At 39.7% G+C, this 71,346-nt stretch overlaps 3 protein-coding genes across 5 annotated transcripts in view; 2 read left to right on the forward strand and 1 right to left on the reverse strand.

Annotated features, from left to right (window-relative positions):
- Positions 1-1,581: 1,581 nt before the first annotated feature.
- LOC134626743 (nuclear GTPase SLIP-GC-like) lies at positions 1,582-13,336 on the reverse strand. Its single transcript, XM_063472680.1, has 22 exons — positions 13,261-13,336; positions 13,045-13,126; positions 12,762-12,874; positions 12,558-12,599; positions 12,407-12,445; positions 10,450-10,474; positions 10,229-10,289; positions 9,806-9,913; positions 8,159-8,375; positions 7,823-8,038; positions 6,225-6,431; positions 5,957-6,132; positions 3,892-3,985; positions 3,722-3,809; positions 3,484-3,605; positions 3,093-3,269; positions 2,853-3,001; positions 2,637-2,754; positions 2,419-2,527; positions 2,204-2,334; positions 1,698-1,742; positions 1,582-1,599 (listed from the first exon to the last, which is right to left on the reverse strand). The coding sequence occupies exons 2-22, from the start codon at positions 13,109-13,111 to the stop codon at positions 1,582-1,584; spliced, it is 2,322 nt and encodes a 773-aa protein (XP_063328750.1). The 5' UTR covers positions 13,112-13,126; positions 13,261-13,336.
- Positions 13,337-15,422: 2,086 nt separating this feature from the next.
- Positions 15,423-40,267, forward strand: LOC134626225 (nuclear GTPase SLIP-GC-like). 3 transcript variants are annotated; one of them, XM_063471831.1, is made up of 21 exons: positions 15,423-15,735; positions 22,315-22,356; positions 22,471-22,509; positions 22,941-22,965; positions 23,122-23,208; positions 23,526-23,613; positions 24,474-24,690; positions 24,811-25,026; positions 34,207-34,413; positions 34,506-34,681; positions 35,921-36,014; positions 36,097-36,184; positions 36,299-36,417; positions 36,681-36,854; positions 36,936-37,087; positions 37,239-37,356; positions 37,491-37,599; positions 37,701-37,831; positions 38,039-38,120; positions 38,309-38,390; positions 38,700-40,219. In XM_063471831.1, exons 1-21 carry the CDS (start codon positions 15,460-15,462, stop codon positions 38,767-38,769), a joined length of 2,592 nt encoding a protein of 863 aa, XP_063327901.1. In that variant the 5' UTR covers positions 15,423-15,459; the 3' UTR covers positions 38,770-40,219. The 3 variants fall into 3 exon arrangements, with proteins under 3 accessions (XP_063327901.1, XP_063327900.1, XP_063327899.1); XM_063471830.1 differs by having other exon boundaries at positions 36,681-37,087; positions 38,309-38,414; positions 38,700-40,267; XM_063471829.1 differs by having other exon boundaries at positions 36,681-37,087; positions 38,700-40,265.
- Positions 40,268-63,059: 22,792 nt separating this feature from the next.
- The window catches only part of LOC134626744 (nuclear GTPase SLIP-GC-like), a 10,922-nt gene continuing 2,635 nt past the window's right edge, over positions 63,060-71,346 (forward strand). The window contains exons 1-13 of the mRNA XM_063472681.1: positions 63,060-63,126; positions 65,687-65,774; positions 66,402-66,615; positions 66,712-66,972; positions 67,711-67,911; positions 67,989-68,161; positions 68,619-68,673; positions 68,764-68,851; positions 68,941-69,062; positions 69,774-69,950; positions 70,042-70,196; positions 70,340-70,457; positions 70,589-70,697. Of these exons, the coding sequence (XP_063328751.1) occupies positions 63,060-63,126; positions 65,687-65,774; positions 66,402-66,615; positions 66,712-66,972; positions 67,711-67,911; positions 67,989-68,161; positions 68,619-68,673; positions 68,764-68,851; positions 68,941-69,062; positions 69,774-69,950; positions 70,042-70,196; positions 70,340-70,457; positions 70,589-70,697 (1,828 nt within the window). The remainder of the gene's footprint in view (positions 63,127-65,686; positions 65,775-66,401; positions 66,616-66,711; positions 66,973-67,710; positions 67,912-67,988; positions 68,162-68,618; positions 68,674-68,763; positions 68,852-68,940; positions 69,063-69,773; positions 69,951-70,041; positions 70,197-70,339; positions 70,458-70,588; positions 70,698-71,346) is intronic.

Genomic DNA, 71,346 nt, shown 5'->3' on the forward strand with positions numbered 1-71,346 from the left:
TAAGACTAGATATGAATATTTTAGTTAAACAAAATTAAACCAACAAACAAAAGAAACGATTAAATGACCTCATTTGAAATACAAATCAGTGTATAGAGGAAATAGCCTTAGTTTCAGTATTTGTTAGTTTGGTTTTAATGTTATTACAATGTGCCTGACATGGTATTGATGGACGTGTTTGAGACACTGGACATGTACAAGACAAATGGGTCAACTGTTTTCAAAAAGTGAAATGTTCCTATTGTTTCTACTGGTTTTCGTAAATTTTGCCTCTGACATTTGCACTAAATACACAACAATTAAAAAAAAATTATAACAGTAATAAAACTGAACTAAAACTAAACATTTTCAAACAATAAAAAAATAAATTGAAATAAGAACAGTCTTGAAACTTACTGAAACTAAACATGAAATAAAAACAAAAAGTCAAAATGAAATAAAATAGAAATTAATGACAAAATACAAAACTATAATAACTGTGTCACACAGCTAACTATTCTTGCTCACATGCACATCTATATCCAAGATCACCCATTAACCTAACCCCCATGCATGTTTTTGGCCTGTGGGAAGAAGTTGGAGTACACAGAGAGCACCCACACAGACACAGGAAGAAAATGCAAAGTCCACACAGAAAGGCCTCAAACTGGATTCAAACCCAGGACCTTCTCTCAGTGAAGACTGAAAAATCTAATTTCATCAAATTCATTAAAAGTCAAACACAACATTCAAAGACAGCAGTAAACACAACTTGACAAAAATGTCTGTGGTGATATCCAGAGACCTCATGCTTTTGGTCAGTGTTCCCTCAGAGATGTTAAGTGGGTCATCAGGTTTCTGCTGTTACTGTGTGGAGCAAATCTGAAAAGTCCAGTAATAATAAGCACAAAGATTTTTAACACTCAGCTACTCAAGCAAACAGTACAAGTGTCAGTACTTAAAATGTGCTTTAAAATGTCTTGAAGCCTCCTCATCCTAGAATAGAAAATGTTAATATCTGTTGTTTCTGGTACTGTTTGTGTAGAAAATCATTTTTCGAAACACTTTATTTTAACATGTTTGAGGTGACTCGGATACAAAAAGGGTAAAATAACACAAATTATAAGTGGTGATATTATTCAAATACTTCATCTGTGCTCAGCAATAACAAATTCAGCCTGTTTACTTCAGCTGTCAGTCTGATGTGAGTCAATAAGTCACTTCTGTCAAAAGACTGTGGACAATATTCAGAGAAGTTTTTGAGCAAAACCTGAACTTTTATGTTGGTAGTGCTTCTGGTGTTACCACTGTTAGCAGTCGTTTAGCAGCTTCTTGTAAACTTCTTTTGAAGAAGATGTAACGTTGTGGTGTCATACTTTAACACTGCATAACATTACCGGGCACAATGCTAGGTAAGAACCAGTTGGGTTTTTTAGCTGAGATGATGAAATGGCCATATGTAATTTAAAATGACTATTTCTGATCTTTAAATTATGACAAACTTATCATTGACACTAAACACAATTAAACATATTTTATATATTATATTTTATATATTAAACAATTAAAAGTTACTGTATATTTAGGTGCTTAGGATTGTCATCAAATTTCACCCTCTTTCTTTGAGAATTCACAGGAACTGTTAAAGTAACATGAAATAACATTTATATATTTACCTGGTTACTGTGATGTCATTTCTCTCTCTTGACTACACTTACCTTCATTGTAATGTTGCTGGACAGTTTCAAGATGCTCTGAAACATCTGAAAAGCAAACAAATAAATAAAAACATGTGTTTGGCATTGTTCAGCATTTTACTAATGATTTACTTTCATAGCCTATATTTTCTTTACCTGGAAGACTCTCACTCAAAGCTGATGCCTTGAGTGAGAGTATAATGGAGTGGTCCAAGGTTTCCTTTAGTTCTTTGCAGATGATCATCTAAATAAACATCAGAGCTTTTATTACTTTTCACGGAGTCAAATATTGAGGTTCAAAAAAACTGAAACATCTGAATTAATGGGTAGATGTTTGTTCTTGTGTCCAGTTTATGCTTTAAGCTCTTCAGTTCAACTCATCATTGCAGACTAAATCTTTGTAATACTGAAAAATACAAATATTAACAGCCACTCGCTAATCTTTAGAGAATGTTCAGACTAAGCAAAAGCACTCAAATATAGAAAAAACACAACATGGTCTCAAATTAATTTGTAATGTGACAAACCATCAGTTCATCCATCTTCTCCAACATGATCTTTTTTGCGTCCTCATACATGTTCCTATTTAAGGATACATGTGTCTCAATAGTCTTCCTCATTTTTTTCAGTGCATCATTCCCTGAAATTTTTCGTGCATCTACAAGAAGAAAATAAACTTTGTCAAAACATTTTTTATGTACAATTGTGATTTATTATAGTGGCAAGTTGACCAACCTATTACCTTCATAGCACTTTTTCATGTTTTTCTCAATTGCCTCTGTTAGACTGTTGTAGATTATTTTCTTCTCTTTTAGGATTATTTTGTTGAGTTTTGCCTTAATTTTATCCTCCTTAAAAGCATGAAACATGGATCAGTTAATAAACAAACTTACTATTTGAAGAGTGAATAGGTCAGTTCTGCTATAATGGACTGACAAACTGGATTGTTTCATGTCGTACCTCTGTCTGAAGAAATATCAGCTGCAGTTTGACATCTTGGTATTTTTGAATCAGTGAATTTGTGTCAAGTGAAAATCTACTGATGACTCCATTGAAAGATCCGCCTTTAACATCATTTCTGAAAAAAATGTTTCATGATGGCAGTATTGACAAGTTTGTTTTAATCATTTTAAGTATAGTCTAATATGATACAGTTTAATATTTGTTTATTCTTACGGGAAGGTCTTTCTGAATTTTTCATCAATGCTGTCAGTCAAGCATGAAGCTAATACTGTGTTGAGATTTATGTGTTCTCCTTTTTTTGTTTTGTGGATGCCGTCTTTCCTAACCACCGCCTCTAGTGTCTTGAAAAAACTAGGCTGTTTCTGAAACAAATCAGGAAAACAATTCTAAACACATGCTCGTATAAAGTGCAAAATCTGTTGCTATGATGTTAATTATAATTCAGATATGTACATCACGGTCCAAAAAGGATTTCAGTTTTTCTTCAGAGGTTTTGGAATTTTTAACCCCTTCTGTAAGACATTGTTCAAAATCCTTGATCGCTTTTTCAACTGCTTTTTTCACTTGATCAAATTGTTCTGTCATGTTTTTCTCAAGAACTTTGCATACATCATCTGCTTTTCCAGCACCCTGAAATGAAAACAGTATATTTATTTTCTATTAAAGCAGTAATAGCATAAATACAACTCTCTATTTTCATTCATCATTTTGATATTTTTTTTCAGTCAGTTCCTGTAAAGAAATCTTGATAACTAAAATTTTGTTAAGTGTCAGAGTTATGGAAACATTTGAAGTTTTAAATTTGTCAGTAAAATATTGTTCCTCATAGATACCTTGACCTCACCTCTTTTCTGCACCTGGCACCTTCAATCAAAGACAGAATCCCATAAGCTCCATTCACATAGTTTACTGTCTCTGAGTGACAGTCATTCAGATCTTGCAAAAATCCTTTAAGTTTGGGTATTTCTGTTGAGAAGAAGTTTGAGTGCCACAGTTTGACATTACATACTTTGATTCAAATTAAATAATTCTTCTTTCAGTCAGAGCAAATAAAACAACATGTTCACTGAGACTTAACCTACCAGTCTCTTCTGGACTTAGATGCTTCCCTTTTAGGAACTCTTTGGAGCTCACTGTGAACACTTCGAAACTGTCATCAGTGAAGTGTGTCTGAAGAAAAATGATTTCATTTTAAAGCATCCTTGCAACTGTGGAGAGTCTGTATTATTTTCTGTCAGCCTATAAAACTCACATTAATCTTGCTTCTCTTGTTGAATTCTTTCCTTACTCCATCCTTGGCTTGAATGTTTCTTTTAACTATTCGATCATGGATATCAGCTGATGAACTACAAGAAATGTGCATATATGTACTGTTACCATCATCACTATTATCATCACCATCATTAATCTGGGGCAGGCTGGGTGATTTTGTTTTATTCTTGGCCTTTAGGTGAAAATATGCGAATCTCTCTTCTGACCAAGCAGAGCTTTGCCTGACTGTTGCACACCTGCAACTTATTGTTAACACATAGATTGTATTTAAAGACTGGCTGTGGCAATGTTTTTCTGCCTGATGGTGGTTGTCCTCCAGTTTGTTGAATTCTAGTTTTAAACGTCTGGTCTGGTTAATATCCTCTCATACTCCTACTTGCTAACCTGGGTTGTCAGAGCCTCACACCAAAATACTTACCTGATCACTACAGACTCCGTCTCAGCCGTGTTTCTAAACCAAGTAAGAACAACTCCCAATTTCTCTCAAAACATTTGATTTTGTTTCCTCCCTGCCAGTCATTGAGTACTCTCTCCCAGACCATCACCTTAGGGTGGTGCTCTCCACTAATTCACCAGTTCATTTTATATATTTGTTTCATTATAAATAAACCTATTAAGCTTCAGTTGTCTGCCTTGCAGCTCCAATCATTTATGATGATATGTCTTTATTTGTTTAATGTATTTATTTTGACTGTTTAAAAAACAAACTCGCAAATATTGAAGACTGGTACCATTTATACTTAAAGCACTTGGAGAAAGGCCAACATGTTTTATTTGGATCGTGACATTACCACACGCTGACATGCTTACATTTTTTTTGTCACAGCAACTACTTTAACTTTGTTGCTGAAGGACAGTGTAATGGTACTTTTGCTTTAAAATGTAAAATTGTTGAATTACTTGACTGTAATGACCAGGATATACATGATTTCCTATAATCTCATAGATTATGTGCACCATACATAAAAGCTGCCATGAAGTCAGTTGCATCTCTTTCTCCTCCTGCTCTCCTGTTATTGCTCGCCCTCTTCTCTCTTGCTGTCCCTGTGCAAAAGGGTAAGGTTTGTGTATGGGATTTCCCATACCCCCTGAATGCACCATAGGCGTATTTCCGCAGCTTCAGTTCAGAGTAGTGATGTGCCATACCACTGATTTCCTTTCCGATCCGATACCAAGTAAAAGTGTTGTTGGTTCTCTGCTCTGTGTACCAGATGATAAACAGTGTAAAGTTGCCTTCAGTGCATAGTTGTGTGTGGTGTCTTAATGCATAATGTCTGACTAAGTTTATGTAACCAGTCTGAAGAAATATGTCATACTGCATTTGAGTACACCTCAGTTGTATCTTTATGTTTATTGTGTAATTTGAGTTATAATTGGTTTGTATCATTATGTTTTGTCTACAGAAACCACACACACACTCTTGCCCACCTGCGGGCACATTCTCAATTGGAAATACAAAGAATGACAACTTTATTCCTGGACTCTGCCTGTTTGTTCCTCTCACATCTGAACATTTGCAGAGGTTCTGACCTGAGACTGAAGCCATTGCTGCCAGCTCATTTTTCTTTAACCCTTCTAAACAGTTCCTCTAGAACAGGGGTGCCCAATCCCAGTCCTCGAGAGCTACCGTCCTGCAGCTTTTAGATGGATCCTTGTTCCGACACACCTGAATCAAATGAATGGCTTGTTATCAGGCATTTGCCAAACTTGATGGCATGCTGAAGAGGCAATCAAACCATTTGATTCAGCTGTGTTGGAGTAGGGATGCATCTAAAAGCTGCAGGACAGTAGCTCTCGAGGACTGGGATTGGGCACCCCTGCTCTAGAACAAAGAAATTTGACTTCCCCTCCCTCTCTGTTTATTACTAAGTCCACCATCTTCAGTAAACTTTATAAAATTGTATCTGCATCTGAGACTGCTTTTGACCCAAATGTTCTGCATTCATTACAACAAAGGCTCAACCCTGTGCTTTGCTTTTTGTCTAGCCTGGGTTGATCTTACATGGAAACACCCTGTGGTTGATCAGCATTCAAAATGTACTTACAGATCATCTGAATCATCAACAAGATCAGACTTGGTGCAGATAAAATGAATTTGCTGACATTCGCCACCATTTCCAATCAGACTACTGACACTTTCCAGGATCTCCCAGGCCTCTTTGTCTGATGCTGCTCGATTAATTTCAGTCACAATCCACACAGTAGAACAATCTCCAACAATCTGAAAGGAGAATAACATGTCTCAGTGCTTAATAGAAAGATGACTGTTTACAGACAACACAGTATAAGCAAAGAGCAGTAAATGTGAATTACCCCTTTCCACATCTGATCTCTGCTCTTGTTACAGTCACCATTTCCAGGAAGGTCCACAAGTGTGACATGCTGGAGAAGAGGCTTGTTTGGCACCCTGACAGTCACACACTTCACTAGTGGCCAAAACCACTTTTTTCCTTCATCACTTTCTTCTTGTTTTGAATCACTTCTTGTGTACTTGACAAATTTTGCAGAGAGTTCATTAGCCTGCAATAAATAATAAAAGCATTGTAGTTTAATTTCAGTCCGCAATGCAAGTGCTTTACAAAAACTATTAAAAGTCAGTGACATAAAAAAATCAGGTCATGTGAAATCCTTTTTAGAACAATCAACCATTTGATAGTTTCAAGAAAGTGCCTAGTTATTATTCAAAACCAAAATTAAAATACATTTTTATGATTTATTTAAACGTTTTTATTTTCTATTTAAAATCACACTAAGTACACTCTTGGTCGCAACAGTTATTATTACTATTAGCAGAAACTACCTGATCTCAATTATTTTGTACAGTTGTCCACCACTTTGAGATATTAATAAGCCACTTTAGACCGCTCCCTTATTCACTATAGCGGATAACTTGCCATGTTTTGAATGTCAGGGTTTTACACCACTTTATGCCATTGCTGACTGTCAGACACTGATTTACTAAAGTTTGTGGTCACTTTGATTCAATCTTTGCTGACTTTGCTCAGCAGTGAATTTCTACAGAGAGATTTAAAAAGGGTAAGAGTAGGTTGAAACAAGGAACTGATCACTGTTGTGTGAAGAGGTAAGCGTTCTTACTGCGATGTAAAAAAATTAATAAATCGTGCTCTACATCAGTGTTTTCCAACCTTTTGGAGCCACGGCACATATTTCACATCAGATAAATCACACGGCACACCACCAAAGAAAAATGTCAAAAAAAAAAGCATATTGATAATATTTCCGCTCACCTGGTGGTATAGCGGAATTGGTTCGGTTTGTCTCCAATATACCTTTTTAGCTTTCTTCTGAAGGCCTTAGTCTTGCTAGGGCCTTCATCTGGGTTGGAAATTTCTCCAGGACCAGGGTCTTGACTACTTTTTCTTTTCAAATATTTATCTATCGTTATTATGTGCTGCGTTGTCTCACTCACAGCATGACTATTGTATAATTTCTTCTTCTTCTTCTTCTGTTTTACTAGCAGTTGGTAACCCATTTAATTAGAGCAGGTAGTTCCAAGGCACACCTGATCATTTCTCAGAATGGTTGTGAAACACTGCTCTACATAATTGACCTGACCAGTCTTGGGTCCTGTTAACCACAGTTATGACAAGAACAGATTTTTTTTCTGCATATGTGATCGTCTACATGTCATTATGGGATCTCAGTAAGAACTATTTCGTTGCGATTACTGGATCTGTTTTCAGTGTTTTGTGTTTTTTAGACTTTTGAATTTATGCTGCATTCTGTTTTCTGAAGTGAGTTATGTTTCTAGATCTTAGTCTTTTGTTAATTTGGTCAGTTCCCTCTTTGTGTCCAGGTTGTCCTAGTTTCACCTGTGTGTCCTTCCCAGCATCCCCAGTGTGTAGTCTATCATGGCTGTCTGTTATAGTAGTAATATGAGTTTGTCTTACTGATTCACATGTCAACATCTTCTGCCTGGATTGGAGAAATTCTGGAATTTCTTTGAAATATTTGCGATCCATGAGGTTTTCAAAGGACTTTCTCCAGTCGTTTCCATACAGTGCTGACAGCTTTTCAACAGCATCATGATAATCATCGTCTTCCTTTTTCTGATTTTTATTATTGTCAAGAAACTGACGAAATGACCACAACTCTTCGTTCCACTCCTACAAAAATAGACGACAAGCCATTTATTGAGGTATGTACCCAACCTTTAACCCCAATAACTGAAGTGTAACACATATTATAGTTTTAAGTAAAAATCAAACTTTCATAGCTCATTTTACCTCCTTTGTGATGAACTCAATTTCTGCCTCATAGTTTGAGCTGTATGTGTTAGCCTCCACTTTGATCATGACTGAGGTGCAGGCATTGACACTTCCTGAGGGTAAAAGATTCTTTTCTTTGATGACGGCATTTATCAAAGAGCTCTTTCCAGCTCCAGTTTTACCAAAGACACCAACCAGCTCCCTCTTGTTTGTCTCCAAATCACTGATCTTTTTCCTGTTGAACAAGATTTTAAATATAGTTAATTCATTCAGTCATGAATTTTTTTTTTAGGTATGCTTTAAATAAGAGAGTTTAAAAGAGAGTTATAATCATGGTTTTGATTATCCAATCAATTATCATTATATATTTCAGTTTTATACACTTCGTATCAGTGGCAGTGTACGTGTGTGTGTGCGTGGGAGAATGTGTGTCCTGTGTTCAGCCTGAGAAAGTGTCCTTTCGCCCAATTAGGCGAAAATCAACAGTCCGCAGCCTACGTAGGTAGCTTTGCGGGATCGGGCAAGAGAGTCGGTGAATTATCGTTTCTCAGGGAAGAACTGTTTTGTTCTTGTCGGCATCGACCTTTAAGTGTCCAGCTGGCGCTGTCGTGTAGGGGGGGTAGCCGCATGAAAGATGTTGATTGTGTTGTTTTAGGACAAACAGACTGCATTTGACTTTTACAGCTGTTCTTAATGCCCATCACTGGTCACCAGGTGTATCAATCTCCCGTTGAAGAGCCGGGAGCTTCTCCAAGATCTTTCCCATGTTACGTTCAATAAGAAGAGTCTGAGTACTTACAGCTCTTCCCAGACCTTCGGTCATAGCGGCTAGCCTTGTGGGGTTTTGAACAGCTGTCACCGCTTTCTTCAATTTTCGATAAGCCAGGGCCAAGCCAGTTCCGATCAGCAAGAGCCCCGTTATCATGGTTCCAAATAGCTAGATGTCTTCAATGTCCTCAATAGATAGTCCCGCTAGGCACACGACGCGCCACTTCTGCCTCCCGTCCATGGTGTATCCAGCAGGAAACGTCCCTACAGGACACTCGGGCTCTCCCGAACCCTGGCCTCTCATCGAGAATAGAGTGTCAATTGCATTTAGGGACCAGAATTTAGGGACGAGTTCTTCTTTAGGTTTTAGAGAACAAGAATGAGAGGCTCTCTCAGGGTTAGAGTCAGATGACACTAGACAAGGACATAGAAGCTAAGCAGGGAAGATAAGTATACCATAAAAATAACTAGACAGTGAACCAACACACCAAAAAGACTGACACAAGAAACAAATTGGGGAATATTGAACCAAAAGGGTTCATGAACAGGCAGCACAATTTCCTGTTGAACAAGATTTTAAATTTTTTAGGCATGCTTTAAATAAGAGAGTTTAAACAAGAGTTATAATCATGGTAGTGATTGTTCAATGAATTATTACTACATATTTCAGTTTTATACACTGGTTCCACTAATTGTTGTTTTTGTTTTTTTCCACACCTTCCTTTTTGTGTCAGTTAAAGCGAAAATGTTTCCCCCAAGAATTGGTAGATACCAGGAACAGGAAAAAAATGCAGCTCAGTCACCAAAACTTTCCAATAAATTTTACTACTGTATTATTTCAGCATCTATAATTGTACTGCTGTATGTCAGCAAAATACGAAAAAACATAATACTCACTTTAAGAAAGCACTGAGTTTGTCTTGCTCATTTAGTCTGGAATGTACAAATGCCATGATTTTTTTCACATTGGATAGTATGGTTGGTTCTGTGAACAAAAAAGTCAAGAACTATTTAGAAGGAATTATAGACTAGAATAACCAAAAAATGTAAAATTTGATGTTAAAAAAAGCAAACCTGTGTGAATTAGAGTATATCAGGACCATAATGTGACCACTTACCAATCAAACTTACTATACCATGCATCACGTGACTGTTAAATTTTGACAACAGCCCAAAGAAAAAGTATTTTCTAGCATCAAAGATGAAACTGACATGTTGGACAAATTGTGCTGAACAGAAATTTAACCCTATAGTGGCTTAAACTGTGACACTGTTTAGTAAGAAACGTAAATACCTTCAAATCCTGGAATTGACTGACGCTGTCGCTTAGCTGGTGACTGCAACCTGCTGGCATCACTTTCAAGGTCTGATTTTCTTTTTCCTGATTGTATAAAAACAACAACAAAAAATAAGAACAGAAAATGTGTTTCTCTCAGCATTGAAAGTTGTTCTTAGTAAAGTTATGTAGATTGCAAAAAATATTGGTGCCTTTCAAACACAGAATAATATGAGATGCAATAAATACGATGCATGAGTCTCACCTATATCACTTGTGGCTGGAAAGACCTGAGGATGAATATGAGTTATAAAGGAAATTATCACTATTGGCATTGGCATTGCTCTTTAACAACATTTAAAGGACACTAACATTCAAGTTTTACAATCAACAAACTTATATGCAGTTATGTTTTATTAACCAGCAGACTGATGAAAATTAAATTACAGTAACCTTCTTCTTACTAAATATCTGTGATCCTACGAGACAATTCTTTTACATAATTAAGTCCCAGTCCCAAAGACCTACAGAGATGGTTGGCAAACCTCCTAGCTAGGGCAAAATGTATATTTCCCAACCCCCTATGAATTATGTCTTTAGATTAGTCATTTATTGGTTTCTGTAGAAAGTTGTCAGTCTCTGTAGACCAGAGAGTGGAGCTTTACTTTGTCTCAGGCAGTTGGCTCATATGTCTGAAATTCGGTATAATCCTTACCTGAACCACATCAGCTGCTTCTTCATGCTCCTCTTCACACTGCAGATAAAAAGTGCAAAGCCGTATAGAGTATTGAGCTCTTAAACATGTATTAAAAATTGTATTTGTCATATGGACATTAAATCTGAAGGAAAAAACAGTTTTAAACTGACTTGAAAAGAAATGACTGTTTCCTGATTTGAGTTTTGTTCTTCCTACCACAATCAAAACGATTCAAATCTATATTAGTTAAGAATTAATAAAATGACTCTACAAATAATTACTGCCAGTGAGACACTGTCAAACACCCAGTGGTGTTTTTGTGTAGCTTATCTGCGTAGCCAATTTAATTAAAAACGTATAACTTACTTCAAGGTGTAATCTTCACACACTCTGTGTATTTACTCACTAATTACCTGTCCCTCCTGCACTTTCCTGCTCATTGTGTCAGATGTTTAGTTACTCCTTGGCAGGGATGGGTACCGGTTCTGACATAAACGGTAGTAACCAGAAAAGCAGCACACATTTTGGTGCTTTATTTCAGTGCTTTTTTTCTTGAGATGTCATACAGCTGTCTTCTTGTTTGATAGAGTGATACCATATATGCCTTATAGCTGCAGAAAAGGCTAACATTGTTATCTTTTTACAAAAAAAAACAGCTAAACATGAGAGGTTTTAGGACAAAGTTTGTGTTTTCCATTGTTTAAGCACTGGTTCCAACCAAAGGACGTATCTTGTATCAACAGAAAAGGCTAACTTGGTTATCATTTTGCAGAAAAAAAGAGACTGCTAAAAATAAAAACAAGAGGTTTTTGGACAAAGTTTATGTTCTCCATTCTTTAAGCACTGGTTTGAGCACCGTTTAAGCATCGGCACCGTTTCAAAAGTACCGGTTTGGCACCGGTATCGGATAAAACCTACCCATCCCTACTCCTCGGTCTCCTTTAGCAATAATGATACTTGCATTAAATGTACCCTATTTGCAGCTCTGGAGGCCAGGATCACATAATTGTAGACTCTGCTTCGCACCCTTAAAAATCCCATAACTAGCCGGGCCCCTTTAGCCTGTCCAGCCAAAGGTTAGTTCCCTCTGGCATATTGTCCCGAACAGTCGGGGAAACAAGATGACTGGGTGACGATGAGTAGAAAGCACAGTATTAAACAGAAGACCCGTGGCACACCACCAACCCGTTCATGTGTTTAAGTGTTTTTCCCCATTTGCAGACACACCCGCCGGGGCTCAAACTCTGGTAATTGGTGATTCTGTTCTAATGCATGTGAAGCTAGAGACACCAGCAAAGACGACCAGAACAGGCGACACTGAGGGAAATTTAAAACTGCTGGCTAAGTGTAAACATAAATTGAATAAAATTCTAATTTACGACGGCAGTTATGACACCTGGTTACCTTAATGGGAGGTCACTAAAATTAATACTGAATCAGTATGTAACCCTATAGGCAAAAGAATGGAGCTTTATTTTGTCTCAGGCAGTTGGCTCATATGTCTGAAATTCAGTATAATCTTTACCTGAACCACATCAGCTACATCTTCATGCTGCTGTTGACACTGCAGATAAAAAGTGCAAAGCCAAATAAACTGAGCACTTAAACATATACTAAAAATTTTATTTCTCATATAGATACTTCATCTCAAGGCAACAAAACAGTTTGTAACTTACTTGAAAAGAAATGACTGTTTCTTGATTTGTGTTTTTTTCTTCCTAACACAATCAAAACATTGCAAATCCTTATTAGTAAAGAGTTAACAAAAATTACACTACATAATATTACTGCCAGCACATTTTTTAATATCCAGGCAACTCTAATAGAAATTCACCTCTGTACACTCAAACAACAATGATTGCTTAAAAAAAGGTAATTACCTTTAACAGCTTGAGGTTCTTCTTGAATTTCACTCTTGGTCCAGCTTTTGTGATCAAATTATTAATTTCTTGATCATCAAGCTCACACAGACTTTCAGAATCGATTTGTTCATCTGTAATTAAAAAAAAGTTGCAGAGATAAAGTTTATTCTTAACTTGCTTCAGAAATTCTTGTTAAATGATTGAAAAAGAAATCGGCACAGATCTATGAGCTGTTTTACAGTTAACACATCACATCAGGATCAATATCTGTAACCATCACAGATTCACGTTAATACTTTACCTTTAAATTTCTCCACCCACTCACTTAGCCCCCATTCAACCAGTTTGTTTCTTACGAAATCATCCATGACCAAGAAATGAAACTGAAATATAAAATGCAATATTTAACCAGGCAGTACTGCTTTAAAGACTAGACATTGCGACAAACTTCTCCTTTAATGCATATATAATCAGAGACACTCATATTAAATTCAGATTAAAAGTTCAAACTGCTCACCTTTTGTTAGAAGTAATGCAGGAAAAGGCTGCTGAGGGAGATGTGAGGGAAGCAGTGAGACGCAAACAGGAAACAGAAAAAAGAAATCGAGCAAAAAGCAAAGTCCACAAACGGATACGGTTAAAATCAAACTGTAACTGTGTGGCTCAGACTGCACAACTGTCTGCAACTGCAACTGCATTTATACATAAAATAGAAAGGTAAATCCGACATGACTAAAGCGGGTGCAGGGAAAAACAGAACTGAGAAAAGCAGGAAGAGGAGGTGTTTGTGCAGCGCAGATGGGAGTGGCTGGCAGACAGGTAACAACCTGCCTCAGAGGAAGTGTTTGTTTTTTTAGTTTCTTTAAAATAAATCAAAGGGATTAAATATTATAGTTTAAAAACAAGAGAGAAACAGCTTTATGTATATTTGAAGTATACTCTAGTTGCCAAACTACATTAAGGTAGTTAGAGTAAAAATATCACCATAGGTTTTTTTTATATGCTGCCACGTGTGTACATTATTATTATTTTGTATCCCCACATGCCTCCTCCATTGCCTGTAAAAGGGATATGCATTGATGGGGATGACGGTCATAGACCTTCCAGCTCCAGGCAGAGAAGGATTCAATTGGAATCTTCAATTGGATTCAAGAATGGAGAGTATGGGGGGAGGTTGAGTACAGTGAAGAGTGGGTGATCTGTAAACCAGTTGCGGACCAAAGCAGCCCTATGGAAACTAACGTTGTCCCATATGATGACGTATCTGGTCTGCTCTGGTCTCTGAACATTAGTGAGCATGTCATGTAAGGTGTCCAGGAATGTAATAATGTGTGCAATGTTATATGGTCCCAGGGTTGCATGATGGTGAACAACAACATTTTGACTTATAGCTGCACACATAGTTGTGTTACCACCACGTTGTCCTGGGACATTGATTATGGCACAGTGTCCAATGATGTTCCTGCCGAGTCTCCTCGTCTTAGTGAGGTGAAAACCAGCTTTGGAAGAAGGATAGTTGTTCTAAAAGTCATTGTTACTGTTGTAAGTGGTTTTACTTTTTCTTCTTGATTATTGTTATTTCATATATTCATTTTGCAAAGTTTTTTTTTCTTTTTCTACTTAACCCCTTTAACTCATTTGAACTTTGTCATACAGACAACAATGATCCAAGACAATTTCTACATTTAACAAACATCCAGCCATTCTCGTCAGCCCTCCCTGCTTTTCTCATTCCCTGATCAGTGTCTGTACATGTGCAAGTCAGGTTTTACTTGCTTTCTGACAGACAGTCTTTTGCTCCAATAGAACCATTCATGTCTAGCTTTTTTAAAAAAAAAATCTGAATCTGTTTTTCTTTAATCATGCTGGTTGTTGCACTTCTCCTCTTGCCTGCTATTTTCATCCTCCATAACTGACCATTTTTGGACTTGACCAAACAGCCGAGCACACTAACAAAATTGAAGTTTTGATCAATCTGTGCATCTATGTAACTGCTCTACTCATTCAATTTCAGCTGAAAGGCCTAATTTATAAAGTAGGAGTGGTTTATCTGAAATTTCAATTCATCTTTCAGTTTTGAATCTTGGTCATGGATGATTTTGTGCAAAGCAAACTGACTGAATGGAAACTAAGTGAAAGGATAGTGACATTTGAAAGTAAATTATTAAATTTGTTTTGTTTAACATATTTCATTTATTGTGGGTACATATATTGATACTTTTATGTAATATTAACCATGAAACAGAGCTTTTCTCTTGCTTTTCTCATTTGGTGTAAAAACTCTTAGCAGTTTGCTTAAAACACAGAGAATTAAAATGCATTCAATTTATACACCAATGCAGAACTCCTTTAAAAAGGTATTTCTGAACTAATTTTATGAATAATCCTTATTCCTACTAAATAGTAGGAATAGTCTAAATAGTCTGTACCAGTTGAGGGGTGGAGCAGCGGGTTCAGGTGACAGCGGCAAGGGAGGCTGGGAGAAAGAGCTGATACCTGTCACGCCGATTACATTTCTCCCTATTTTAGAACTGAGAGCGAAGTGAGAGAGCTGTGGCAGTGAGAGTTGGAGTGTGTGAAACGAATGGCTTTGAGTTGTGAATTGAATAAAGAGGATTATTGAAACGTGACGCAGAACTGTCTCCTTGTGTGTGCCCGCGTCGTAACGCGGATCAGTAACAGAGTGTTACAGTGGCGCCCAGCTTGCCGCTACGATATGTCAAACCCACAGAACCTCCAGTCAGCTCAGATACTGGTTCAAATGATGGCCGAATTGGCGGCCTTACAGCAGCAGCAGGCGGTAGTGTACCGGCGTCATCTGGAAGACCTGCAGGCCCAGACTGAGCAGCAGACACGGGTGCTACAAAACCTTTTGGCTCAGTTTGGGGCCGCTGCGAATCCGCCCCATCTAGATCGGCTGAAACTCTCCTCAGAAGACCAACGTTGCCGGTTCTGTGGTTGCCGCATGGGAGCAAGATCGCCGGCAGGGGAGGTGAGCGTCCGCCAAAGAGTGTTTTTTTTTTTTTTTTTTTTTTTACGTCTAGTATATTTACTTGTATCAGTAATTACACTTTAGTCAACAGGGTTTATGAAGGGGTTATGTATATTGTAACGATGGTTAAATGTTATGTTACAGTCAGGTTGGTTATCTCTGCACACTGTTGTTTCTTTAAGATACATGTTTGGTTGTGTTGCAGGAAAAAGGGGAGTTAATGTGTGCAGGAAGGGGAGGGGGGGTCCTGGTTGTTGTTGTGTGTGACTGTGCGGGGCTGAAGTGAGGTGTTGTATGAGAGCACTCTCCCCGGAGTTAACGGGCCGTTTGCCTGTCACCGAATAAACGGACAAACTGAGACCAAAATGTCTGGTTCTTGAGAACGTTACAATATCAAACAAAGAAATTATCTGTTTTCTTAGTATCTTTATGACTTTATGCGTATTTGTACCCATATTGTCATCAATCCAGTTCTTATATATATATATATATATATATATATATATATATATATATACATATATACATATATATATATATATATATATATATATATATATATATATATACATATATATAGAACTGTGATGTTATAGTTGTTAAATTTTGCTGCTCTTGGCTAGCTCTCTCCTGGAAAAAACACTTTAATTGTCGATTACTTTTTATCCAGATAAATAAAGGATATATAACATTTAATTTGCCAAAACTTGACGACAGCAGCTACTTTGTGATAGGAATGATCTCTAAATTACTTGATGTTCTTCGTGAGATATATGATTGACCTGTTTTTGACAGATTTTAATGTCATTTAAAATCTGTCACCGAATTTATAACAGCTTAAATTCCGTGCCAAGGTAGGTTCCCCCTGCGTCGGAAGCACACATTCTTCATATTTAGTTCTGAAACTCTTCTAATAATTGTTATATTCTGGTCTCATTCACAACAGACTCCAGAATATCTATTTCCTACCCAACGGGGTAGTGAGGTTTATTAATAGGTCCACAGCAACATACAGTCTGCGCCAACACTCCTTACTTGTGTGACACTCTAAAACGTCCGTGCAGCAACACAATCTATTGTGGAACAACCATCTTACAAACAATAATTCACATTATTACATGCCTTCTTTTTTTTCCTTTTTTTTTTCTTGGAAAAAAACCATTTTTGTTTTGATTTGTCCTTCTTCTTACTGAGGGAGAAAACAATATGAAACACTCAAAGAATACAAAAACATTCCACTATTCCAACATGTACATTTCTGCAAACTGTAGTGAACATCAATTTCCACACAAGACATAACTTTTCCCCTCCAACAATAAAGACTGTCAAGTCCTCATTATGTAACATAGTCCTTGTACCGAAGTGGTGGAACCACTTTGCGGCCTGACCTTGTCCGGATACCCCCTGATACCTTGTCAGTCTTGATCTGCTGCTCACGACTTTCTGACGGAGCCGTCACTGAGCTGCTCAGTGCCCCAGTGTCTGTCATGGCATTTTCTGGATCCATCACGCCTGCATGTCTTAGGTGCCTCCGATTCCTCCTCAGGACACTTCCAGAGTCCAACTGAACCTCATAGGACCTCGGGTCAACAGTCCCAATCACCACCCCCCTGCTCCAAGTGGAAAGGCGGTCAAAAGGCTGAACTCTGACACTGTCCCCAAGCTTCAAAGAGTCCATGTCTCGTTTTGATCGGTCATAGCACACTTTTTGGCGCTTCTGTTTCACCTCCAACTCCCGCAGGGCTGGAATGACTTTTGGCCTTAGCAGGGTCGTCCTGGTTGGCAAAAGCGTCCGTGTCCTCCTGCTGAGCAGCCTCTGAGCTGGGCTGGTCTCCAGGCCTTGTGATGGTGTGTTGCGATGGTCCAGAATCGCAAGATACGGGTCCTGCCCCGCCATTTTTGCCTTTAGCAGCAGCCTCTTTGCTGTCTTTACTGCTGATTCAGCCTTCCCATTACTCTGAGGGTAACCTGGTGAAGAGGTTTTGTGCTGGAAATCCCACAGTCGACTAAATCTCAGAAACTCACCAGACGTATATTGTGGTCCATTATCTGAAACAACAATGTCTGGGATGCCCTGTCTGGCAAAGTGAGCCTTCAACTTCCTAATCACTGTGGTGGACTTAGTGTCCGGGAGATAGTCAATTTCCCAGAAGTTTGAATAGTAGTCCACTGTGATAAGGTAGTCCTTGTTGTCAAACATAAACAGGTCTGAGCCCACCTTAGCCCATGGTCTAGTCGGGATCTCGTGTGGGACCAAAGTCTCTTTCTGCTGTCTGTAATCAACTGACCTGCAGATGTCACACTTAGTCACATAAGTCTTAATTTGTTCATTCATGCTTGGCCAATACACACACTCTCTGGCTCTCCTTAGACAACCTTCTACACCTAGGTGTGTCGAGTGTAGTCTGGCTATGATCTGCTGTCTCATGGCAGTCGGGACAACAACACGTTCACCTCTAAACACAAGTCCATCCTGACTACTCAGTTCATCCTGAAACGAGAAGTATGGTCTGATGTCACCGTCAGTGTCTCTTTTGTCAGTCGGCCAACCTCTGTGAATTGTATCTATGAGGCTCTGTAGTGCTTTGTCCTCCTGTGTAGCAGTCCTTATGCTATTCAGTCTATCAGGTGAGATGGGTGCATGCGTGACCATGTTAATGCTCTCTATTTCCTCCTCTATGGAGCCCTGTGGTGAGCACTCTGGAAGATATGCCCTACTCAACGTGTCTGCTAATAACATGTCTTTGCCTGGCACATACACCACATCTAAGTCATATTTCTGAATGCGCATAAGCATCCGCTGCAGCCGTTTGGGTGCACTCAACAGCGGTTTTCTTACAATGGTCTCTAAGGGTTTGTGATCACTGTGTACTACCACTTTACGACCATACGTGTACTGATGAAACTTCTCCATACTGAAAACTACAGCCAAAAGCTCCTTTTCTATCTGGGCATAACCTTGCTCTGTACGTGTAAGAGCTCTACTCGCAAAAGCCACAGGCTTACCCTTCTGCATGAGTGCTGCACCTAACCCTTTGTCAGAGGCGTCACATTGTACTGTCAGCTCTTCCTCTGGGCAGTAGTATTTCAGGACTGGAGCCACTGCTATAGTCTCTTTCAGTCTCTGGAATGCGTCTTCATGTCGCGTCGTCCAGTTCCACTCACTGTCTTTGTGTGTCAGTTGTCTCAGTAAGTCACAGTGATCTGACAGATGTGGGCAAAACTTCGCTAAGTAGTTCACCATACCTAACAGTCTCTGCACTGCCTTCACGTCTGGAGGTCTGGGCATCTGCTCTATAGCCCTAACCTTCTCTGGGTCTATTTTCAGACCGTTGCATGTCAGCTGATGTCCAATGTACGTGGTCTCCTTCTGTTTAAGTTTAAACTTGTCTGCGTTTAACTTAATGTTTTTCTGCCTGCAACGAGTCAAAAACTGTCTCAGCTTCTCGTCATGGTCATGCACTGCTTCAGCATCTGTGTCCCCCTGACCCGTGATCAGCACATCATCTGCAATGATGTAGATCCCTGCCAGTCCATCCAAAGCTTGTGTGAGCTTTCTCTGGAACACTTCCGGAGCTGGACTTATCCCCATTGGCATCCTCAGCCATCTGTAGCGTCCAAACGGAGTCGAAAATGTTGTCAGGTAGCTCGACTCCTCCTCCAGTTTCACGTGCCAGAATCCACTCTTCACGTCGCAGACAGAGAACACTTTAGCCTTTGACAGATCTGGCAAAATGTCCTCAATGGTGGGCAATGGGAAGTGGCTCCGTTGTAGGGCTTTGTTTAAGGGTTTTGGATCTATGCACACCCTTAAGTCCCCACTCTGCTTTTGGACCACAACCATCCCACTGATCCAGTCTGTGCTGCATTCTACTGGCGTAATGATCCCTCTGCGCTGAAGATCTTGAAGCTCCTTTTTTAACAGCTTTATCATCGCAATAGGGACACGCCGTTTTGGTAACTGCACTGGTTTCACAGTTTCATCCACTTCGAGCCTTAACTCTCCCTCCAAACAGCCATCCCCTGTGAAGACATCGGCATATTCTGCTTTAATCTGATCCATGTTCCACTCATTGGCTGTTGGGTGCTCTGAAGTAACGATGCTGTCCAGTTTCATGATGTTTTCATAGTGCACCTTTATGAGTTTCATTGCTTCGCTGGCCCTCTTGCCCAGCAGTGGTACTTTACAGTCTTTGTCAACCACTTGAAACTCCAACCGATACAGTTTCTGATTTCTCGGGTTACGTAGCTTAACTTTGCACTTTCCCAATGGCTTTATCTTACTTTTGTTGTACATCATCAACACTGTCTGTGTGTCCTCCAACTGTGTGTTCGGGCTTAGCATGTGGATTGGCATTACATTACAACTGGCACCACAGTCAATCTGAAAATTTACAATCTCTTTGCCCATCAACATGCCTGCAAAGAGTTGAGTGCCTCTCACTTTGTCAGTGTTCTTTGTAGTTGAATCATGTGTGTCTGCCTGTGTAACACAGAGAACGTCCTCATACTCATCACTCTCACATGCTGTCACGTTGTGTACATTCGTCCTTCTTTTCTGCTCTGAACGTGCCGTGCATTTAACTGCAAAGTGGTTTTCTCTGCCACACTTTTTACATTTCTTCCTGTATGCTGGACATTTTTCCTTCTTTTTTTCATGTGTTCTGCCACAGAACTTACAGTCCACTGCGTCGCCGATCTGTTTCTGGTGCGCAGCTCCACGCACAGCATGCACCTCCTCCACTGCAGCTCCCGAAATGGTTTTGCTGTTTTCCCGCGACAGCTCCGCGGCTCTGCAGTGCTGTATGCATGCATCCAGTGTCGTGTTTTTCTCACGCAGCAGTCTCTCCCTCAAACTCGGGTTGTTAAGTCCACATACAATCCTGTCACGAATCAGTGAGTCTCTTATTACTCCAAAATTGCACGTTTTTGTCAGCAGCTTTAGCTCCGTCACATAGCTGTCGATTGTCTCACTGGTGCCTTGGTTTCTCGTGAAGAACCGATAACGCTCCACAGTTTCATTAACCACAGGGTTGCAATGATTATCAAACTTCTCGATAATGTCCTTAACTGTCCACTGATCTCTCGCCATGTCGCCCATTAGCGTGTCTAGCAGCTCCCTGCCGCTCTCACCAACGAGGTAACTGAACAGGCTTACTTTTTTCTGTTCTCCGTCTGAGTCCATGGTCAGCTCCACATAGAGCATAAACTCGTCTCTCCAGGTCTTCCATGTCCGCGATAGGTTACTGGAGTCCAATAGCAGCGTCGGCGGCGCTTTAAGGCCCTCCATGCCTCGCGGCGGTGCTAACTCAATTAGCCGCTAGTTGCTCACCGCTCCGACAGGCGTCTCCCGGGGGTCCACTCCGGCCGTGCTGCTCACTCCGCTGCCTGCTCCGCTGCCACCATGTTATATTCTGGTCTCATTCACAACAGACTCCAGAATATCTATTTCCTACCCAACGGGGTAGTGAGGTTTATTAATAGGTCCACAGCAACATACAGTCTGCGCCAACACTCCTTACTTGTGTGACACTCTAAAACGTCCGTGCAGCAACACAATCTATTGTGGAACAACCATCTTACAAACAATAATTCACATTATTACAATAATGACTTATTGCTCCTGAAATTTCGGAGGTTTTAGCTGTCTACAGTTACACAAGGATACAAATAATTATCAGTCAAAATGTCCTTGGTTTATTGAAATAATAAACACCTGAGAACAATAAATGTATCATTTTCTGTTGTAACCCACAAACTGAACGGTAATGTAATGACACTCATTTTTCACTTATTCACTAAAACAGTTCATTACTTCCACGTCTAAGTTGGTTGTAATGGAGGCGGAATCAGTTGAATCCCAGCGAACGCTCCCGATGCAAGGGAAACAAATTCTGTCGGGGATACCTACCTTGGCAAAACAAGTGAAACCTGCAGTCAGCTGAGACTGAAGAAGTCACTTGGATGAGTGACGAAACGTTTCTCCAACTAAAAACAATGAACTTTTTGGGATACCAGTTTTGGTTTCTTTGTTACTCCTGGATTCATCAAAAAGGCAACCTGGCCCTCATGGTAAATGCCGCTGCTTTAAACAGTCATAGCAACATTTACTGTAATCGAAACAAATATCCAGAATATATCATGGCTCAGATTTGATTGAATATAATTACCCTTTAGTGTTAACTGTGAAAGGGATACTGTACAGTTACTATACTTAAACTACAAGTAGAAGTGATAGCGACTTATCATTTTATTATTTCTGTCCTTGGTTTTAATTAATAATCCAAAGGAAAAAAAATCCCCCCCAAACACTTAAAAGTCATGAAAATTCATTTAGATTTAGCAATTTGATGATTCATCCACCTTAAGCATTATTTAAAGTAATGCAATAGTTACTTTTCCTAGTAATAACTTACTTTTATAATATTGTAACCCAGATACTAATTAAATACTTTTTTGAAGAAGTAACTATAAGTAATTACCTTTTCAAAGCAATTTGCCCAATACTGGTAACAATATTTAGCATATTTTTAGTTAATTCTGTACTAATATAGATTTGAATTGTTTTGATTGTGGTAGGAAGAACAAAACTCAAATCAGGAACCAGTCATTCCTTTTCAAGTAAGTTAAAAATAGTTTTGTTTCCTTGAGATTTAGTATCTATATGACAAATACAATTTCAATACATGTTTAAGTGCTCAGTGTTGTATTCGGCTTTTCACTTTTTATCTGCAGTGTAAACAGGAACATGAAGAAGCAGCTGGTTTGGTTCAGGTAAGGGTTATACTGAATTTCAGACATATGAGCCAACTACCTGAGACAAAGTAAAGCTCCATTCTCCATTCTGTGGTCTACAGAGACTGACCACTCTCTACAGAAACCAATAAATGACTGAATCTAAAAACTTAATTCATAGGGGGTTTGTGAATATACATTTTGCCCTAGCTAGGGGGTTTGCCAACCATCTCTGTAGGTCTTTGGGACTGGGACTTAATTATGCGAAAGAATTGTCTTGAAGGATCACAGATGTTTACTAAGAAAAAGGTAATTTATAATGTATTCTTCACCATCTTCTGGTTGAAAACATAAATGCATTTAAGTTTGTTGATTGTAAAACTTGTATGTTAATGTCTTTCAAATTTTGTTAAAGAACAATGCCAATGCTAATAGTGATAATTTCCTGTATAACTGATATTCATCCTCAGGTCTTGCCATCCACAAGTGATACAGGTGAGACACATGCATCATATTTATTGCATCTCATATTATTCTGTTTGCAAAAAATATTGATGCCTTTCAATCTACATAACTTTACTAAGAATAACTTTCAATGCTGAGAGAAATGTTTTTTTGCTCTTATTTTTTTTGTTGTTTTTATCCAATCAGGAAAGAGAAAATCAGACCTTCAAAGTGACCCCAGCAGGTTGCAGTCACCAGCTAAGCGACAGCGTCTGTCAATGCCAGGATTTGCAGGTATTTACGTTTCTTTCTAAACAGTGTCACAGTTTAAGTCACCATAGGGTTAAATTTCTGTGCAGCACAATTTGTCCAACATGCCAGTTTCATCTTTGATGCTAGAAATTACTTTTTCTTTGGGCTGTTGTCAAAATTTAACAGTCACATGATGCATGATATACTAAGTTTGATTGGTAAGTGGTCACATTATGCTCCTGACATACTTTGATTCACACAGGTTGGTTTTGTTTGTATTTTTAAAATGAGATTTTACATTTTCTGTTTATTCTAGTTTATAATTCCTTCCAAATAGTTCTTTACCTTTATGTCCACAGAAGCAATCATATTTTCTGATGTGAAAAGCATCATGAAATTTGTACATTCCAGACTAAATGACCAAGACAAACTCAGTGCTTTCTTAAAGTGAGTATTTTTTTTTTCATATTTTGTAATGTATGGGCCTGGTTCCACTCCTGATCATGTGATAGCTTCACAAACAGATCAAAGACAGATTGTTTTTAAAGATAGCAAAAATGTCTAAATATACATACTCAGAAGCTACTAGTTATGTGTAATTTAATCCAATTAAACTTTATGAATGTCACAATGGTTACACCAAGATACAGTCACAGGAATGAATAACCACATCGATGAGGATTTAGAGTCACCAATTAACCTAAACGAACTAATTGCATGTCTTTGGACTGTGGGAGAAAGCCAGAGTACCTGCAGAGAACCGAGGCAAACATGGAGAGAACATGTAAACTCAAAACAAAAAGGCCCCCGATAGTGGTGTGAGACAACAGTGCCAAACATCAAGTCATCGTGCTGTCTGTACATGAACCCTTTTGATTCAATATTCACCAATTTTTTTTCTTGTGTCAGTCTGTTTGATGTGTCGGTTCTTTGTTTAGTTTTTTTACGTTATACTTTTGACTTACAGCTGTACAATTATAGTTGACGGAATGATTCAGTAGTAAAACAAACCATCCAAATTAAGACCAACAAAGACTGATATTTTCTGCTGTTCCTGGCATCTACCAACTCTTTGGGAAAACATTTTCAGTTTAGGTGACACAAAAAGGAAGGTGTGGATCAAAACAAAATTCAGTAAACAATTGGTGGCACAAGTGTATAAAACTGAAATATGTAGTGATAATTCATTTGATAATAACTACCATTATTACCATTATAACTGTCTTTTAAACTCTTTTTTTTAACGCATGCTTAAAATGTTTTCATGACTGAAACAATTAACCCATATTTAAAATCTTGTTCAACAGGAAAAAGATCAGTGATTTGGAGACAGACAAGAGGGAGCTGGTTGGTGTCTTTGGTAAAACTGGGGCTGGAAAGAGCTCTTTGATAAATGCCATCATCAAAGAGAAAAATCTTTTACCCTCAGGAAGTATCAATGCCTGCACCTCAGTCATGATCAAAGTGGAAGCTAACACACGTAACTTAAAGTATGAGGCAGAAATTGAGTTCATCACAAAGGAGGTAAAATGAATTCCCAAAGTTCGATTTGTACTTTAAGCAAAATCATGTGTTACACTGCAGTTCTTGGGGCATAAGGCTTGGTACATACCTCAATAAATGGCATGTCATCTATTTTTGTAGGAGTGGCGTGATGAGCTGTGGTCATTTCGTCAGTTTCTTGACAATAATAAAAATCAGGAAAAGGAAGATGATGATTATCATGATGCTGTTGAAAAGCTGTCAGCACTGTATGGAGAAGACTGGAGAAAGTCCTTTGAAAACCTCATGGATCGCAAATATTTCAAAGAAATTCCAGAATTTCTCCAATCCAAGCAGAAGATTTTGACATGTGAATCAGTAAGACAAAAACTCTCATATTACTTTATAGGAAGCATTCTTGCAAGTGTTGCACTGTGAGCGTCAGCACTGAACAACTCCGCTGTGTTCCAGACTGACTATAACAGACAGCCATGATAGACTAAATACTGGGGATGCTGTGCTAGTTTCACCTGTGTTCTTCACAGGTGAAACTAGGACAACCTGGACAAAAAAGCGAACTGAAGAAATTAACAAAAAACTAAGAAGTAGAAACAAAGCTCATTTCTGAAAACAGAATTCAGCATAGATTCAAAAATCCAAAAAATAAACACACTAAAAATAAGATCCAGTGATTACAACAAAACAGATCCTACTGAGATCCCACAATGACATTTAGATGATCACATCTAAATGATCATATCTAAATGAAAAAAAAACTTATCTCCTCTTGTAATAACTGTGGTTAACAGGATCCAAGACTGGTCCAGGTCTATTATGTAGAGCATTATAAACCCTTACCTCTTCACACAACAGATTCCTATTTTAATCAACTCTTACCCGTTTTAATATGCCTGGTTTTAAATTCACTGCTGAGCAAAGTTAGCAAAGACTCATTCAAAGTGGCCATAAACTTTAGTGAATCACTGTCTGATAGTCAATTGCATCAAGAATGGCATAAAGTGGTGTAAAAACCTGACAGTCAAAACATGCCAAGTGATCCACTGTAGTGACCCTTTGTAAATAAGGGAACAGCCTAAAGTAGCTTATTAATGTCTCAAAGTGGTGGACAACTGTGCAAAATGCCCACATGAAGTAGTTTCTGCTAATAGTAATACTAGCTGTTGAAACCAAAACAAAATGCCCACAAAAAACACTGGAGCACAGGGAGCAGTTCAGAATCACCTCAGGGGTCAGCAGCACAAAGGTCCATAAATCAAAGGTTCAGGGGGCCGTCCCAGAGGCCAACATCACGGAACTCCAAAATCCAGAAGTTCAAGGATCCGACTGTGTGGAAAGCAGCAGCGGCATGGAAACAGTTCCGGAGCTCGACCACGCGGAAGGCAGCGGCGGCGACAGAGCAGGTCCCGTGGCTGGCCAAGTGAAAGATGGTGGCAGTGACTGAGTTCAGAAAGCTGTCCATGACAACGAAGAAATCTAGCCAATGGCCTGGAATGTGGCCGGCGACAGCAAGGTGGTGCAGGCTGAGTTGTATCAGATGCAACAGCAGGAGCAGGTGGCGGTGCAGCAGGCAACAGAGTAGAAGCTGCTGATGCCAGTACTAATGGCTGGACAGGCTCCTCAGACCCTCCAGCTGATATGACGTGATGCTGGCCAGGTTCTCCTTAACCCCCAGCTAGAACAGATGAAAGGCCAGATGGTACAGAAACCCCTGGCTGAGACGAAGCTATCTGGAGCTGCGTTAGACAGCCAGCCAGCTCGGGTTGCCTGTCAGGCTGCAGCAATACATAGTCCATTGAGGGCAGGATGAGCTTGCCTGTGCCGTTGGTGGGGGCTACTGTAGAGTGTGGGGACAGCTCGCACGAGCTGTCAGCAGAGACAGGAGGCTGAGACAACCCAGCAGAGCACTCAGTGAAAGCTGCTGTGGACCGTTGGGGAGGCTCGAACAGGCTCTCAGCAAAAACAGAAAACTGAGATGCCTGACAGAGCTCCCAGGGGAAGCAGCAGAGGGAGGCTGAGAGGATTCAGAGCTCTCAGCAGATGAGGGCGGTGGTTGAACAGGTGGCTGAGTAATTGACTTCACTGGTGACTGAGCTAATGAGTTACCTGGAAACAGAGCTAATGTCTGATGCCGAGAACTGAACAGGTAACCGGGCTGGTGACAACACTGGAGCCTGAACTGGTGGCAAAGCAAGTGAATGAGCTAATAACTGAGCTACTGACTGAACTATGGACTGCAGTAGAGGTTGTAGCGGTTGTAGTAATGATGGTGTAGGTTTGCTTACAATAACCAGTCCGTTGTAACTGTATGCCAGGTGTTAATTAGCAGCCAACATGAACGTTCGTACACAGGTAACAGGAAGTACTGTCATAGCCAAGTTACAACTACAATGACATCTGTTGGAAACCTCTGTAAAAGCAGCAACGGCAGGCAGTATGGACAAACATAACGTCACTGTTATCTACACCCCCTTTTTCTTTCGTTTTTTTTTTTTTTCTTTTAGTTTTGGACCTTCAGGCAGACCCAAATCAAACAGCACCACTATTATGGAAGAACTTATCAGGTTATGGATTACAAAAAAATAAAGGTTCATATGTCAGATGAAATTCACTGTAGTCATTGTCATAAATGCAACTTCACAACATAACATGACAGTAAAACACATTTCAAAACAGAAAATACAGCATCAGTGTGCTTTTAATCTAAGTATTTACTATTTGGTATTGACACTCTACCAGATCTGGTTCGGTACAAGTTGTCATCAGAGCGTACTTGGCATTTTTTAGGTTCATTTTACCCAGTGTTTTTCTGTCCTTGATCACTTGTACGGACTGTTTTTTTGCCAAGTTGTGGTGGGTTGATTTGAGCTTGAATCGTTTGTGTTGGTTTGTGTTTTGTTGAGTTCAGTTTCATCTGAGATGTGTCCAGTTCATTTTGTGTTGTAGCGAGCTTTTCCGGTTGAAGCTCGTTCACAGGCAGAAGATGTTGTCTGTTGCGCCTGTATTCCTTTCTGTCTGACTCAACTACACAAGAGCGAGGTTCAGCACATACCTTACTTACAACTCCAATCTTGTCATGTCCTCTCTGTGTTTGTAATCTCACCACCTGGTTTGGTGTTAATGGACTGAGCAGCTTGCTGGACTTATCGTAGTGCTGTTTTTGAATTCTACGCTTTTTTGTGAGTTGAGTTTTGATAGTGGTTTTCACTTTTGCTGTTGGTGTTAACATTTTTTTGCACACAGGAAGGGTTACGTAGATGTAACAGGTTTAAGTAGAACTCAGTTCTATCTCTTTTTGATGTTTCAAGGAGTCTTTTAGCACTCCAGACAGCTCTTTCACTGAGTCCATTTGACTGAGGAAACTCAGGGCTGCTTGTGACATGTAAAAACTCCCAGTGTGTGACAAACTCACGAAAAGTCTGGCTGGTAAACTGGGTGCCATTGTCTGAGTACAGTTTCTGTGGTATCACATGTACTGAGAAGTGGCGTTTGAGTTTGTTAATGACAGAGGCAGATGTTAGGTTTTCAAGTTTATCCATTTCAAACCATCCTGAATACGAATCCACAAGCACAAGGTAGTGGCGGTTGCCCCATTCGAATATGTCTGTGGCTGTGAGGCTTTAGACTGTTGCAAATGCTGCATGATTTGACTTTGACAATAAACTCTGACTTTGAGAACAGTCAGAACACACTGTCCCTTCCTCTCCTTTTAGTAGACTCCATGCCTGGATGTCCATTCTGTAGTTCCAGTAGATAGGTTTCATGTAGTGATGCTGGAACGATGGCTCTGTTGCCTTTCATAATGACATTGTTGTTGATGATTAGTTCATCGTGGTAGCTGAAGAATGGTTTGATTTCTATGGGTACACTACTCAACTTGTTTTGGCCACCCCTGCTGGACGTAACAAGCAAGTGTCTATAGAGTAGCGTAATTGGAGGTGTGTTCGGTAAGCTCTTGTAGGTGTCTTGGTGAGGTGAGCTGAAGTAACATTACCTCGAAGTCGTGCCCCTCTTCCTTTAGAGGTTGCTCATCCCGCGTTGGTGTGTGAAAGAGTGTGTCTGCAATGTGTGTTTGCCTTTATTATATACGAGAGTCAAGCTGAACTTTTGTAATCGTAGCATGTAATCGTATCATGCGCTGTAGCCATGCCGGAACTGTGTGGATAGGTTTGTTTTGGATTGTGACCAAAGGCTGGTGCTCAGTTTCAATCACCAATGGTTTTCTGCAGATGTAGTCTCAAAACCTGTAACATGCGAACACTACAGCTAGTATGTCTGTGAAGGTTCTCAGTCATCCAGGTCATCGTAGTCAAAGGAGCTTGCAAAGAAAAGCGTCTGGACTTCTTTAAGTTACTTGAAGACGTTTCACCTCTCATCCGAGAAGCTTCTTCAGTCAGTTTGACCTTAGAACTGAAGAAGCTTCTCGGATGAGAGGTGAAACGTCTTCAAGTAACTTAAAGAAGTCCAGACGCTTTTCTTTGCAAGCTCCTTTGACTACAGCTAGTGACTCCTTCTCTATCTGAGGGTACCATATGCATACACCACAGGTTTGTTATCCTGAAGGCATGCCGCTCCTAGACTATGCTGGAAAGCATCACATATGAGAGTCACTGTTTTGTGCATGTCATAGTATTGAAGTAGGCACGCTTTAAGTTTGTTGAAAGCATCCTGGTGATGTTGAGCCCAGCTCCACACCACACCCTTGTGAAGCAGCTGATGAAGTGGTGCTGACAGTTCACTTAAGTTCGGGATGAACTTTCCCAGGTAATTGATAATTCCCAGGAAACGGAGAGATGTCTTGTCTTCTGGTGGTGGCATTTCTTTGATCGCAGTGATTTTAGTTGGATCTGCTTTTAGTCCTTCATCTGTGAATATATGTCCCACGTAGTTCATTTCTTTGAGTCTGAACTTGCACTTTTTGGATTCAGTCGGAGTAATTGTCTGGCCCACTCCAGGACTTTTTAAAATTTTTTGTCATGCTCCTCTATTCCTTTTCCTCCCACTAGGAAGTCATCTACAATCACTGTGCATGATTATGAAGTGCCTTGAGGCGACTTTTGTTGTGATTTGGCGCTATATAAATAAAATTGAATTGAATATCCTGTCATGGTCCTGGGTCATTTTGACCCAGCGTTCTTAGTTCTCTTGTGTTTTTGTATTTTGTTCTCTATTTATGCTGTGGTTCCTTGGTTGTTCAGTTTAGTTTATTAGAATTCCCCCCTCATGTCTTTATCCTGTGTCCTCCTCCACGTAGCTCAGTTCCCTTGCCTCGTTCCCCTCATGTTTTATTCCATGTGTTCCCCAGCCCGTTATGTCTGAGCTCTCCCCGTGTTCTCTCCTCCCTTCCTGTCTGCGCCTCTGTGTAATTCCTGTTTTTACTTTGAGAGACTCCTGTCAGTGTACGTCAGTGTTGTGTTTTTCCTGCCGTGTCTCGTTATTATTATCAGTGTCACCTGTGTTCCCCGTGTGCCCCCACTTTCCTCGTTAACCCTCTGTGTATTTATGTCCAAGTCTCCCTCTCTTCGGTGTCGCGTTCTCCCTCATTCATGGCCGTGTGTTTCTCCGTGTAATACGTTATAGTTTCCAGTTTAGTTTGTATGTTTTTTTTCTCTCCAGCAATAAAGCTGTGTTTTGAGTTCATTCCTCCGTGAGCTTGCGTTTGGGTCCAATTCCTGCCTGCCACACAGCCGAATCATGACATATCCCATGAATATCTCTTCCATGTCTCTCTGAAAGACTTCAGAAGCGGTGTTGATGCCAAAGGGCATCCTCAAGAATTTGAATCTGCCGAAAGGTGTTGCAAATGTAGTCAGAAGAGATGAGGCAGCATCTAGTTTGATTTGCCAGAAGGAGCTCTTCGCATCCAGAACTGAGAAGATGGTTGCTCCAAACATCTGAGCAGCTACTTCCTCCACAGTTTGCATGGAATGGTGAGGTCACATTAGTGCCTTGTTCACATTCCTTTGGATCAATGCAGAAATGAACATCATCGGTATTCTTTTCTTTGTTGCAACCATGTTGGATACCAATTCTGTAGGCTCCTCCACCAGTTCAATTACTCCCAAGGCCTGCATTCTTTGGAGTTCCTCTTTAACTCTTTTCTGTATGGGAACAGGAACGCGCCTTGAAAGGTTGACGACAGGTGACATGTTTGGAGTAAATTTCATTGAGTAGGTTACAGGTGAGTCAACGACTTCATCTTTAAACAGGTCTGCATGAAACACTTTCTGTGCTAGTGTCTCATCCTGATCTATGTCAACATGGTAGACTTCCTTGCTGAAACTAAGCAGTTGCATTCGCACGCTGTCCTTTAATCCGAGAATGGATTGCACATCATGTTTTACAACTTGAAATTACAGGTCATATAACTGCCCAGCTAGCTTGCACTTGAGAGTAATTGTGCCTGTGGGCTTAATCTTCGTGCCTCCGAAAGCAACGAGATTTACCTGTTTTTGTGACTTGCTGTTGCAGATGTCTCTTTAGGTGTCTAATGAGATTACGTTGGACTTTGCCCCAGTGTCTACCTTTAATTTGAGGGCCTTATCTAAAACTTTGACTGTGAAATATCCTTCTTTTATGTGTTTGTTCTCACCCTGCATTGTTTGTTCCTCAATGCAAAATGTCTCATAGCTGTCTGGATTGGTATCCTCTGAAATCTGGTTCACTTGTTGCCTCTTTGATGTGGTTTTGCTGATCTGCATTGGTTTGTTTTTTGTTTTTTTGTAATGATTGTATTTTTTGCAAATGTGACACTGTTGTCCAAAAGCAGGACATTGCTCCTGTTTGGCTGAATGTGAACCTCCACAGTTTCTTCAATTTTGAATGTTCATTAGGGGTTTATTTGTTTTCCTCTTGAACTTGCCATGTTTAATCTGTACAGCGTCCACATTAGCAGATGTAATATGTTTTGGTGTAGAGAGGGCTTTGCTATGTTGATCTGTGAGCTCGCTTATTTGGCATATATGCACCACTTTGGCAAGTGCGAGTTCCGTGTCTTTAAGCAGGGAACCGTTGACGCTGTCTCTGGTTATACCACATACTAATCTGTCTCTGATTAGCTCGTCTTGTAGTGCAACAAAGCTGCAGGTTCTGGCCATGTTCTTTAATGTGCTCACATATGCTTCAATGGTTTCACCGGGTTTCTGTTGTCTTTTGTTAAAGTTGTGCCTCTCCATTATGACATTGGTCTCTGGGTTGCAGATCTCCCTGAACTTGTTTTTAGAAATGCGGGGTTTTCCCTCGATTCCATGGCGACTTCTACTACGCCTTCAGCTGATATGACTGCGGGGGCATACATGAATGATCACTCTCTTTTGATGGCCTCTGGTCCCGCCAGATTGAGGAGTATATAGGCCTTAGTATTAGCATTTTTTGTTACTGTGGGCAGCGCTGAGAAAGATGGCATATTCGCGCTCAAACTTACGCCAGTTTTCAGCGACGTTGCTGTCAAAGATGAGAGGATGGTGGCTGAGTTAAGCCTTCTGAGCCTTCAGAACACAAGGAAAACAGCTGGACGGGCTCAATTGAGCTTCCAGTGGAGACAGGAATGGGTGCAGGCACCTTCTGAACACTAGCCGCTCCCACTCGAGGATTAGGTACAGGTGTGGAGACAGACTGTGACCTGGCAGTATGGGCTCAAATTGTGGTCATAAATATTTTGCACTTGTAAATCAGTTGTGTATTTGTAAATCAGGATTTGTATGTGTAAAAAGAATTTGTGTGAGTGTAAAAAAGATACGTGTGAAACTCTGCACTCAAGTTTCAAGTTACAAGTATGAATTTTGACCCTATTTTTCTTCCTTTCATCTGATTGGCCAATGTCATGTCAATCACAAATTTAACAATCCAATCAGAGAACAGATGAGTTTGGATATTGGAAGGGTGCCGCCCTCACCCGAGGAACTGGCACGGGTGAAGGAGAAGGCCGGGCCCTAGCTGCTCTGGGCACAGAGATAGGAGGCAGAGGAGGTGGCGCAGAAAACACTGACACATTCAATATAAGCTTGACTTTTCTACCACCACAAATCATAGTGTTTGAAATTACAGTGTCTGAGTTCACACAACAAGGCTTGGAAAACACTGATTCACCAAAGATGGATTCAAAATCCTTTCCGCCATGAAAAACATTATTTGAAACAACAGTCTTTGATTTAGTAGTAGTAGTAGTATTTATTTATTGTCATTGTCAAGAACAATGAAATTGTGTTTGGAGCTTCTACAACAAATAATAATAAATACTAAATTCCCCTTAGACCCAAGTGTGACTATTTAACCCAGTGTGACTTCAGTGCAATGAGACGATCCTTAGCAAAAACATGAGAATATGACAGGTAATGTTCATGGGACATTCAGACAAAGACCTGAGAACAGAACAGTCTTAAATCTTACAGTGTTCACAGTCTGAGAAACATGAGTTTTTCTCCAGCTCAGAAGGAGCAGAACAGAAAAAGGGAAACACCGAACGTGTCTGGGGTGAGTTTATATTCTCTTAAATTAAAAGACACAGCAGGGTCCATTTTATAGCAGCGTGTGCGCCGCTTCCTATGGTCAGAAGAAGCGAGCAGAGTGCGCAGCTGAGCCTCAGACGCTGGGCACAACCAATCAGAGGCCGGAGCATGAGTGCGGAAACGCGGAGGATTCCCACCTGGAGCGGTCAAGGCTTGGGTGCCAGCGGGACCACAGGGAGAGCCTTTTGGCAGCTTTGAGGACCTCCAAAAGCTAGCGGAGTTCCATGGAATAGCCGCTCATAATCCAGAGCGCGCCACGGCTTCCAGCGGAGCTCCCCCTCCAGCTGGGCGATGGCTGCTTCCTGGTGCTTGAACAGTTTGTGGTCTGCTGGGTCCAATATGTGGTCGTGTTGTACTGTCATGGTCTATGGATGCAGACCGTGTGTGGGTTTGTGTTGAGGACCCAGAAGCAGACGGAACTTGAGAACCAAAAACAAGCCTTTATAGGACTGGTGGCAGGTGTTGAAAATGAAAACCAAGGAAACTAAGACCAACCATTAAATACTGACTACTAAGTCCTGAACTATGACAACACACTGTGACAATAAACTATGACCAAATATGGGGTGGGTAACACAGGTAACACGACAATGGGCGACAGAGGACTTAAATACATACATGACGTGATCAGGGGAAGTGGAGACACATGGGGACACCGCTGACTTGAATGAAACATAATGACAACACAGGAGAGGATAACACTGGACACTCTAACATGAGACACGGACCTTCAAAGTAAAACAGGAAACAGGACAGGCACAGACTAGACACTGAACTCAAACTAAGAACAAAACTCTTAACCAGAATAACACTGGATAACAGGATTATAATGTTCAAAACAGGACAACTAATGAATCAGAAAATAAACCATAATGTAGAAAAAACACCAAAACACAAGAAACTGAAAATGCTGGGTCAAAAAGACCCAGAACCATGACACGATGTAATAATTTAAATTTGAGATTAAAAACGAATGACTCGACTTTTAGTGATCAAATTTCCTTAAGCTTTTTACTTTTGTTTTTTATTGCAGGCTAATGAACTCTCTGCAAAATTTGTCAAGTACACAAGAAGTGATTCAAAACAAGGAGAAGGTAATAAAGCAAAAAAGTGGTTTTGGCCACTAGTGAAGTGTGTGACTGTCAGGGTGCCAAACAATCCTTTTCTCCAGCATGTCACACTTGTGGACCTTCCTGGAAATGGTGACTGTAACAAGAGCAGAGATCAGATGTGGAAAGGGGTAATTCACATTTACTGCTCTTTGCTTATACTGCGTTGTCTGTAAACAGTCATCTTTCTATTAAGCACTGAGACATGTTATTCTCCTTTCAGATAGTTGGAGATTGTTCTACTGTGTGGATTGTGACTGAAATTAATCGAGCAGCATCAGAGAAAGAGGCCTGGGAGATCCTGGAAAGTGTCAGTAGTCTGATTGGAAATGGTGGCGAATGCCAGCAAATTCATTTTATTTGCACCAAGTCTGATCTTGTTGATGATTCAGATGATCTGTAAGTACATTTTGCATGCTGATCAACTACAGGGTGTTTCCATATAAGATCAACCCAGGCTAGACAAAGAATGAAGCACAGGGTTGAGCCTTTGTTGTAATGAATGCAGAACATTTGGCTCAAAGGGAGTCTCATAGGCAGATACAGTTTTATAAGGTTTACTGAAGATGGTGGACTGAGTAATAAACAGAATTCCCTGGCCAGAGTGGAACAGCGGAGAGTGGGACAGGCAGTGGAATTTTCTAGTTCTAGAGGGACAGCAAGAGAGAAGAGGGTGAGTAATAACAGGAGAGCAGGAGGAGAAAGAGATGCAAATGACATCATGGCAGCTTTAATGTATGTTGCACATAATGTATGATATTATTGGAAATCATGCATATCCTGGTCCTTACAGTTGAATAATTCAAGAATTCTACATTGTAAAGCAGCATTACACTGTCCTTCAGCAACAAAGTTAAAGTAGTTGCTGTGACAAAAAACCTTTGTATGTAAGCATGGCAGTGTGTGTTGATGTCACGATCCAAATAAAACATGCTGGCCTTTCTCCGAGTGCTTTACGAATAAATGCTACCGATCTCCCATATTTGGAAGTTGTTTGCTTTTTTTAAAGAGAAATGCATTAAACAAATAAAGTCATATCATCATAAATGACTGGACCTGCAAGGCAGACTCACACAACTGAAGCTTAAGAGGTTTAATTACCATGAAACAAGTATATAAAATGAACTGGTGTATTAGCAGAGAGCACCACCCTAAGGTGGTGGTCTGGGAGAGAGTATCCAATAACTCGCAGGGACGAAACAAAATCAAATGTTTTTAGAGAAATTGGGAGTTCTTCTTACTCTGTTTAGAAAAACGGCTGAGACAGAGTCTGTAGTGAACAGGTAAGTATTTTGGTGTGAGGCTCTGACAACCCAGGTTAGCAAGTAGGAGTATGAGAGGATATTAACCAGACCAGACATTTAAAAATAGAATGCAACAAACTGGAGTACCAGCACCATCAGCCAGAGAAACATTGCCACAGCCAGTCTTTAAATACAATCTATGTGTTAACAATGAGTTACAGGTGTGCAACAGTCAGGCAAAGCTCTGCTTGGTCAGAAAGGGAGATTTTACACATTTCCCCAAAAAGGCCAAGAATAAAACAAAACCACCCAGCCTGCCCCAGATTAATGATGGTGATGGTGATGATGATAATAGTGATGATGGTAACAGTACATTTTTGCATATTTCTTGTAGTTCATCAGCTGATATCCATGATCGAATAGTTAAAAGAAACATGCAAGCCAAGGATGGAGTAAGGAAAGAATTCAACAAACGAACCAAGATTAAGGTGAGTTTTATAGGCTGACAGAAAATAATACAGACTCTCCACAGTTGCAAGGATGCTTTAAAATTAAATCATTTTCCCCCAGAAACACTTCACTGATGACAGTTTCAAAGTGTTCACAGTGAGCTCCAGAGAGTTCCTAAAAGGGAAGCATCTAAGTCCAGAAGAGACCGGTAGGTGAAGTCTCAGTGCACATGTTGTTTTAGTTTGCTCTGACTGAAAGAAGAATTATTTATTTTGAATTATAGTGTATAATGTCAAACTGTGGCATTGAAATTTCTTAACAGAAATAACCAAACTTCAGGGATTTTTGCAAGATCTCAATGACTGTCACTCAGAGACAAACTATGTGAATGGAGCTCATAGGATTCTGTCTTTGATTCAAGGAGCCACCTCCAAAGGAGTGGTAAGGTCAAGTAAAAGATACACAACAACATTCGCTTACATGTTGGCATTTTTCATTTGTCTTTGTGTTTACAATTCTGTTTTTTGTTTATTTATTAATTCATGAGTTATTAAGTGATCGATTGATTCATGTATTTTTGCTGTTCTATTTTACTTCTCAGGTTCATTAATCAAGGAGCGTGACTTTTAAAACCAAGTGAAGTTCATAAATCTATAAGAAACAACAAGTATTTTTATGGTTTTATCCCTTCTAATATTTTTCAGGGTGATAAAAAAGGCAGGATTTGTGCAAAACTTGAGATAATCATGATGCTCCAACTTGATAACGTCAGAAAAGAAATGGAAAAGACCTTTCTGGTTTTTGAAAAATGTCTTGCTGATGGCGTTGAGAAATCCAAACGTTCATATGGAGAAAAACTCAAGAATTTCTTGTATCAAGTATGTATTTTAACTCTAGTTGTAACAAAAAAAAACACATTTTACACAAATATATATTTAAATAATTGTTTTGTGTTCCAGGGAAGGAATAGTGGTTTTTGTGGGGTACTGAAGCAGGTTGTTGAGAATGGTGGTGTCCACAAACCAAAAAACGGGAAACTAATAAACCTTAACATGAAGTTGGCTTCATGTCTGACTGACAGCATTGGTGAAGAATTCAGAAAGACCTTCCTGTAATAAAAAAAACCAAGTTCTAAACAGTCACATAATATTATCCAAAATATTTAATTTATTACATACCACATTTTTAACATAAAAATATTAAATAATGATAATAAAATTGCCAGTTCTTTCATTATAAACCAAATTTTTTACATGTTTTAGAAATGACTCAGAATGTGGAGCATTCAACGGAGTCATCAAGACATTTTCACTTAACACCGATTCTCTGATTGAAAAGTACAAAAATACTGAACTGCAGCTCAGATTTCTCAAGACAGAGGTAAGAGATGAAACTTTCCTATACATCAGTTCAGACAGTAAAGTACAGTAAAGTAAAACATGAAAAATTAACATTAGTTTTGTGACTTGTGATTTAAAATGATGTTCATCCATATTTCATGTTTTGTCTCTAAGGAAGAAAAAATGAAGGCAAAACTGAACAGAATCATCCGGAAACGGAAGAAAAAAGTCTACAGCAGTCTGACAGAGACAATTGAGAACATTATGGAAGAAGGCTACAAGAGTAAGAAATAATATTAGGGATTCAAAACTTGGCACTAAAACACATATTTATATTCATCATTATTCGGCATGAGGAATTTGAAGCTTTCTGTGTTACTGTAGAGGCTGCAAAATTTAAAGGAGAAGGCACGCTGTACTGCATGAGGGAGACTATTAAGAACCATGTGCACTCGAAGAAGGACATGTTTGAGCAAGCAAAAAATACCATGTTGGAGAAGTTGCACGATTTGATGGTTTGTCATGTTTTATGAAGAAATATTATGACCGTATTTTGTTTTAGCTCACCTAAAGGCTTTTTCTATGTTGAACTGGATTAGACTTATACAAAAATGTATGTTGCCATTTATATTTTTAATCCAGTCTGAAAAAATTCTAAATGTCATTGTTTTTTACTTTAACACATTTTTATCTGTGATAAGTGATTAGTTTTCTAAAAATAGGAAAACATCCAGGAGATTCTGGAGAAAACTACAAAGGAATCCATTAAATGTTCATTCAAAACTGATGGGAGCTTACTTCCAGGTAAACAGGCTAGTTTGCTGTAATTATTCCTTTTCTCTTCATCTGTGCAATCTTGTACCTGATACCACTGCTGTTTTACCGATTTGTCTATCTATTTTTTTAAATTACCTTATAAGTTACCGAGTCACACACATAATTATGTGAAACACTCTGGGGGGAAACAATTCAAAAAGTGTTTTGTTTTTTAGATGTTTCAACAGAGCTTGATATGGTGAAGAAACATTATGATCAACTTGCAGCCACTCCAGATGATGAAGTGTCCCTTACTGGGTAACTCCTAATATGTTATCAATGGTATTACAATAAATATTTTAAAACTTTACAAAAATGTAAACAATTTTTTGTCCTTAACAGTGTTAACATTTATGTTAACAAGTAAATATGCTGATCAGCATAGGCTACAATGAGTCCATTTTAGGGGAATCTGCAATTTAGCATTTAAACTAATTATAGCAATTAGTATTCTTTAGTGTGAAGAGTTTTACAATCAGTATTAGGATTTAAAAATGTAGACTTTATATTATTTCCATTTCCATTGGTTATTGCTCACTGTCAAACCTTTGCTCTGGGATGTTTCAGATTTGCTGACTGGGTAGAAACAGCAGAAGCCTGGTCACAAACAGGTTTTCCCAGAGGAAGTGCTGATTAAAACAAACAAAAAAAAAAAACAACATCTGATTTGGTCTCAGTAATTTTTTATTTGTTTTCATTTGGTCTTTTTAAAAGTTGTTTGGTGATATTTGACTTTGATTTTGAGAATGTCATTACCAGTGATTTTGGATTTTTATTTCTGTAAGACATGTATCTTGTAATGATTCAAATCTTGAGGCTGACAAAGAAGTTTGAGAAAAACTGAAAGAAATTTACATTACATCACTCTACATATAGTTCAAATCTATCATTTTATTTTATGAGTTTAGTTATGTTTTATCCAGATGACAATGGCAATTATATAGCACATTTCAGTACATGTAAAATCAGTCTACTTAACACAGAAGATAAAAACATGGTAACATTTTATAATACAGCCCACAACTAAGGTGTAATTCCCCTGTAATTAAATGGAATATTGATGTATTTTATCTAAAACTACAATTAAAATTGTAATTTTATTTACCTACAGATATTTAAAGGTAGGGATTTCTAAAATGTTTAGTAGTATAATGTAATGACTCCTGCAATTTATCTTGTAAACGTTGATTGGTCAGTTAGGGTAAGTAGCTCCATCTCCATGCAGCTGCAGGACTAGTTTTATCTCTTTACATTGTATCCATCCTCAAATGTTTAATTTCAGTAGTTCTTTTCACTATGGAATTAATTGTCTGATTGTGAGGTGAAAAGTAGTTTTTCATCTCAACCTTTCACACACAAATATGTGTTTTTTGAAAGGTTTTCATAAATTAGAGCCACAGCAAAGGGTGTTTGTTTTGAAATTATTGATTTATTTGTAAAGTTAGAGTTTCTGTTTTTTTTCAAGGACACATTCAGACTTCTTGTCATGCTCTTTATTTGTTGCTTCCTTGCTCCCAACAACCTTTCTAAACTGTCATCTGTCTTTATTCTTCACAATAAATATTGAAATGCTATTTTATTAAAATGGCTTATATTATGTCCTGGTCTCATCAGTTTTGTTTTCTTCAGTAATTACAAAGTCCACACTGAATCTCTGCTGTGCATATGTGTGTGCATTAATGTAACAGCATGCCAGTGTGTAAACAAAGATCATTGTGAAATGTCAAAAACAGGTTGTGTCTGAAGGCTGCTACTTTTGTGAATATGTGACAAATTATGTTAGAATTATAATTAATTATAAAAAAAATGTTTAAATCTTGGTGAACAATGCACTGAGAAAGAGTCATTATCTAGAAAATGACTTCAGGAAATAGATGTGTTATAAAAGGCGTTTTACAATATGTACCAGTACAGACTTGCCCCTGACGGTTAAGTTGTCCTGGGGCAGGAACCGTTTTTCCTTGTCTTGGCTTCAAGACTCTAGGATAGGAATACTGGATGTATGTAAATAACTTCTTTGCACTATAATCCAGAAATTACATAAAGGGAAACAGAAAATGAACAAAAAAGTAATAAAATCCCACACCTGTGTTTCACATCTGTTGGTAGTCGGGGGTTTTTTTTTTACTTCTGCTGCATCTTGATGCATGCTCAGTCAGACTTACAATGCTTCTAGTTTTGTTTTCTTCAGTAATTACAAAGTCCACACTGAATCTCTGCTGTGCATATGTGTGTGCATTAATGTAACAGCATGCCAGTGTGTAAACAAAGATCATTGTTAAATGTCAAAAACAGGTTGTGTCTGAAGGCTGCTACTTTTGTGAATATGTGACAAATTATGTTAGAATTATAATTAATTATAAAAAAAAAAATGTTTAAATCTTGGTGAACAATGCACTGAGAAAGAGTCATTATCTAGAAAATGACTTCAGGAAATAGATGTGTTATAAAAGGCGTTTTACAATATGTACCAGTACAGACTTGCCCCTGACGGTTAAGTTGTCCTGGGGCAGGAACCGTTTTTCCTTGTCTTGGCTTCAAGACTCTAGGATAGGAATACTGGATGTATGTAAATAACTTCTTTGCACTATAATCCAGAAATTACATAAAGGGAAACAGAAAATGAACAAAAAAGTAATAAAATCCCACACCTGTGTTTCACATCTGTTGGTAGTCGGGGGTTTTTTTTTACTTCTGCTGCATCATGATGCATGCTCAGTCAGACTTACAATGCTTCTAGGTGAGAATACTCTTAAAAAGGTGTTTGAATTTACTGAGAAATCTCATCTAGCACAGCACAAGAAGTCTAAAACCAGGCAACATGGAAAGTTTGACTTACTTTTTATACGTCAGAAACCACTGTTGGGTCTAAACTCAGACCCCGCTGTATCCAGGACTTATTCCCGTGAAAGAAAAACAAGGCAACAGCGATCAATCGGTTTACTTGCAAGGGAGGCCTCGTCGGTATCTCAGCTCATTACGAATGACCCCGACGGTGGCCTCCTCTCTCTGCCTTTTATTGAAAATATTCAAACAATAGTTTACAAACACCTCCCCTCGTAACCCCCCTTGGTTACAAAGACAAGGCACTGTATGCGTGTGTGTGTGTGTGTGTGTGTGTGGCCTCCTGCTGGGCAGGAAGCTTACATCAAAAAGACCTTCACAAGGATGTGTCTGTAATAAAAGACTACAGCCCCCCACCCAGAACCTCGAGAATCTGGGGAGGGGAAGACAGAAAGAATTTCTTTCATCACAGAGTTAAAACAATGTAGAGATGGTAAGCATAAAAATGACAAACATTTAACAATTCACCTTAACATTTCCCTCCTGTTTTGTTATTTTTATGCTCCAAATTATTCCTGTGTGGTATATTCTCAGCCATGCACCTCTTGCTTGACATTTTCAGCGCAGGCATCATTTATACACAGGCTTCTGTCATGTCATTCATTTCAGTCATTTCATATTGTCGTAAGAATACATAATTAACAAATGTATTAGAAATCATTTTAGTTAGCATTGATCTTATACACGGTAAAATGCATCCTATACATAATCAAATCAATGTCAACAGTCAAAAAACAGGAGTTAATATTTTCAAAAGAAGATGCCACCAAGGACCAGATATTAACCAAGCTATCCACCCTTGTGGTGCATCTACCCCTGCCGTGCGATTCATCACGCATTTCTGCAAGTGAACAACTCAATGTCAACAGTCAAACAAGAAGAATTAACATTCTCAAAAATCATATGTCACTACAATACAACTGTATACAGACATAGGCATTCAAACACATCAGTTGACTTTATTGTTTGTCCATGTGGCTCTCAGCTAACTTCAAAGCTGTAGCCTGGTCAACACTCTTCTTTATGACTCCTATCAACCCCCCAAATCTTCTCACTGTAGGCATTCTGTGGGGGTTAGAGTTAACTGGTGAATTATCTGCATTTACAACTCTTCTCCTGTCCTGTTGTGACCACAGGAAAAGCTTTGTAAAGGAAATTGGATCAAGCTGTTTTGATCTTCTTGGCTCAAAACCTCAACCAGCTTAGAGAAGTGTTTATGATGTAAATGTAGACAAAAGGCTTCTCTGTTGACATCCCTTCTTGCAGAGGACACAAAGAATAGGTGATGTTGTACAAATTCCATGGTAAATCTCCAACTTGGACTAATCCATTGCCCTTCATACACATAGGTAACTGGCCTGTTTCCAGTTCGTTTAGCTGTTCAATATCCTGCAGCAACTTGGAGTCAGACTAGCAGGTCTGTCTCACCAGAGCAGTTCACCTTCCCAGCTACTGGTGAATCAACCGTCCATTCAGGTTCAGAGGAGTTAAAAAGTTGGCAGTGTTCCAAGTACGTTTACTCCTGGATGTGTTGCTAAGGCAACCAAACAAACTGTCTCGCTCTCAGTGGTGCTATATGGCCACAGTCCAGAAGAATGTTTAGACAGTGGCCTCACAAGCATAAAAATTCGTCTCGTTCTTTATGTGAGTGGTTGTGTTCACAAACTGCCACCAGTAGTTGGTTGAAAACCCAACTCTGTCCCAGTGCGCGTCCTGTCATCCCACTCAGGGTCCACAGGCTCAAGAACATGCACAGCACATTCCCAGCCATTCTGATGAGTACCTGTGGCTCAGTTGGTTTCTTCACCGGATTGAGACGAGGGGCCCTGGAGGCTTTCCCCCCCTTTGTATCCGGTCTTCCTGCCACTTACTCCGAGCTGGCCTGGATGTGTGTCACCTTTTTGCAGTGCGCTTGATGTATCCAAGTGTTCCTTTCAGCAATCTTCACTGCTGTGGGCGTCATCAGCAGCACCCGATAGGGACCTTCCCACCGTGGACTGGACCAGCACTTCCTCTCCATGGCCTTATCAACATCCAATCTCCAGACTTCAGACTCTGCTCCTGCGGAGAAAAAGAATCATCTGGCAGATCATTTGTTCTCAAGACTTCTTTACTTTTAAACATTTTAAGCATCTAATCTGCTAAAATGCTCTCTCTTCTGCTTTTCTATCATCACTACAGAAGACTAGAACTCTAAATGCTTTAACATATATAATCTCAAAGAGTCAGACCATTCTCTGTTAGAGTAATCCTCATGTACATCTTAACTAATTCTATAGAGTCTAACCATGTCCTGCCTGTCTCTTCCATTGACTTCCTGATTCTTAACTTTACTGTTCCTAAAATTCCCTCTATCAACCCTGCACTTTGTGGATGATATAAACAATGATGTTTTTAGTGTTATCCCTAGATATTGTGCCATTAATCTAATCACTTCATTTACAAAGTGTGGACCATTATCACTAAACAGTACTCATAGTTATTACAGTTGGACAGCTCTATAGTCCATGTGAATAACTTGTAATGGGTGACTGGGTCTAGGGAATTTCCCTCTCTTAGGTCTCAAATTACCCCGAGAATTATCCTTGCAACATGTCATACATGACCTGCAAAACATTTTTTTAAAGGTATTTAATCCTAGAATATAAACTACTGCTGCCATCATCTTCTGAGTCTTCTCCCTCCTCTTGCGACATGGCATGGCCCATGGCTCAAAATAGCAGCAGTCTTACACAAATTGTAAGGCAGTAGTGGTTTATCACACAGATAATAAACACCATCCTACAAGCTCGCTCCTTCTGTAAGTCACAACTGTTTTCCTGCAGTAGGTGAGTGGGCCTGCATGTCTGCCAGTACACCTTGCATAATAGGCAACGTCTGCTGGTGTTGCACTGCTAAAATGTTAACATCATGTGCTCCTAAAACTGCCTCTCTTGCGATCTTATCTGCAAAAGCATTCCCTAATGCAACTGGATCTTTCCCTCACATGTGTGCTGCACATTTACAAACGGCAATTCTACTGGGTAATAACACTGCCTCCAGCAGATTTTGCAGCAGTTTGGCGTGTTCTACAGGTTTCCCTGTAGAGGCTGTCACACCTCGTCTCACCCACTGCACTACAAAGAAATGTAATGTAGCAAATGCATACTGGCAATGTCTTGCAGGTGACAGAAATGTCATTTTAGTCTGCAGTAGTAAAACATCCACCTCGTGTGGAACTAACAGTGTCAAAGGGTGAAATAGAACTATTTCCCCACATTGAACGGCTTGAGCTGCTGCACACACTGATCTCACACACGGAGGCAAAGCACAAGCATCTGGATCTAATCTTTTAGAAGAGTAAGCTACTGGCTTCATTCTTCCCCCGCTGTTTTGTGCTAACATTGAAGTCATGAAATGTCCTTTGCAGTCAACTGTTTGGACAAATGGCTTATTATAATCAGGCAATCCTAACACAGTCGCACTTGTCAACAGTTGTTTCAACGTGCAGAATGCCTGTTCTCCCTCTGGAGTCCAGCTTAGACTATCTGACATAGCTAAAGACTCACTGTACATCATGTCTAGCAAAATTTGGTACCCATGAACGACAATAATTGGTCAGTCCTAGAAATTGCATCATATGTTTCTTTGTCACTGGCCTAGGAGCTGCTAAAATAAGTAAGTAAGTAAGTAAGTAAAATTTATTTATATAGCGCTTTTCACAGATAAAAATCACAAAGTGCTTTACAACACAGGAAATGGGAATATAAAAACAATATAACAGTAAATAAAACAATGTAAAACAATAAAACTATAAAAACAGCATAAGAAAAAATTAATCAAATGCTTTTCTAAATAAAAATGTCTTCAGCTGTTTCTTAAAAGAATCAATGGAGTCCGTGCAGCGAAGAGACAGTGGGAGAGAATTCCACAACCTTGGTGCCACAGTCTGAAAGGCCCGATCACCACGAGTTTTAAAACGAGTGCGCGGTACCACCAGCAGTCTCTGATCTAATGACCTTAAAGCCCGAGAAGATGTATGTGGTTTCAGCAGGTCAGATAAATATTGAGGAGCCTGACCATGTAGGGCCCTAAAGGTTAGAACTAAAATTTTAAAATGAAACCTAAAATTTACAGGCAACCAGTGAAGGGAGGCCAAAACTGGAGTGATATGCGACCTTCTCTTGGTGCCTGTTAAGAGACGTGCTGCAGCATTCTGCACAGTCTGAAGACGATTTAAGGCTGATTTGTTAAAACAAGTAAAAAGGCCATTACAATAGTCTAAACGAGAAGAAATAAAAGCATGAATAATCATCTCAAGTTCAAGCTTTGATACCATTAGTCTGAGTTTAGAAATATTCCGTAAATGATAAAAACAGTTTCGGACCAGCTGCTTAGAATGTTGCTCGAGCGACATCGAGCTGTCAAATATGACACCGAGGTTTCTAAGGCTTGATTTTACATAAGGGTCTAAGAAGCTGATATGCTGTCTAATTTCTGGGACCATGTGGTCTGGAGCAATAATTAGAGTTTCTGTTTTATCAGAGTTTAGTTGGAGAAAATTGTCATATAACCATTTGTTAATTTCTGTCAGGCAATTACTTAAATTAGACAATTTATAAAACTCAGACATTTTGAAGGAACAGTATAGTTGGATGTCGTCAGCGTAGAGATGATAGGAGATATATTTATAGCGCTTAATAATTTGGCCTAGGGGAAATACATAAAGTAAAAAGAGAATTGGACCCAGGACAGATCCCTGAGGTACCCCACACGGCAAAACTGTTGATTCTGATGTGACATGATTCATGCAAACAGTAAAAGATCTCTCAGACAGATATGATATGAACCATTTTAAAACAACACCAGTAATCCCAAACAAGTTCTCGAGTCTGTTTATCATGATACTGTGATCTACAGTGTCAAAAGCAGAGCTGAGATCTAACAGGACCAGCACTGTGTATTCTCCAGAGTCTGCTGCCATCAAGATATCACTAGATACTCTAAGTAAGGCCGTTTCAGTGGAATGCAATTTACGAAAACCAGACTGGAAAGTGTCCATAACAGCATTTTTATCCAGGAAATAGTTAAGTTGCTCTAGTACTACTTTTTCTAAAATTTTCGATATAAAAGGCAATTTGGATATTGGCCTATAACTGTTAGGAAGAGATGGATCCAACTGGGGTTTCTTTAATATTGGCTCAACAATAGCTTGTTTAAAGAAGCTGGGGACTGAGCCAGTATGAAGAGACGTATTTATCATTTCCACAATACAGGGGCCAATGGAATCAAACACACTAGTGAAAAGTGACGATGGAAGGACATCAAGGTGGCTTGAAGTCTGTTTTATATGACAAAGCAGGCCTCTGATGTCTTGTAATGTAACAGGAGTAAAAGAGGACCAAGTATCAGAGGAGAGCAAGTTGAAAGTTTGATATTGAGAAGATGATGGAGAGATATTAGACCTGATGGCAGTGACCTTATTTCTGAAATAGTTCATAAACTCATTGCATTCGGACGTTGAGTGAACTGGTGCACAAGGAGCATCAGGAGAAACAATACTCTTAATTGTTTTAAACAAGAATTTAGGATCTTTCTTTTTTGAAGCTATGAGGTGTGAAAAATACTCTGTTCTGGCATTTTTCCACATGTCATTTAGCAAGAGGATAGATTCTTTAAGGTGTAACTTATAAACCTCAACCTTGGAAGCCTTCCACAAACGTTCTAGCTTGCGACAGTATCTCCTGAAACTACGAATGTTTTCATTTAACCAAGGATGAGATTTCAAACATAGGACAGTACTTTTTTTCAGAGGTGCCACTATGTCTAAAATAGAATTACACTGGTTATTAAAGGATGAGACAAGAGAATCCAAATCATTGTAAGTCATTTCAGCGTCGAACATGGCAGAGAACCTTTTGCCGGCGTTCTGATTTATGATTCGCCTTTCAATCGTTATTTTGGGAGCCGGGGGATCCAAATAAAATGACAAGTTAAAATATATGCAGCTATGGTCACTCACATGGACATTTTCCACACGAATATCATTTATATTTAAACCCAAGGAGAAAACAAGGTCCAACGTGTGACCCTTTACATGTGTAGGGCCAGAAACATGCTGCATAAAATTAAAAGACTCTGTGATAGTCATGAAGTCAGCAGCCATATTACAGGATGCATCATCAATATGAAGGTTAAAATCTCCCAACATTACCACCTTCTCTAATTTAATAATGGATGATAGGAGGTCGTTAAATTCAGTTAAAAAGATTCCGGCAGGGCCAGGAGGTCGGTAGATTAAAATACAATAAAAGGTGTGCAAAGAGCCGACCTTGATCATCTGAAGTTCAAATGAGGTAAAAGAATCCGAGTTCATCAGTCTGCATGTGAATCTGTCCTGGTGCACAACAGCGAGACCTCCGCCACGTCCCGAAAGACGTGGAGTTCCGATGACGGAGCAGCCAGTCGAACAAATTTCCTTCAGATGTATATAATCCATGTTTTGTTGCCACGTCTCAGTTAAACACAAGAAGTTGAGAGATTCCTTTATAAAAAGATCGTTTAAAATAAACGATTTGTTAGTGATTGAGCGAGTGTTGAGCAGGGCAAACCTGATTGAAGACGTTTGGTTGGTGCAGTCAACAGCTGACTGCAGTGGTACTCGAATTAAACACCTGTGCGCACCTCTACACCTGTTACGCCGGGCGGGGACTCCAGGGCTAGCAGAAGCTAATATCCATAGTGGTACATCACCTCTGCCATCAAAACGGCGGTCGAAGGAGGGACGCCAAGTGAACATGGGGCCATCAGACCATAGATTCCGAGCTGGGAACTGAAGTGTAGCGTCGGCACCAGGTGACAGTAGGTGAATTGGTCGTAGGCACCGGGATTCTTCCCACATCCAAGAAGCTAATCTTCGGTACCTTCTCAGTCGCACCTGGACACCGGCCCTGGTTCCCCTACTTCTTCTTTTCTTCGTGTTAAATCCCACCGATATGTACGGTAACATGCACTCAGGTGAGGAACACACAAAGGGTGGAGGGAAAAATTTCCTGTAACTGTCCCAGCTGTCAAAGTAGCTCTCCATTGAATCTTTGATATACAACATCATGCCCCGATCATAAGTATTGGTGGCAGAGACAAAATCAAAACACAGGACGGTAAAAATAATATTGCAAGTGACAATTGCGGCCAGTATAAAACTATACCAGCGAGCTGTACTGGCGGCACAAGCGGCAAAGCCAAACACAGGCGCCATCTTGTTCCCAAAATAGCTGCTTTCCTTTCTGGGTGTATGCTTTTTCCCGCTGCACTGAGCTGGTGACCTAAGAATTTCACCTCCTTCTGCACCCACTGTAACTTTGAAAGTGAGGCTTTATTCCCTGTTTTTGCTAAATGTGTCAACAGTGCTATAGACGTTGTTTTACAATTTTGTTCTGAGTCGGACGCTATCAAAATATCATCCACGTAAACTAGAATCTGTGAATGGGATGGTATTATGAAATCAGACAGACAATTAGTAATTGCTTGCATAAAAAGGGTAGGACTGTCACAAAAACCTTGTGGTAATCTAGTGTAGGTATATTTTTTTACCTTGGTATGTAAATCCAAACCAACCTTGTGAGTTCTCATGCACTGGTATGGAAAAGAAAGCATTACTCAGATCTACCACTGTGAAATATGTCATACCTGGTCTTATCTGATTTAACAAGGTATGGGGGTCTGGGACACATGGTGCAATACTTTCTACAGCTTGATTTACAGCCCTCAAGTCTTGAACCATGCGCCACGACTGAGAATCTGTTTTTTTCACTGGAAAAATGGGCGTGTTACATGCTGCATTTGGAGCTTCTACCAGTGTTCCTGCTTCAATCATGTCTTCTATTACAGGCTTGATCCCTACTTATTCTGCCCTCCCTGTACGTTGATGCCCAGTTTGGCAGATAGATAAACAGTTCTTCAAAAGGAGAGGCAAAGGCTTCCAGTTCTCATTGCAGGGTTTATTTGTCTCCCTAATGAAGGCACTGTAAAACTACAAACATAAGAAAAGCATATTAAAAACATACATTTGGAACATAATATATTTCTCACATTACAAGGTACAGACATAAGACTTGAATTACAGCTTGTGTAGCCAAGAAAAATAAATGAAAATATGTCAACCCCAAATCCCGCTAGCTTAATGCTAACTTATAATGGAATTTCCCATTGACACGCTAACACAATTAGCATCGGCAGTGCAGCTAACATGCCGGCTTCACATATGAGAGTCAACAAACCAATTTAGCTCACATGCTTAACATGAACACAGAATATAATTGTACTTACAAGCATATACTTCTCATGCTACAATATAACCAACTCCTGAGCTAATATTTTGTGTGCTGGTATCAGCTTAGCCAGACTCCATGAACTTTCCCTATATTTACTAGACAAAATTAAGTACACAAACCCGCTTCCGCCCCCTAGTGGGGTGGTGGAGCTACTGCACCCCAGCAGTGGCAGCACACTCCCCGCCTGGTATAATGAAGTATACCACTACCCTTTCTCTGGATGTAGTAGTAAAACAACCTCCGACACTGGCCGCAAATACACTTTAGGAGTGCCATTCTTGACTACCTTCACTTCCACCTTACGGACTCTATGATCTTGGCTAGGAAAGGCTTTAATCACAAGTCCAACAGGCCACTCAGTCCTTTTTACTTGCGAATCCTTCATCAGTACAACATCTCCCACTTGAAGATTTGGCTTCTCTGTTGTCCACTTTCTCTGTGTTTGAAGCGTGGTCAGATACTCCGTTTTCCACCTTTTCCAAAATGCATCAGCGAGTGCTTGGACCCTTTTCCAGTGTTTCTTGGACAGATCATTAACATCAAAATCCCCAGAGGGAGCAGTCAATGTATCTCTTTTCTGTGTCAACAACATTGACGGGGTGAGAACTGCCGGTGCTTCTGGGTCAGAAGACACTGAGACCAATGGTCTTGAATTTATAATGGCGGTAACCTCTGCCATCAGGGTGACAAGTGTCTCATGTGTGAGGTACGATGGATTCAGCTTCAGAAGAAGAGCATCTAAGATTCGCCGAGCAATGCCAATCATCCTCTCCCACACCCCACCCATGTGGGAAGAGTGGGGAGGATTGAATATCCAAGTACACTTGTTGTCTTTAAGGTAACTCCTCACCTCAGAATCGGATGCATCAAGTTTGAGTTCTTTACAGGCGCCAGTGAAATTTGTTCCCCGGTCTGATCTGATTGTTTTGATCGGCCCTCTTATGGCAATGAAACGTCTGAGCCCATTGATGAAGCTTGTAGTGGTCATAGTCTCTATAACCTCAATGTGCACAGCTCTGGTAGTCAAACAAGTGAACATTACTGCCCATCGTTTACTTTCCGCATGCCCTCCTCTTGTTCGCCGGGCAGTCACCATCCAAGGTCCAAAAACATCCAACCCTACGTGAGTGAATGGTGGATCTGGTGAAAGTCTTTCAGATGGCAAGTCTGACATCTTCTGGTCCTCCATTTTACCTCTCAGCCTTTTGCAAGTTACACATTTGTGTATCACACTAGATACAAGTCTTTTTCCCCCAATCAGCCAAAGTCCTGCCAATCTAATAGCTCCCTCCGTGAAATGACGTCCTTGGTGTGCAGACTCTTCATGATATTTTCTGACCAATAACGTAGCAATGTGCGTCTTGGGAATCACCAGAGGATGTTTATCATCAAAGGACATATCGGTTGAGGACATACGGCCGCCAACTCTTAGCAGCCCATCTTTGTCCAGAAATGGTGTCAGCTTTCGCAGTGGACTTTGTTTTGGGATTCGGTCCCCTTTGACAAGACACTGCAACTCCCTTGCAAAGGCATCTTGTTGTGCAGTCTTAATGATCACTGTTACTGCTTGTTCATCTTCATTTCCAGTGTTGCCACCATGTGTATCTGCAACACTCCTTGCCTTTTTGATTAGTGTGGAGACTGCACGAGTCAAAGCTCTCCAAGTGGAAAATGTAAGAAACCTTTGAGCTCCAAGCGAGCTTTCTTTAACCATTGTGCTGAAAGTCGTTACTTCAGGGCGAACTTCTGGATCCACCTCCGGATGTATCAGCTCAAAGTCATCACTCTGGGGAAGGAGTCCTTGTGAAGGGCCCAATAGAAATGATGGTCCAGTGAACCAATTGGTGCTTTTGAGAGCTGCAGCAGTTGTTGGCCGAGTTCCATGGTCTGCCGGGTTTTCTTCAGTGGTGATGTAATGCCACTGATCTGGACGAGACGACTTTCTGATCTGTGCTATCCTGTTTGACACATAGACATAAAACCTGCGTGAGGTGTTATATATGTAACCCAGTACTATTTTGCTGTCAGTATAGTACGTCACAGAATGAATGTCAATATCCATTTCATCTTGGATGAAGACCGCCATTTCAGCTGCCAAAACCGCAGCACAGAGCTCAAGACGTGGCACGGTGTGCGCTGGGTGTGGGGCCAGCTTTGCCTTTGCCATAACAAATCCCACATGGATCTCTCCTGTTGCAGAAATTGTTTTCAAGTAAGCCACAGCAGCTATAGCCATGACTGATGCATCTGAAAACACGCACAACTCTCTGTGCTGAGTCTGTGTGGACAAAGACACTGGAACATATAGTCTTGGAATCTGGAGCTGATCTAAATCTTTCATAGAGTCTTTCCAGAGTTTCCAGTGTTCTTGTTTTGAAGCTGGCAATGGTGTGTCCCAGTCATACTGTTCAACGGAGAGGTTTCTCACTAAATGTCTTCCTCCCACTGTGACTGGCACTACAAATCCCAAAGGGTCAAATAAACTGTTCACTGCAGACAAAATCCCTCTTTTTGTCAAGGGCTTCTCCTCCTTCGACACACAGAAGGTGAAGTTGTCTGTCTCCAGATTCCAAATTAGGCCTAGACTCCTCTGAAGAGGTAGTGACTCCACTCCTAAGTCTAGATCTTTCAAATCCTTGGCCAAGTCTTCTGGTGGGAATGCTTGCATAACACTGCTGCTGTTCGATGCAATCTTGTGTAGCTTAATGTTTGATCTAGCTAGCATCGCTTGGGCAGTGCGCAGGACACCAGTGGCTTCTGCTTCATTAGGAAAAGATGCAAGTCCATCATCCACATAAAAATTGCGTGTGATGAACTCCCTTGCACTGGTAGTGGAGTCATCTGCTTCCTTAGCAGCTCGTCTGAGGCAGTAAATGGCAACTGCTGGTGATGGACTGTTGCCAAATACATGTACTGTCATTCGAAACTCTTTCACTGCCTTTTGGAGATCATTGTTTTCATACCATAAGAACCTCAGAAAGTTGCGATGTTCCTCGCAGACCTTGAAGCAGTAGAACATCTGCTGCACATCCGCTGTAACTGCTATAGGTTCTCTGCGGAAGCGGATCAGAACCCCAAGGAGAGTGTTGTTCAAGTCGGGTCCACTCAGGAGCACATCATTGAGGGAAATCCCTTCATGTTTGGCACTTGAATCAAACACTACCCTTATCTGGTCAGGTTTTTGTGGGGGGTAAACCCCAAATATTGGTAGATACCACCTTTCCTCACCTTCTTTTAATGGTGGCGCCGGCTCTGCTTGCTTTTCAACAAACATTCTTTGCATGAAATCGATGAAGTGTTTCCTCATTTGTGGTTTTTTCTCCAGAGTTCTCCGAAGAGATGCAAGATGCTTTAATGCTTGAGGTCGGTTATTGGGAAGGTGGTTTCGTGGTGACCGAAAAGGTAATGGGGCAACCCAAGTATTGTAACTGTCTTTATAGACTTTTTCATCTAATGTCTTCAAGAAACTCTCGTCATCGATTGACATTGCCGGGACGTCATCACGTTGTGTCCTTTGAAACACCTGACTGGCAAACTCACTTTCCTTACTTTCCAAGTGTTGTGCAGAGCTTTGAAGACTTAGGTTTGAGGTGTGACAACCAAGCTTTTCTTTGACTTGCATATTGTTTGGACATGCACTCAAGAGTGAAGCTCGTCCATTTGGTAGAATGTTGGTCTTGTATACACAGATGTTGGATGTCTTATGCACTTCTCCCAGACACACTTCTCCTACGATCACCCAACCAAGGTCGAGTCGCTGAGCGTATGGTTCATTATGGAGACCATTATGCTGTTCTCTGACTTTGTGCACACGCAGAATGTCTCTGCCAAGGAGAAGGAGAATGTCAGCTTCTGGATCAATTTCTGGGATTTTTCCCTTGATTGCCTTCAGATGTGGGTAGTAATGAGTGATTTCTGGGGATGGGATTTCCGTCCTATCATCAGGTATCATATCACACTCAATAAGAGTAGGCAGGGGAAGCTGAGTGGTGCCATCAAGGGATTCCAAAATGAAGTCACGGGCTCGTCTCCCTGCTATCTCCACAACACCTGAGCATGTTTTCAGTGTATACGGTTCAAGCTGTTCCTCAATGTTGAAGATGTCAAAAAAGTACGTTTTAGCCAAGGAGCGATTGCTTTGTTCGTCTAGAACAGCATACATCTTGACAGCTTTCTCTGGTTGTCCAGCAGGATACACTCTGACCAAACATATCTTAGAGCATGACCTTGAACCAACTGAGTTACTGCAGACTTCTGTGCATTTAGATGTCACGTCAGCCACACTCGCTTCTCCTTCTCTTTCCTCCCCGCCATAACCTTCACTAGCCACCAGGCTCTCTGCATTTTGAGGACGAGGATTGGGGTGTAGTGCGGTGATATGTCTTTCACTACCACAATCTGTGCACTGCACTGATTTAGGACAGTCTTCGGCCATGTGCTGCACAGAAGAACAACAAATGTTTTTGTCCTTTAAGTATGCCTTTCTTTCTTCCAGGGTCTTACTTTTGAAAAGACGGCATTTTCTGAGAGGGTGAGGCTTGCAGTGTAGTGGACACTGTTTATCAGGGTCCAAGTTGTTCTTGCCTGTAGGAACGTTTGGGCTGGCTGCCAGATCATTTGCTATCTCCGTCCTCTTAGCAGAGACATGTGAACGATACTTCTGTTGCGTCATTCTCTCGATTCTAGGATTGTTGGTGTTGGCAGCGGTGACGCAAGAAAAACTCGGGTCATTGCGAATTTTAGCTTCTTCGTTCACAAGTTTCACAAAAAATGAAAATGGAGGATAAGACACTGCATTCTCTCTCTTGAACCTCGAGGCAGCTGTAACCCATTTCTCCTGAAGGTTGTATGGGAGTTTTTCCAGAATCGGATTCACCCCGTGGGCTGTATCGAGGTGTGAAAGGCCTGGGAGATGACCGCTTGTCTTTGCAGCATGTTCTAGCAGAAGATCCCCCAATTCTCTTAAACGCTGGTTGTCTCTGTTCGTCAGCTTCGGAAAATCCTGAATTTTCTTTAAAAGTGCATGTTCAATGACTTCTGGTGCACCAAACCACTCTTCGAGTCTCTGCCACACCATCTGAAGACCTGCAGTGGGATTGTTTATGTACGCAGCCCTGACTCGCTTGGCTTGTGCTGCTGATTGTGGCCCGAGCCATTTGGATAGCAGGTCTAGCTCTTCTTGAGGTGTTACATCCAGATCCTGAATTGCACTTAGAAAGGAAGCCTTCCAAGCCCAGTAATTTTCTGGTCGATCATCAAACCTCAGCAGGCCCGAGCTGATCATCTCCTTTCGTATCAGGTATCTCGTTAAATCCGACGTGTCAGCATGACCACTCTTTACAGGTGTGGGTGTCCATACCTTAGACTGAGGATGGTGAAATCGATCCTTGTTTGCTGGCTCGCCTCCATAGCTCCAGTTGCAAGATTCTCTCTTTGGGCTCAAAGCACGGAAGACTGTCAAAGGTGTGAATTCTTGGTTGTTGCTCCTACTGGGCTGATGGATACTTGGTTCTTTGTGAGCTTTTGGTGTTGCATCGATGGCCGTGGCTGGCTGTGGCACCAGAGAAGATAGGAGTTCTGGATGATTAACTTGTGGAGTCTGCAGATCGTCGCCGAGTTCTGATTGTTGCTGCACATACTCTTGGACTCGTTCTATTGGGCTGATTTGCTGCATGTCGTCCAGCTGGGGCTGTTGTGGATGCTCACTCTCATGCGCAGACGCTTCCCAAGCTTGAGCCTCAGCTAGAGCTGCTGCAGCCGCTTTCTGTGATTTGAGTATGTGTAGCTCTGCATCCAGATCTGCTTTCTTTTTAAGCTGCTCGGCCTGTTGTTTTAGGATGTCGGCTTCCTGCTTGGCGAAGGAGAGCTGAGCACGGGCAGCTTCTGCCTTTGCTCGTGCTCTGGCAGCAGCAGTAGATGACGATGTAAGCTGGCTGGAACGTAAAGAACTGGACACTTTTGACCTTGTTTCCAGCGTCTCATCCATCCTTTCTTTTAGAGAACTATCTGGCTGATGAGAATGATGCTTTTTTACTATTCTGCCCTCCCTGTACGTTGATGCCCAGTTTGGCAGATAGATAAACAGTTCTTCAAAAGGAGAGGCAAAGGCTTCCAGTTCTCATTGCAGGGTTTATTTGTCTCCCTAATGAAGGCACTGTAAAACTACAAACATAAGAAAAGCATATTAAAAACATACATTTGGAACATAATATATTTCTCACATTACAAGGTACAGACATAAGACTTGAATTACAGCTTGTGTAGCCAAGAAAAATAAATGAAAATATGTCAACCCCAAATCCCGCTAGCTTAATGCTAACTTATAATGGAATTTCCCATTGACACGCTAACACAATTAGCATCGGCAGTGCAGCTAACATGCCGGCTTCACATATGAGAGTCAACAAACCAATTTAGCTCACATGCTTAACATGAACACAGAATATAATTGTACTTACAAGCATATACTTCTCATGCTACAATATAACCAACTCCTGAGCTAATATTTTGTGTGCTGGTATCAGCTTAGCCAGACTCCATGAACTTTCCCTATATTTACTAGACAAAATTAAGTACACAAACCCGCTTCCGCCCCCTAGTGGGGTGGTGGAGCTACTGCACCCCAGCAGTGGCAGCACACTACTTCTGCATCTGGTTTGAGGGGATACTGTTTCACTCTAGGTCTATATGAGGTTTTAGGCTTTATTACTACTGGGTTTGCTGTTATCATTAACCCTACATCAGTCTTCCTTTTGACCACAAAATGTCTGGAATCTGTTTAAGCTCAGGATGATCATTTAGATCTACCATATGTCATTCTGCTGTTTCATTCTCACTTCCCTCTAAGTGTATCTGCGGGCGAAGAAGCTATTTCCTGTGCTAGCTGCACACTCAGGTTTTCTGTTTTCACAGTTCTGCCTCTGTGGTTTATGATGTCTATTATTCCCTGCCACACCTCTCGTGTGTTGTTGCTGGACAGGTGGGACCTCTTTTCAGGTCAGCTCGAGCAGACCTGTACAGAGCTCTGTCATCTGACCTAAAGTCGGCATCGTGGGCTTTGAGGAGTGTGCAGACTTCGCTGGTCATCCAGGGTTTTTGGTTTGGGAAAACCCAAATGCTTTTGTCCACAGTCACATTTGCAATACAGAACTTGATATAGTCCAGTACTGATCCTGTGCAATATATTATACTTTACCAATGTAACACTGCATGCCAAATCAATTTTGAAAATATCTGTGAATTTTGTATTGAAAAATGCAGGTATCTCTCAGAATTTATTTTTATGTTATCGAAAATGTATTAAAAGTACAAGCATGAAAAATTACAAGAATGCAATAAAAAATATAACCAAACAAGCTTAATTTATAGTTTGAAATACAGAACATAATGAAAATATATAAATAACTACCTATTAATCCCCATATCCAAGTATCAAGAAGTGTAAAAACATTACATTCTTTCCTCAGTTTCTATTAATAAGACTTCAATTTACATGAAATTATTCAAAATTATATACATTATTCATAAGGTGACAGAGAATTCAGAAACAACACAGAGAATGTCTTGATGCATGCTCAATCATCCAGGTAATTAAATCCCTAAAGTTTGATTCTGTTCATCTGGACGTAGCGTTTTCAATGGGAGAAAAGTTTCGTCACTCATCCAAGAGACTTCTGCGGTCTCAGCTGACTGCAGGTTTCCCCTATCTTATAATAATAATGATAATAATGATGGATTGCATTTATATAGCGCTTTTCGAGACCCTCAAAGCGCTTTACAATTCTACTATTCATTCACACACGGGTGGAGGCAAGCTACAGTTGTAGCCACAGCTGCCCTGGGGCAGACTAACAGAAGCAAGGCTGCCATATCGCGCCATCGGCCCCTCTGGCCATCACCACTAGGCAGTAGGTGAAGTGTCTAGCGGCTAGCCCAAGGACACAACGACCGAGACTGTGGGAGCCGGGGCTCGAACCGGCAACCTTCCAATTACAAGACAAACTGCCAACTCTTGAGCCATGATCGCCCTATAAACAGTACATTGCATTTTCAGTTATTATGCAATGTACTGTTTAAAAGAAAAAACTTTTTTTGCCTTGACAACATACATTCATCTTCATTTCAAATAAGTAGTTATTTTTCACACAGAGAGCAATACCATTCTCCAGCCTCTGCTGTCCAAAACTACTCTGTATTCACCTGGAGGCACTGTGTGTGAAACCACTTTAAATAGCTCTCATGCAGGAACAAAGCAATTGTATAGACATAGGAACACAAGTTTTAACATTAATGTTTCTGGGATATAATAAACAATATAAGCATACAGGTGTCTAAGCAAACATTGTGGCATACAAAGTGAGAGAGTGCAGTGAGTCATGTTTATTCCTGTTCAATATATGTCTGACACAAGTGGATGAATTAAAAAGTCTGACAGCAGCAGCAACAACAGGCAATGCCTTCCTGATGACTTTCTATCTGTTTACATCTTTTTCTTTGATGCCTGTATCCCAGCTTGAAGACTCCAAGACCCTTTTTCTAGTCAGTGGGTGTGTGGGCAAACAACTCTGGCTTGTCACCCAGTTGGATTTCCTGGTATTTCTAAGATGGCACTATCTTCAAATCAGGACACATTAACTATGATATTAAAAAATGACATGATGACATAGTCCTTGGTCAGTTTACCAAGCATTTCTCAGTTTTGTTCTTTATAGTTCTGTTCATCATATCATTGTTTGTGAGTCCTGGATTATTTGATGATATGTATACATTATGTATTCTTTTGCTTTCAGTTCCATATTGCTTTTTAGTGTAGTTCTTCTTCAGCATTCCACAAGTGGATGGAACACTTGTGAAAACACTCTAGTGTTAAAGCCCGTCTTGTCTTCATGTCTGTTTATCGTTTTGTCTGTGTCAAGCTCGTGTGTCTTAGTCTGTGTTTTAGTTTGGTGGCCTCTTGTCTCTTTCTAGTGTTGAGTCTTACTTCCACTGTCTTCTTATTCCCAATGTGTCCCTGCTGTGTTACGCAGCTGTCTCCAGTTCCCCTAATCACCATCCAATTTATACATTTTGCCAATCTCCCGGTCTGAAGTACATTATTCTATTCTATTCTATTTATACAGCGCCAAATCACAACAAAAGTCACCTCAAGGCGCTTTATATTGTAAGTTCAATTTTACAATTATACATACAGAGAAAAACCCAACAAACATATTATTCCATATAAGCAAGCACTTTAGCGACAGTGTTAAGGAAAAACTCCCCTTTAACAGGAAGAAACGTCCGGCAGAACTAGGCTCAGGGAGGGGCGGACATCTGCTGCGACCGGTTGGGGTGAGAGAGAAGGAAGACAGGATAAAAGACATGCTGTGGAAGAGAGACAGAGATTAATAACAAGTATGATTCAGTGCAGAGAGGTCTATTAACACATAGTGAGGGAGAAAGGTGACTGAAAAGGAAAAACTCAGTGCATCATGGGAACATCTATTGCAGCATAACTAAGGGCGGATTCAGGGTCACCTGATCCAGCCCTAACTATATGCTTTAGCAAAAAGCCTAATCTTAAAAGTAGAGATAGTGTCTGTCTCCTGAATCCAAACTGGAAGCTGGTTCCACAGAAGAAGGGCCTAAAAACTGAAGGTTCTCCCTCCCATTACACTTTTAAATACTCTAGGAAAAACAAGTAAACCTGCAGAGCGAGAACGAAGTGCTCTAATACGGTGATATGGTACTACAAGGTCATTAAGCTAGGATGGGGCATGATTATTTAAGACATTGTATTTTGAATTCAATTCTGGATTTAACAGGGAGCCAATGAATTGAAGCCATTATAGGAGAAATATGCCTCTCTTTCTAGTCCCTGTCAGTACTCTTGCTGCAGCATTTTGGATTAATTGAAGGCTTTTCAGGGAGTTTTTAGGACATCCTGATAATAGTGAATTACAGTAGTCCAGCCTGGAAGTAATAAATGCATGAACTAGTTTTTCAGCGTCACTCTGAGACAGGATATTGCTCATTTATGAGATATTGCACAAATTGAAGAAAGCAGTCCTACATATTTGTTTAATATGTGCGTTGAAGGACATGTCCTGGTCACAAATGACTCCAAGGTTACTCACAGTGTTACTGGAGGCCAAGGTAATGCCATCCAGAGTAAGAATCTGGTTAGATACCATATTTCTAAGATTTTCAGGGCCAAATGCAATAACCTCAGTTTTGTCTGAATTAAAAAGCAGAAAGTTAGCGGCCATCCAGGTCTTTATGTCTTTAAGACATTCCTGCAGTTTAACTAATTGGTGTGTGTTACCTGGCTTCATTGATAGATAGAGCTGCGTGTCATCAGCATAGCAGTGAAAATTTATGCTATGTCTTCTAATGATACTGCCTAGGGGAAGCATGTATAATGTAAACAGAATTGGTCCTAGCACTGAACCCTGTAGAACTCCATAATTAACCTCAGCATGTGAAGAAGACTCTCCATTTACATGAACAAATTGGAGTCTATTAGATAGATATGATACAAACCACTGCAGCACAGCACCTGTAATACCTACAGCATGTTTTGCAGCCATCTTATATGGTGTGGTCTGCTGGGGTGGCAACATCTCTGCTGGAGATAGGAAGAGACTGAACAGGCTGATCCGCAGGGCCAGCTCTGTTCTAGGATGCCCTCTGGACCCAGTGGAGGTGGTGAGTGACAGGAGAATGGTGGCTAAGCTTTCATCCCTCCCACCCCATGCAGGAAACTCTAACAGCACTGAACAGCTTCTTCAGTGGCAGGCTGCGGCACCCACGGTGTGGGACGGAGAGATTTTGCAGGTCTTTCCTCCCTGCTGCTGTCAGACTCCACAACAAAGACTTCAACTGATCGAACACACACAAACCCACACATGTGCAATAAGACTAAGTGCAATACTCTTTTCTGACAAAGTTGTATTTTTACTCAGTTGTATATAGAATTTGTATTCTATTTTTATCCTATTGTATATTTTATTCTATTGTTGAGTGTTGAACGCTGATAAGAAATCAGCAAACACAAGTCTGGCGGAGGAGTCAGGGAGTTCTAGATGACTTTTTGTCAGCCTGGCTACAGTGCTGAAGAGAAACCTGGGGTTGTTCTTATTGTCTTCAATCAGTGATGAATAGTAAGATGTTCAGGCTTTGCGGAGGGCTTTCTTATAAAGCAGAAAAGTGTTTCTCCAGTCTAAATGATGATCTTCTAAATTTGTGACACGTCATTTCCAGCTTACGAGTTATCTGCTTTAGGCTATGTGTTAGAGAATTATACCACGGGGTCAAGTACTTCTGATTTGAGGCCTTATTTTTCACAGGAGCTACAGTATCCAGTGTCATATGTGGTGAAGAGGCAAAATCAATTCACCTATATATTGTGTATTGTGCCTTAATTAAGTGTTCCCTGGTGTTTCCCAGTTGCAGTGTGTGTTACTAGCAGTAAGTTTGGTAGTTCATGAAATAGAAGAGCTTCTGTTCCTGTAATATTGAATGTTGTTTTAAAAGGTGTCCAAAAACAGAAAATAAAGTATTTCAAAAGACAAGGAGTATATCACAATGAATATATAATTTGAATTTATACAATTTAATTAATTCCGGTGTTAGCAGTTAAATGTTATGTATTTAGCACCATCAGCAGTCGCCTAAAGACACTTTATGTTGCTGGGTAAAAACACAACAATAATACAAAGAAAACCCCAACAATTTAATTACCCCATATGAGCTAACATTTAGTGAGAGTGGGAAGGAAAAACTCAATTTGAAGAGGTAGAAACATCTGGCAGAAACAGGCTCAGGGAGAGACAGCCATCTACTGTGACTGGCTGAGGTTGGTGAAAAGGAGACAGGACAACATATACACTGTGCAAGAGAGCAAGAGATACATCCTAACTAATGATTAAATGCAGAGAGGTGTATAAACACAGAACGAGAAAAGAAGGAAAAAATTCATACATCATGGGAAGCCCGCAAGAGCCTAGGCTTATTACAGCACAAATAAGGGAAGATTCAGGGTCACCTGATCCACTCTAACTGTATTATTTGTCAAAACTGAGGGTTTTAATGCTAATCTCAAAACCAGAGACAGGTGTTTGTCTTCTGAATTAATATTGTGAGCTGCATCCACAGAAGAGAGGCCTGAGAGATGAAGACTCTGATTCCCGTTCAACCTTAAAATTTTATAGGAACCACAAGTACACCTAATATTCCAAAATTAAAATCTGGATTTCAAAGCGAGTTAGTGAAGACAAGCAAATATGGCTGAAATATGCTGTCTCTTTATAGTCCCTGTCATGACTCTCTCAGCAGCACTTTTGATCCATCAATATTAAACAATTATTGATGCAGCGGATTGAGATGAAACCTGGCACACAGGTACAGTAGATGTCCCACAGGAAGAATGTGTTGAAAGTTGAACCTCAACTATTCAGGCTGATTTTTAATGAATTTTTGAAATTGACACAATTATAGTTTATTATAGCTGTATTGCATTGAATACAAGTTTCCTTTAATTTCTGAGGAATTTTGCAGTAGATCTGGATGAAACTTGGCACAGAGGTATAGGTGTCCCAGAGGAGAGATGCGTTGAAAGTTGGACCTCAACTACTAAGGATGATTTTTAATAAATTTTTGAAAATTGACATAATTGTATTGACTGTATTGCACTGAATACAAGTTTCCTTTAATTTCTGAGGACTTTTACAGTAAATCTGGGTGAAACTTGGCACAGAGGTACAGTGTCCCAGGGGAGGGATGTGTTGAAATTTGGACATCAACTACTAAGGATGATTTTTTAATGAATTTTTGAAAATTGACATAATTGTAGCGTAAAAACTGTATTGCACTGAATACGAGTTTACTGTTGTGACTGTTCGCGCGCGTGCACGTGTGCGCGGGTCTAGGCTTTCAATCGGGATATAAAGCGAAAAGGCGCTACCGTAAAGACTGCTGTAAAAGCGCAAGGAAATTTATGCGGCGGATAAGAAGCGGCTCACAAATGACGGCTCACTTGACTTTACAACATCAAGAAAACAACTAAAACCTGCAGGACACCGGCCCTGGATGTCTGGAGTTCGACACCTGTGATCTAGTTAATTATTAAAATAAAGTTATGAGAAAAACGACCCCTTAAACCCAAATTAATGTGATAAGAACTACTTAAAATGGCAGAATGCAACTCAAGAAAAAAAAATCCGAGGAGGAGACGGGGTTTATGATCTACAATGTAGCCAGCATTATGGGGAGCTGTCAGGTCGCCCACATTTTCTACAGTCATTGGTTCACGCTCTTTGCCATACGCACCTGCAATCTCTCCACTCACCGGCTGCGCAGGGCGGCGGCTCTGTGCTACTTGTCACATATCGTTTTGCGATTTAAGTCAGTAGTACTGGCTCTCTCTCTGGTTTATCGTGCTTTCCGTAGTCGTGTTTCTGTGGATCTCTAATTTGTGTTCTCTCCCTGTGCACAGACCCTCCTGGACCCCTGCCTGTTTTACCTTGACTTTGTCGTGAGTTAGGATATTCGTATGTGGACGTCGTGTATCGTACAAAAGAGGACGTGTGAGTGACTGACAAGAGAGAAGAGGAGTTTTGGACGTGTTCACTTTTCCCTGGATTCCCGGGAGCACCCGTTGTTTATAGCGCCTGGTGTCACTGTAAATAAAATCTCTTTAACTGAAACCTTTCAGAGTTCTGCGCTTGAGTCCGCTCGTTCACGTTGACAGGATCAGAAATAACAATTTATCTTTCAGTTTCTATTCTTGGTCATGGATGATTTTGTGCGAAACAAACTGACTGAATGGAAACTAAGTGACTGGATTGAGGCATTTGAAGGTAAATTATTACTGTGCATCAGTGATGGCTACAGATACTGATATTTATACGTTCTCTTAACTCTGAAAAATAAGGCCTATTAATACACATTTAAATGGTGTTCTGTACTATAGCATGATCAGTTTTGAATGTTGTCTATGCTTAGAGTAGAAAAGCACTTGCGGTTTTCATATTAACTACACAAAATGTTTAAGCAAACGAAAATGTCCTAAGACTGGAAAGTGATAGTTACTTAAAATAAAAAGGAATTGTGTTCAACTCCATACATCAATACAGAAGTCCTTTAAAAAAAAAGTACTTCTCAAGTAATTTTATAAATAATGATTTTTTCTGCTATTTAATTTTATTACAGCTCAAGAAATTGATAAGGACACTCTATATCATCTCGATGATCAGGAAATTAATCAATTGATCACAAAAGCTGGACCTAGAGTGAAATTCAACAATAAACTAAAGCTGTTAAAGGTAATTAAATCCTTCAACATTTCTTTCCTTTTGTCTGGAAAAATCTCACTCTTGTTAATGCTTACAGATGAATTTGCTGTAGAATTATTATGTGCAAACTACTTTAACTTTCAATGTATCTGTGATAGCAATATTATTCACAAAAATTCTTCTATGTTTTGCTGATGGATTTGCAATGTTTTCATTATGTTAGGAAGAGCAAAATACAACTCAACCACAAAAAGAAGCAGTCAATACTTCTGGTCAAGTAAGTCAAAAACAGTTTCATGGCACTTCTTTCAGTATCTGTACTGTAACTTACATTTTTAAAGTAAACATTTCACATTGATTTGCACTTAGCCTTACCTGCTCTGCAAACAAGAGCCTAAAGAAACAGCTGATTTGGATCAGCTAAGGATTATTGGAATTCAGATAATGAACCAGCAAGCCTTCATTTGTCATACATATACACTAAGGTGACCTAAGTCAAAGTAAAGCTCCAGTCACACAACCCTAGAGACTAGTCGGCAACCTAAAATCCTTAAAACCTCCACCGAACACTAAACTGATGTAGTTGCCTGATGTTTGAGTACACATTTTACCCTAGCAGCTGGTGGTTGCCAGGGACGGGATGGTTACCAACTGGTCTCTAGGTCTGTGTCACTGGTGCTGAATGAGGCAGAAACATTGACTCATGGGATCTTGTTTGTTGAGAGGCAAGGATATGAAAGCTTTTCATTTTTTAATCGTTGTACTAATGGAGTATGTATGTCCGTATACTTATTTTTACATGGTTTGCACACTGTAAAAAGTGCACGTGAAAGTTGTTTTTGTTGTTGTTGTTGTTTTTTTAAGTTTGTTAAAGAGCAATGTGTCCCTATACCGGTGCTATAATTTCCTGTATAAATTCAATTGTGCATATATGTACAACTATAGTAGTTTAATTTCAAACATGAAAGTCAAATATTTCTATTCATCCTCAGGATTCGCCATCCAAAAGTGAAAAGGGTAAGAAAAATGTCTGTCATTCTCATTTTATTGCATCTAATATGTTTATTCTCACAGTAGTATTTTTGCAGTTTTTAAACTTCGTTACACAGGTCAAAATCATCAGAGATAAGTTTGAAGGCATAATGTCGCCCCATTACCACAGACCTTAAGAAGATATACAAATTGTACTTTGGCTCTCCACTGGCCGAGCAGGACTAAGTGTTCCAATGGACTGCATGACTGGCTAAATCTACAAAGGGTAGCAATACCATTTGAAGTCCCGATAATGTGGCAGGAACCGCAAGCTCATCAATGATTGCTGTTTTTGTCGTGCCAATACAAGATTCTCAGCTGAAAATAAGCACAAAATTGTATATCCCAGCCTGGATTCTGCAGTAAGGCCTGTTACTCGTGATGATCCATTGCCTGACAATCCAGACACAGTATACACAAGAAAATCTTTTTTTGAAGAAACAGTGGTAGCTGACTGACCCTGATCATTTATCTATGCGACAGTGTGCATCTATCTGACTTCACAATGAAATTATTGAAACAGTTACTTGATCTGTCTGTGCGGTTTAATAAAAACTGCATGCAAGTCCATTGCAAACTATAATTAGTTTAAATTATTAGTTTTAGTAAACTTTGAATTAGTCATAATTTAAAAAGTCGATGTGACTGAAAAAAAAATGAAAGCAGATCTGAAATCAGTATGAAAAACTGGTTTAGAAAAGTGTATTGTGGTTTCTGATGACTACAAAAAGAAATTTTGTTGACCTGTGTTATCAGAAGTTTCAATCTTGAGAGAAACTGTTCTTTTTTTTCTTTCTAAAAAAAAAAAAGAAATCCAAAAAAGAAAGAGAAAGTCAGATCATCTTCAGGGTGAGTTCAGCCAATGGCAACCAGCTCCTAAACATCAATACAGCTGTGCAGCAGGATCACAGTCAGGTACACATATAAATATATAATGAAAAATACTAACGGGCATTTAAAAAAAAATAATAGCCATAGTATAAACATGTGAAAATCCTCACACGTTTTCCTGCTTTGCATATCCGTGGGCCACATTTTGTATTACACTGGTTCCTGGTTCCTACTTATTAGTTCTTCACTTTCACTCTGACAGAAACAGAAATACTGTCTGATGTCAAAGACATAATGAGACGTGTCAGTGAAGGACTACATGGCCGTGACAAGCTCAGCGCTTTCCTAAAGTGAGTAAAAAAGATTTCCTATTTTTGTTGGATGTTGTTCCAACCAATTCCAAAAAAGCTGGGACATCTGTCAAATGAAAATAAAAACATTCATGAAATCTTTTACTCTGAAATTGTATTGACAATAGATGACAAAAACATATCAAATTCTTAAGATGAGAAAATGCACCATTTTAAGAAAAAATAAGGTCATATTGTATTTGATGTCAACATGTCTCAGAAAGATTAGGAAGGGGGCAAAAAAGCTAGAAAGTAAGTTGTACCAAAAAGAAACAGTTGGAGTAGCATTTTCCTGTAATTTGGTATAATAGAGATACTAAAGATTTAAACTCTGTCAGAGCTCAACATGCAGCTGTGATGCAGTTCATTCCAGTATTAAGATGAATTGTACCAGAAACCATAATCTCAGTTTTTAGAGGTGATCAGTAGCTTTTGAATACTGATTAATATTTTATGTTTTGCATGTATGTAGTCTTCAGAGACTTTAAAATAAAACAATAGGCAACAATAAATATTCTAATAATTTTTTAAAACAAATTTTCAAAAACAAATCTTTCTGATTTTGCCACATTTTCAGTTTGTTTCTGAGAATGGGTCAGTTAATCCATATTTAAACTCTTTCAACAGGGATAAAATCAAGGATTTGGAGACAGAAAAGAGGCACCTGGTTGGTGTCTTTGGTAAAACTGGGGCTGGAAAGAGCTCTTTAATCAATGCCATCATTAATAATGAGGGCCTGTTGCCTTCTGGAAGTGTCAGTGCATGTACCTCAGTAATGATAAAGGTGGAGGCAACCAATGGATCAAAGTATGAGGCACACATCGAGTTCATTACAAAAGAGGTAGAATGAAATATGAACATGGTGATTCTTGAAGTAAAGTAAACTGTTACAGTGTAGCTGCAAAATTCAAGATACAATTTCATTTTATTTTTTAAGGATTGGAAAAGTGAGTTGAAGTCACTAAAAGAGGTTCTTGAAGACAACGACGACGATGATGATGATGATGATGATGATGATGGTGGTGGTGGTGGTGGTGGTGGTGGTAATGATGATTTACTTGATCCTGATGGAAAGTTATCAGCGCTGTATGGAGAAGAGTGGAAAGAAAGATCCACTCACAGCCTCATGGACAACAAATATTTCAGAGATATTCCAGAGTTTCGAACATCCAAGACAAAAATTTTGAAAAGTGACTCAGTAAGTGTGCAGTAATACAGACCAAAATAAAATTAAGTTCTTCTCCTGTAGAACAAAGGAATACTTGCAGTTTAAAGCATATATTAGATCACAGTTTTGGTGAGATACAAGATCAATGTGTGGCTTATGAACATCGCATAGGGAGCAGTAGGAAGTCACTAAAGAAGTGTTAAGCTACGATGACGCTGCACCTTTTCAGTATAAAGATGATGTCCATGCTATTTAATGCCTCCCTACTTGAAAAGTGCAGACAGAAAAAAAGCACTGGTGAAGCAGATGTTGCCCCAGTGTATTGCTGAGCAGATATTGGTCGGCAATGTGTTGATCTGCCACCTGGGAATTTCCATTCAAAATGTTTGGCACCCAACAAACGGGGGGAAAAAAAACAAGATGTAAATGTTAGCTAGAAAAAGCATACCTAGAAAAAAGTGTTTGGGGTAATAAGGCAAGTTTTATAAAGTGCTTTAAATGTTTACATGTAGTAAAAGAAAGCACCATATAAGAACCAGTCCACTTAGTGTGATCCACAGTAAAATCTAAAAAAGCTTTATTTTTTTATTAAAAAAAAGAAACTTTGGATTGCTTTGGATTTATTTTCCTGGTTTTAATTTCAGATTTTTGAGACAGCATTTATTTTCATTTACTGTCTTTTTCATGCAATTTATAAAACCTTTGTTATAAGCACATACATTAAAATGTCTTCATTTTAATGTAATTCATCCTGTTATTATTTTGCAGGCAGAAGGGTTGTCTGAAGAATTTGTGAAATATACAAGAAGTGAGTCAAATGAGAGCGAAGAAGTAAAGAGGTGGTACTGGCCGCTTGTGAAGTGTGTGACTGTCAAAGTGCCAGACAATGATTTTCTTGATCACGTCACACTTGTGGACCTTCCTGGAAATGGTGACTCTAACAGAAGCAGGGATAGAATGTGGACAGGGGTAATTCACAGAAGTTGTGTCATCTTTCATCAAAGCATTAGTTATTTATAATTTACATACTTTTATTTCATTTCCAGTTTGTTGCCAGTTGTTCAACTGTGTGGATTGTGACTGAAATGAATCGAGCAGCATCAGAAAAAGAAGCCTGGGACATCCTGGAAAATGCCAGTAGCCTGCTGGGAAATGGTGGCGAGTGTCAGCAAATTCATTTTATCTGCACCAAGTCAGATCATGAAAAACCAGATGATATGTAAGTCAAATATACCAAAAATCCTAATTACAAAGAAAGATTGGCACAGATGCACATGGTGACCATACACTTTGCTTTTATGTTATTTTAAGACTGAAGATGTCCATTACAACAGAAGCTAAGGTTTCCCATTATAGGTGGTCACACTTTGATACAAATGACAAATTAATTTTAGAACTTTGCGATTTTAGAGGTATGCTAATATTGCACCTTTTCATCTAATAAAACATTATTAGACATTATAAGGAATGTCTAATATATTATTATTACATTCTATGAGATATTGCTCCTAATATCACAATATGCGATGTATAATATTCTTTACAAAATATATTTAAAAAACACAACTGAGTATGTACTCAAATGCTTACAGCTTAAATGAGAATAATCAAAATTTTCCATTACACTACTAACAGTTAATTAATTTTACATCCAATTTTTCTTTCCTTTCTAAAAGAAAGAAAATTAAGAGTGCAGTGATGAATGAATTCAAATGGCGGAAATTAATTAAGGTAAATTTATAATCTGACAGCAAAATCTAAAACAAATATCTTCTATCTTCTGCCCCCAAAATAAAAACTAACTGCCAAAAATGTTCTCAGAATCATTTCAGTGAGGATTGTTTCAAAGTCTTCACAGTGAGCTCCACAGAGTTCCTCAAAGGGGAGAATGTAAATCCAGATGTCAATGGTAGGTGAGGTCACTACCCGTGGTGGTATGTTTTTGTGTAACAGAAAATGTATTGCTCAGATTTATATTTCTTTTATAATTCTTTACAGAAATACTGAAACTTAAGGAAATTTTGAAAAATCTGAATGACACTCATTCAGAGACATTAAACTATGTGTCTGGAGCTTATGGGATTCTGTCTTTGATTCAAGGAGCCAAAAGAAGAGAAGTGGTAAGAGCAGGCAATAAAGCATCATTCATAATCTTTTTAAAATAAAAATGTTCATAGCCACTAACTAAAGTGTATTAACATATATTAAAGTATGTTCACATTCACTTAAAATGTGGCATATTGGACATCATAAATCTATATGTGGTAATTTATTATTAGTGATTGAGTAAGGAGAGATCAGTTGGAAGAGCTGAATACTATTTTTTGAGATATAGAATTTGAAGAAATAGTTATTTGCCAATTAGACTTCAGTGAACCGATGAGAGCACAGAAATGATGGGAGTTAGGACAGGACCCCCAGAGTCTAGATTCTTTGGAAGTGAAGATGGTAGTTTGGATGGGGCTCTGAGTGACCACAGGAAGGGTAGGGTGACGATGGTGAGGAGGCGAGTTGCATGATTGAGAGTCTGAAAGGCAGAATGACAGAAGAACAGATAAAAGCACAGAGAACAGAAGCTGCTTTGCTGCAAGCAAAAACTTGCTTGCAGAAAAAAATTCATTGGACTAGAGTAATGAGGTCGATAGTGTGGGAAAATGGAAGTGAGCTGAAGAATGAACAGAGGCAGTCGAATGATGACAGACCTATCTGACTGAACTTATGCATGAGCTTCATGTTAAAAACCTGAGTTTGTCAAGACCGCCTCAAAAATGAGTAAAGAACCATTATGTTATGTTTTACTGCCCTAAATAATGATCTTTCTTTTATTTCAGGTTGAACAAAAAAACGATCTGTATGATCTCCTTGAGGGAAAGTTGTTCATCCAACTTAAACAAGTCAAAAAAGCAATTGAAAAAATTATAAAAGCTTTTGAACGACGCCTAAGTGAGGGAGTTGAAAAATCCCAAAATTTATGTGAAAAAAAATTGAAGTCCTTCTTATACCCCAGTGTATGTGTTTTAATTACAATTAGATAAAAAACTGGTTACTTTGTGACCATGTTTAAAAAAAAAATTTAAAAAAAATTCTGCTTTGTTTCAGAAAATGAGTGACGGAGCTTTTCACAGGACACTAAAGTCTGCATTTAGGAATGATGGGATCCAGAAACCAAAAAAAGGAAAACCAAAAAACCTCAACATGACTTTAGCATCTTATTTGACTGAAAGCATTGATGAAAAATTCAGAAAGACCTTCCCGTGAGAATAATCTAATTCTGAACAGCACCAATATGTACAATACATGTATCCAAATTGCACTATATTATAAAATTGTATTATTGTATATTGTATTGTAAACTTGCTAATACTGCCATTATAAACTATATCTTTACCACATTCAGAAACGACGTAAAATGTGGACATTTCAATGGAGCCATCAATGCGTTTTCACTCAGCACTGATTCACTGATTGAAAAGTACAAAGATGTTGAACTGCATTTGATATTTCTCCAGACAGAGGTAAAAGAACTTCCCTATTAATGACCCTGATAGCTTATCTATTATTAGAAAGTCATTTAAACACTGAACTAGTAGGTATTTTACCTTGATGTTGTTTTAATTAATGTTAATCCATATTTCATGTTTCTCAGGAAAAGAAAGTAAAGGCAAAGCTCAACAAAACCATCCTCACACAAAAGAAATTGATCTACAACAGTCTGACAGAGACAATCAAGGATAATATGAAAGAATGCTATAGAGGTAAGAAAGACATGAATTAGGGCAGTGGTTGCCAAATGTTTTTTGCTAGGCCCCCCTTTGTTTGACAAGGAAATTTGCTGCACCTTCTTCACTGTTTTGTTTATGTGTACTGACCATGTGAGATCCTCCGCCAGATGTACACCTAGGAAACGGAAGCTGCTCACTCTCTACACAGCAGCGCCATTGATGGTGATGGGGGGGTGTGCTTCTCTACACCTCCGGTCCACTATCAACTTCTTTGTCTTTGTGATGTTGAGGGTGAGATGGTTGTCTCAGCACCAGTTTGTCAGGGTGCTGACCTCTTCCCTGTAAGTCGACCACTTTAGTGTCGTCCGCAAACTTCACAATGATGTTGGAGTTGCTAGTGGCTGTGCAGTCGTAGGTGTAGAGTGAGTCCAGGAGAAGGCTCAGTACACACCCCTGTGGAGCACCAGTGTTCATTATGTTGGGGGATGAGGTGATGCTGCGCAGTCTGACCACTTGGTGTCTGTGAGACAGGAAGTTAAGGATCCAGCTGCAGAGAGAGCTGCTCAATCCTACATCCTGCAGTTTCCTACCCAGCTTTGAGGGAACAGTGGTATTGAATACTGAGCTGTAGTCTACAAACAGCATTCTCACATATGTGTCTCTCTTCTCCAGGTGCGAGGGG

Source organism: Pelmatolapia mariae, linkage group LG4, assembly GCF_036321145.2.
Source record: "Pelmatolapia mariae isolate MD_Pm_ZW linkage group LG4, Pm_UMD_F_2, whole genome shotgun sequence".
Taxonomy (NCBI): domain Eukaryota; kingdom Metazoa; phylum Chordata; class Actinopteri; order Cichliformes; family Cichlidae; genus Pelmatolapia; species Pelmatolapia mariae.

What these genes read in the sequence shown, in the direction of transcription:
- LOC134626225 (XM_063471829.1), top strand. Translation starts at nt 15,460, where the DNA reads ATGTCAAACCCACAGAACCTCCAGTCAGCTCAGATACTGGTTCAAATG. An exon ending in AACCAGTCATTCCTTTTCAA is followed by an intron (nt 22,357 to 22,470) that starts GTAAGTTAAAAA and finishes TTTTATCTGCAG; the next exon opens with TGTAAACAGGAACATGAAGA. An exon ending in GAATTCAGAAAGACCTTCCT is followed by an intron (nt 37,088 to 37,238) that starts GTAATAAAAAAA and finishes TACATGTTTTAG; the next exon opens with AAATGACTCAGAATGTGGAG.
- LOC134626743 (XM_063472680.1), bottom strand. Translation starts at nt 13,111, where the DNA reads ATGGATGATTTCGTAAGAAACAAACTGGTTGAATGGGGGCTAAGTGAG. An exon ending in AGATGTTGACATGTGAATCA is followed by an intron (nt 6,432 to 7,822) that starts GTAAGACAAACT and finishes TATTTATTGCAG; the next exon opens with GCTAATGAACTCTCTGCAAA. An exon ending in GAGATCAGATGTGGAAAGGG is followed by an intron (nt 6,133 to 6,224) that starts GTAATTCACATT and finishes TTCTCCTTTCAG; the next exon opens with ATTGTTGGAGATTGTTCTAC.